The sequence below is a fragment of the Chiloscyllium plagiosum genome, unplaced genomic scaffold (assembly GCF_037043375.1).
Source record: "Chiloscyllium plagiosum isolate Xiang-an unplaced genomic scaffold, Cpla_swu_hap1 HiC_scaffold_40, whole genome shotgun sequence".
Classification (NCBI taxonomy): Eukaryota; Metazoa; Chordata; class Chondrichthyes; order Orectolobiformes; family Hemiscylliidae; genus Chiloscyllium; species Chiloscyllium plagiosum.
This window is the reverse complement of record NW_028270178.1, coordinates 13,121,766-13,186,149: the sequence shown is the minus strand read 5'-3', so window position 1 is coordinate 13,186,149 and position 64,384 is coordinate 13,121,766. Positions and strand designations below refer to the sequence as shown.

The 64,384-nt window shown below is 51.2% G+C and overlaps 2 protein-coding genes across 4 annotated transcripts; one reads left to right on the top strand and one right to left on the bottom strand.

Annotated features, from left to right (window-relative positions):
* The first annotated feature begins 3,689 nt into the window (after positions 1–3,689).
* On the top strand, positions 3,690–34,294 carry cenpq (centromere protein Q). Of its 2 annotated transcripts, none has more exons than XM_087981736.1 (9): positions 3,690–3,842; positions 24,656–24,754; positions 26,172–26,226; positions 27,366–27,474; positions 27,991–28,059; positions 28,265–28,394; positions 29,402–29,521; positions 31,782–31,850; positions 34,029–34,294. In XM_087981736.1, the coding sequence occupies exons 2-9, from the start codon at positions 24,728–24,730 to the stop codon at positions 34,170–34,172; spliced, it is 723 nt and encodes a 240-aa protein (XP_087837862.1). In that variant the 5' UTR covers positions 3,690–3,842; positions 24,656–24,727; the 3' UTR covers positions 34,173–34,294. The 2 variants fall into 2 exon arrangements, with proteins under 2 accessions (XP_087837862.1, XP_043539002.2); XM_043683067.2 differs by lacking the exon at positions 3,690–3,842 and adding an exon at positions 12,492–12,639.
* An 11,937-nt stretch (positions 34,295–46,231) lies between these two features.
* LOC122544066 (serine protease FAM111A-like) lies at positions 46,232–60,198 on the bottom strand. Of its 2 annotated transcripts, none has more exons than XM_043683065.2 (3): positions 60,125–60,198; positions 56,765–56,887; positions 46,232–49,277 (listed from the first exon to the last, which is right to left on the bottom strand). In XM_043683065.2, the coding sequence occupies exons 2-3, from the start codon at positions 56,837–56,839 to the stop codon at positions 47,526–47,528; spliced, it is 1,827 nt and encodes a 608-aa protein (XP_043539000.2). In that variant the 5' UTR covers positions 56,840–56,887; positions 60,125–60,198; the 3' UTR covers positions 46,232–47,525. The 2 variants fall into 2 exon arrangements, with proteins under 2 accessions (XP_043539000.2, XP_043539001.2); XM_043683066.2 differs by lacking the exon at positions 60,125–60,198 and adding an exon at positions 59,644–60,086.
* Positions 60,199–64,384: the final 4,186 nt, after the last annotated feature.

Sequence of the window (64,384 nt, the reverse complement as noted above, 5' to 3'; positions counted from 1 at the left end):
CTCCCCCTCCCACCCTCTCCCCCTCCCTCTCCCTCCCTCCCTCCCTCCCTCCCTCTCCCCCTCCCTCTCCCTCCCTCCCCCCCTCCCTCTCCCCCTCTCCTCTCCCTCTCCCTCTCCCTCTCCCTCTCCCCCTCCCCCTCCCCCTCTCCCTCCCCCTCTCCCTCTCCCTCCCCCCCTCCCCCTCCCTCTCCCTCTCCCCCTCCCTCCCCCTCTCCCTCTCCCCCTCCCCTCCCTCTCCCCCTCCCTCTCCCTCCTCCCTCCCTCTCCCCCTCCCCCTCAACCTCTCCCCCCCTCCCTCCCTCTCCCCCTCCCTCTCCCTCCCTCTCCCCCCCCTCCCTCTCCCCCCCTCCCTCTCCCTCCCTCTCCCCCCCCTCCCCCCTCCCTCCATCTCCCCCCCTCCCTCTCCCTCCCTCTCCCCCCTCCCTCTCCCCCCTCCCTCTCCCTCCCCTCCATCTCCCCCCTCCCTTCCTCCCTCTCCCTCCCTCCCTCCCCCCTCCCCCTCTCTCCCTCTCCCCCTCCCTCTCCCTCTCCCCCTCCCTCTCCCTCTCCCCCTCCCTCTCCCTCTCCCCCTCCCTCTCCCCCTCCCCTCCCTCTGTCTCTCCCTCTCCCCCCTCCCTCTCCCCTCCCCCTCCCTCTGTCTCTCCCCTCTCCCCTCCCTCTCCCCCTCCCCCTCCCTCTGTCTCTCCCTCCCCCCTCCCTCTCTCCCTCTCTCCCTCTCCCCTCTCCCCCTCCCTCTCCCCCTCCCCCTCCCCCTCCCTCTCCCCTCCTCCCCTCCCACTCCCTCCCCCCCCTCCCCCCCCTCCCCCTTCCCCTCTCCCCTCCCCCTCCCTCCCCCTTTCCCCCCTCCCTCTCCCCCCCTCCCTCTCCCTTCTCCCCCCTCCCCCTCTCCCTTCTCCCCCCCTCCCCCCTCCCCCCTCTCCCCTCTCCCTTCTCCCCCCCACCTCCCACTCCCCCCCTCTCCCTCTCCCCCCTCCCTCTCCCTTCCCCCCTCACTCCCTTCCCCCTCTCCCTCTTCCCCCCTCCCTCTCCCTTCCCCCCTCCCTCTCCCTCCACCCCTCTCCCTTCCCCCCTCTTCCCTCCCTTCCCCCTCCCTCTCCCTCCACCCCTCTCCCTTCCCCCCTCTTCCCTCCCTCTCCCTTCCCCCTCCCTCTCCCTTCCCCCCTCCCTCTCCCTCTTCCCCCCTCCCTCTCCCTCTTCCCACCTCCCCCCCTCCCTCTCCCCTTCCCTCTCCCCCCTCCCCCTTCCCTCTCCCCCCTCCCCTTCCCTCTCCCTCCCTCCCCCTTCCCCCTCCCCCCTCCCCCTTCCCTCTCCCTTTCCCCCCCTCCCTCTCCCCCCTCCCTCCCTCCCTCTCCCCTCTCCCTCCCTCTCCCTCCCTCCCCCTCCCCCTCTCCCTCTCCCCCACCCTCTCCCCCTCTCCCTCTCCCCCCTACCTCTCCCTCTCCCTCTCTCCTCCCTCTCCCTCTCTCCCCCCTCTCCCCCCCTCCCTCTCCCTCTCTCCTCCTTCTCCCTCTCTCCCCCCTCTCCCCCCCTCCCTCTCCCTCTCCCCCCCTCCCTCTCCCTCTCCCCTCTCCCCCCTCCCTCTCCCTCCCTCTCCCTCTCCTTCCCTCCCTCCCTCCCTCTCCCCCCTCCCTCCCTTCCCTCCCTCCCTCTCCCCCCTCCCTCCCCCTCCCTGCCTCTCCCCCTCTCCCCCTCCCTCCCCTCCCTCCCTCTCCGCCCCCTCCCTCCCCTCCCTGCCTCTCCCCCCTCCCTCCCCTCCCTCCCTCTCCGCCCCCTCCCTCCCTCTCCCTCTCCCTCTCTCCCTCTCCCTCCCTCTCCCCCCCCTCTCCCTCTCTCCCTCTCCCCCCCCTCTCCCTCCCTCCCTCCCTCTCCCTCTCCCTCCCTCCCCCTCTCCCTCTCCCTCCCTCCCCCTCTCCCCCTCCCCCTCCCTCCCTCTCCCCTCCTCCCTCTCCCCCCCTCCCTCTCCCTCCCTCCCTCCCTCTCCCCCCTCCCTCTCCCTCCCTCCCTCCCCCTCTGCCTCCCTCCCTCTCCCCCTCCCTCCCTCTCCCCCTCCCTCTCTCCCTCTCCCCCTCCTCTCCCTCTCCCCCTCCTCTCCCTCTCCCCCTTCCTTCCCCCCCCCTCCCTCTCCCTCCCTCCCCCCCTCTCCCTCCCTCCCTCCCCCCCCTCCCTCTCCCCCCTCCCTCCCCCCGCTCCCTCTCCCTCTCTCCCTCCCCCCCTCTCCCTCCCTCCCTCTCCCTCTCCCTCCCTCTCCCTCTCTCCCTCTCCCCCCCCTCCCTCTCCCCCCCTCCCTCCCCCCGCTCCCTCTCCCTCCTCTCCCTCCCTCCCTCTCCCTCTCCCTCCCTCTCCCTCTCTCCCTCTCCCCCCCTCCCTCTCCCCCCCTCCCTCCCCCCGCTCCCTCTCCCTCTCTCCCTCCCCCCCTCTCCCTCCCTCCCTCTCCCTCTCCCTCTCTCCCTCTCCCCCCCTCCCTCTCCCCCCCTCCCTCCCTCTCCCCCCCTCCCTCCCCCCTCCCTCTCCCCCTCCCTCCCCCCTCCCTCTCCCCCCTCCCTCCCCCCTCCCTCTCCCTCTCTCCCTCCCCCCCTCTCCCTCCCTCCCTCTCCCTCTCCCTCTCTCCCTCTCCCCCCCTCCCTCTCCCCCCCTCCCTCCCTCTCCCCCCTCCCTCCCCCCTCCCTCTCCCCCCTCCCTCCCCCCTCCCTCTCCCTCTCCCCCCTCCCTCCCCCCTCCCTCTCCCTCTCCCCCTCTCCACCCCCCCTCCCCCTCTCCACCCCCCTCTCCCCCTCCCTCCCTCCCTCTCCTCTCCCTCCCTCTCCCTCCCTCTCCCCCCTCCCTCTCCCTCCCTCTCCCCCCCCTCCCTCCCTCTCCCCCCCTCTCCCCCCCCTCCCTCCCTCTCCCCCCCTCTCCCCCCTCCCTCTCTCTCCCCCCCTCCCTCTCTCTCCCCCCCACTCCCCCCTCCCTCTCCCCCCCACTCCCCCCTCCCTCTCCCCCCTCCCTCTCCCACTCCCTCTCCCTCCCTCTCCCCCCCTCCCTCCCTCTCTCCCTCTCTCCCCCGCTCTCCCTCTCCCCCTCCCCCCCTCTCCCTCTCCCCCTCTCCCTCTCCCCTCTCCCCCCTCCCTCTCCCCCCTCCCCCTCCCTCTCCCCCTCCCCCTCCCCCCTCCCTCTCCCCCTCCCTCTCCCTCTCCCCCTCCCTCTCCCTCTCCCCCTCCCCCTCTCCCTCCCCCTCTCCCCCTCCCCCTCCCTCTCCCCCTCCCCCTCCCTCTCTCCCTCTCCCCCTCCCCCTCTCCCTCTCCCCCTCCCCCTCTCCATCTCCCCCTCCCTCTCCTCCCTCTCCCCCCTCCCTCCCCCTCTCCCCCTCCGCCTTCCCCCCCCCTCCCTCCCCCTCCCCCTTCCCCCCCTCCCTCCCCCTCCCCCTTCCCCCCCTCCCTCCCCCTTCCCTCTCCCCCCCTCCCCCCTCCCTCTCCCCTCCCTCTCTCCTTCCCTTCCCCCCCCCTTCCCTCTCTCCTTCCCTTCCCCCCCTCCCCCTTCCCTCCCCCTCCCCCCCTCTCCCCCTCCTTCTCCCCCTCCCCCTCTCCCTCCCCCTCTCCCTCTTCCCCTCCCCCTCCCCCTCCCTCTCCCTCTCCCTCTCCCTCTCTCCCTCCCTCTCCCTCTCCCTCTCCCTCTCCCTCTGCCTCCCCCTCTCCCTCTCCCTCTCCTCCCTCCCCAGTGGGTTGTGTTGCTGTGGGCAGTGAGCGCTATGTAGCTGCCTGTTGGCCCACAGTGTGCCTGCTGGGAAATGCGGATATTGTCTGAACTGCAATCAACACAACACAAAGCAGCTGGGCTGTGCTGTGCTGTGCTGGAGCTGGGGAAAGGTATGTTCACCCTCCTCTCCCTTTATATTTACAACCATTGCCCTTCAGCTGCTTTTCTCAAGGTCAGTGTGTTTCAGACACTTCCTTTGCGGTGTTTTAAAACTTTAACCTAGTCTGTCCCCACCCCCAGAGGTGGTTCCCTGAGCACTGTTATAATCTGAATCCCAAGTGGAGACTGACAGAGGTGGCCCCTGAAATGTCGACAGTCCAGGTCTCTCTCTCTGTGTCTGTCTGTCTGTGTACAGGTCTCTCTCTCTCTCTCTCTGTACAGGTCTCTCTCTCTCTTTCTGTGTACAGGTCTCTCTCTCTGTCTGTGTACAGGTCTCTCTCTCTGTCTGTGTACAGGTCTCTCTCTGTCTGTGTACAGGTCTCTCTCTCTCTCTCTCTGTGTACAGGTCTCTCTCTCTGTCTGTGTACAGGTCTCTCTCTCTGTCTGTGTACAGGTCTCTCTCTCTCTCTCTCTCTCTGTGTACAGGTCTCTCTCTCTCTCTCTCTCTGTGTACAGGTCTCTCTCTCTCTCTCTCTCTGTGTACAGGTCTCTCTCTCTCTCTCTCTGTGTACAGGTCTCTCTCTCTCTCTCTGTGTACAGGTCTCTCTCTCTCTCTCTCTCTGTCTGTGTACAGGTCTCTCTCTCTCTCTGTCTGTTTACAGGTCTCTCTCTCTCTCTCTGTCTGTGTACAGGTCTCTCTCTGTCTGTGTACAGGTCTCTCTCTCTCTCTCTCTGTGTACAGGTCTCTCTCTCTGTCTGTGTACAGGTCTCTCTCTCTCTCTCTCTCTGTGTACAGGTCTCTCTCTCTCTCTCTCTCTCTGTGTACAGGTCTCTCTCTCTCTCTCTCTCTGTGTACAGGTCTCTCTCTCTGTGTACAGGTCTCTCTCTCTCTCTCTCTCTCTGTGTACAGGTCTCTCTCTCTCTCTCTCTGTGTACAGGTCTCTCTCTCTCTCTCTGTGTACAGGTCTCTCTCTCTCTCTCTCTCTGTCTGTGTACAGGTCTCTCTCTCTCTCTGTCTGTTTACAGGTCTCTCTCTCTCTCTCTGTCTGTGTACAGGTCTCTCTCTCTCTCTCTGTCTGTGTACAGGTCTCTCTCTCTCTCTCTGTCTGTGTACAGGTCTCTCTCTCTCTCTCTGTCTGTTTACAGGTCTCTGTCTGTGTACAGGTCTCTCTCTCTCTCTCTCTGTCTGTGTACAGGTCTCTCTCTCTCTCTCTGTCTGTGTACAGGTCTCTGTCTGTGTACAGGTCTCTCTCTCTCTCTCTCTCTGTGTACAGGTCTCTCTCTCTCTCTCTCTCTCTGTGTACAGGTCTCTCTCTCTCTCTCTCTGTGTACAGGTCTCTCTCTCTCTCTCTGTGTACAGGTCTCTCTCTCTCTCTCTCTCTGTCTGTGTACAGGTCTCTCTCTCTCTCTGTCTGTTTACAGGTCTCTGTCTGTGTACAGGTCTCTCTCTCTCTCTCTCTGTCTGTGTACAGGTCTCTCTCTCTCTCTCTCTGTCTGTGTACAGGTCTCTGTCTGTGTACAGGTCTCTCTCTCTGTCTGTGTACAGGTCTCTCTCTCTCTTTCTCTGTACTGGTTTCTCTCTCTCTCTCTATCTTTCTGTGTACAGGTCTCTCTCTATCTTTCTGTGTACAGGTCTCTCTCTCTATCTTTCTGTGTACAGGTCTCTCTCTCTCTCTCTGTCTGTGTACAGGTCTCTCTCTCTCTCTCTCTGTCTGTGTACAGGTCTCTCTCTCTCTCTGTCTGTCTGTGTACAGGTCTCTCTCTCTCTCTCTTTCTGTGTACAGGTCTCTCTCTCTCTCTGTCTGTCTGTGTACAGGTCTCTCTCTCTCTCTGTCTGTCTGTGTACAGGTCTCTCTCTCTCTCTCTCTGTCTGTGTACAGGTCTCTCTCTCTCTCTCTCTCTGTCTGTGTACAGGTCTCTCTCTCTCTCTCTCTCTCTGTCTGTGTACAACTCTCTCTCTCTCTGTCTGTCTGTGTACAGTTCTCTCTCTCTCTCTCTCTGTCTGTGTATAGGTCTCTCTCTCTCTCTCTCTGTGCACAGGCCTCTCTCTCTCCATGTGACTTGGGGATTGATGCTGCCTTTCCAGTTAGTTCACATTGGGATTCAGCCTGAAAACTGGCTTCGCTTCTGAGATTACAAACTGTTGCTGCTCTGCACAATGCAACCTCAAAGCAGGCGGGACAACTTTCTCAACTTGTAACGTATTCAGCCCCCCCTCCTGCTGTTTCCCCGACGGGACAGGCTGGGGAACGGCCTTGAATGGCCACCTGCTGTTCCCCCTGTGGGATAGGCTGGGGAAGGGGGGGTGAATGGCCTCCTGTTGTTCCTCTATGGGACTGGTGGGAAAGGGGGCTGATATGCAGGGATTCTTTAATGGAGCTGTAATATTTGAAAATCCCAATATATTTGGTCATTACATGTTCTTGTCTAACTCTGTGTGTGTGTGGCCTGCATTCTTGGGTGAAATATAACAGATAACATGACATCTCACATGAGTTAGTTTTTAAAAAAAATGTCCCATGGACAGTATTTCTAAGAAGGACGGTGGAAATCTCCACAGCCTTGTTAGACCCAACATTGATCTGATTTTATTAAAACTGATGATAGTCAGTTGTGAAATTGTTTGGTATGCAAGATTGCTTAGCTGCATTGTTGTTTTCATTTACGTAACAATCACTGAGTCCAATTCATGACTACCACAATGGTGGTAATACTCTTAGGATGGTCTGAGACAGTGATGTATAAAATGGAAGTTTTTTTAAATTTACGGTGGAATAATTGAAAGCCAGGCCAGTGAGGAGATAAATCAGAGAGCACAAAGTGACTGGGTTACAATTTTCAAGAATGAGATCTGATAGATTTCCGTGGGGCTTTGCTGTTGAGGAACATGGAAGCTGGGCCGGGGAAATGAGGTGGATACGCTGATCAGTCACTAGCTGATTGAAGGGTAGTATAGATTTGAGGGGTTGAATGGTCTTATCCTGATTCTACCTGATCATAGAATCATACAGTACTCAAGGGGCCTTTCGCCCGATCAAGTCTGTATTGCACAAATTTCGCTGAAGGTAATTGAGATATTATTATTAAAGATATTATTAAGCGGAGAGGGTTCAGAAGAGATTTACCAGAATGTTGCCTGGAATAGATGGTTTGAGTTATAAGGCGAGGCCGAATAAGCTGGGACTTTTTTGTCTGGAGTGTAGGAGGTTGAGAGATGGCCTTATAGAAGTTTATAAAGCGAGGGGTATTGATAAGGTGAATGGCATGTGTCTTTTACCTAGGGTGGGAGATTTCAAGACTAGGGGGCATATTTTTAAAGTGAGAGGAGAAAGATTTAAAAAAGACACGAGGGGCATTTTTCACACGGATGGTGGTTCGTGTGTGGAATGAACTTCTGAGGAAGTAGTGTATATGGATACGGTTACAATATTTAAAAGACATTTCAATAAGTAGACAAATAACAGTTTGGATGGAAATGGGCCAGGAGCAGGCAGGTGGGACTAGTTTAGTTTGGAATTACAGTCAGCATGGAGAGATTGGACTGAAGGGTCTGTTTCCGTGCTGTATGACTCTGAGTCAATGCCCATGTTGGGTGACCACACAATATCTGATAAAATATTTGGTGGGGCAGAAGCGTTTCACCTAGCTTGTATTGAAGCTGATTATTTGTAGATTGTTTTTCAAGGGCATCACTGGCAAACCAGCATTAGCTGCCCACCTTGGACTGAGTTGGAAGTGATTTTAGAGACGGGCAATCACACTATTATGGATCTGGAGCCGCATGTAATTCTCAACAAGTGAGGATAGCAGATTTCCTTCAGTATGTGACATGAGTGAACAGGATAGGTTTGTTAATGAAATTTGCTGGTGGTTTTGTAGTCACCATGACTGAAACTACTTTATTGTTTCTTATTTTATTATTTGAATTATTAAAATTCCATGTGCTGGCTGAGTGGGAATTGAACCTGCCCCCAGAGTATTTGCCTGGGCCTATGGTTGTATTTTATTATTGTCACAGGTATTGATTTTAGAGGTGCCTCCAAAACCCAGAGAAGGTTCCAGAAGGTGTTTGGGCGGGAACAAGTGTGTGGGCGGGAATGATGGAGCTCCCCTCACCCTCCACAATCCACAGCGGGCGGTTTCAAAATCCCCGCCGCCGCCCGCGGGACATTGGGGTCACGTGATTTGCCTCGTTTCCCGTCGGTTTCCAGGCGCCCGCACGTTGCGTGGGGGGGCGGGGCTACTGCTCGCGCTGCTCTCTTTGCGCCTTTCCCCGCTCACCACCCCGTGGCGTTCCCAGCCCCCCCACCACGTGACCCGCTTCGCCCCGCCCTCTTGCCATGTAGCCCCGCCCCATCGCGCTCCTCGTCCCCACGAGACACCGCCCCCTTGCCACTTAGCTCCGCCCCTCTTGGTCACCACCCCCTTCGCTTTCCCACTCCCACGTGATCCGCCTTGTTCCCGCCCCCTTGCCACTTAGCTCCGCCCTTCTTGGTCACAACCCCCTTCGCTTTCCCAACTCCCACGTGATCCGCTTTGTTTTCCCCCCCACCACCTCCGGCTGCCTCTAGACACCGCCCCCTTGGCGCGTTGAGCACCGCCCCTCCTTGTCACCATCTCGCGATGTGACCCGACTCGTCCCGCCCCCCCCTTGCCATGTAGCCCAGCCCCCCCAACCACCCCCCTACCCTCCCGCCCGCTGCCTCTAGACACGCCCCCCTTGCTATGTAGCCCCGCCCCTTCGCGCTCCTCGTCCCCACCCCCTTGCCACTTAGCTCCGCCCCTCTTGGTCACCACCCCCTTCGCTTTCCCAACTCCCACGTGATCCGCTTTGTTCCCGCCCCCCCACCACCACCTCCGGCTGCCTCTAGACACCGCCCCCTTGGCGCGTTGAGCCCCGCCCCACCTTGTCACCACCTCGCGCTATGTCCCGCCCCCCCCTTGCCATGTAGCCCCGCCCCCCCCCAACCAACCCCTACCCTCCCTCCCTCCCGCCTGCTGCCTCTAGACACGCCCCCCCGGCCACCACTCAAACCCCTTCGCTTTCCCCCAACCCTCCGCTCTCACGTGACCGGTTTCGTCTCCTCCCGCCGCGCGGGCAGGTGGCCCCGCCTCCCCCCCCTGCCCTCGTGCCGGCGCGTGCTCTCCCCGCGCCCCATTCGGATTCCAACCGTCGTTCGGGTGACGGTTGGAAGCGACCGTTCGCCCTTTCGATTAAAAATGTGTTAATTGGAGTTTGTGATGGCTCTGAGTGTCTGTTTGTGAGGGAAAGCCGCGCTTGTTCTGCCTGCTCTCTCCCTCTTCGTGCTCCTCTCGGGCTGGGGGTAGAGCTTTTCATTTATTTATTTGTTTATTTCAAGGTGGGGGAAGGAGAAGGGGGGTGGGGGAACAAAAAAAGAAGCCAACCAGAGGAAAAGGGTCAGCCCTGGTGTTGGCTTTCTTTTTTCTTCTTTCGTCGCTTACCCACCCACCCACCCCCCCCCCCCCTTCAACCCACCTCTGCGGCCAACCGTTTCGAGGGAGTGACGGGGGGTGACTCCCTCCCGTCGAGGATGGCGAGGCTGGTGACTGGAAGACCGTCGTTCGAGGGCGACGGCGGAGATTGTGGCATGTGACTGGTCCCAGCGCCGCTTTTCTTTAACCACGCACCCACCCCCCCCCCCACCCACCCTCTTTTTCTTTTGTTTTTTGTTGCTTTTTCTCTCTTACCTCTCTTTCACGCCGGTATTGGTCAAAGGTTGTTGCCCGACGGCGAAAGGCGCCATCTCCGGTGCTCCGAACGCAAACGGCGGCAGAGATGCCGAGAGGCGGCAAAGCCATCTGATCCATCAAGCCGCTCCTCCCCCTGGTTTAATTTAGCAGGTACCCAGCTGGGGTGAGCACGCCTACCCGCCATCACCAAGAGGCCAGAGAAGCAACCCAACGGAGGAACTGCCGTCAAGACAGCAACTGAGCCGCAGAGGTGACCACCCAAGTGGATCAAGCCAAGGAAGTACTGAAGCACAGTCACCCAGGAGTCACCAAGTCACGGCGAGCAACGTAACCGACCTTTTCCCCAGCAGCCAAGTTCACCATAGTCCTTCATACTCCATCCTTTAGCTGGCAAGGGTCGTGACTGAAACCTTCAGCAGCAGAGTGGCGCGGGCGCGACAAACCAGCGCGCCATGTGGCGCTAACAGGAGACGCCAATCAACGACTTCCGCAAGGCAAAGGAGGGCCACCACCACCAGGACAGGGCGTCCAAAAAGGACTGCCCGTGTAAGAGCTGCCAATCAAAGACGAGCTGCAAGAGCCGGCCGTCTCGCAACTTGTGCAAGAGCGTCCCGTCGGCAACGTGCTCTTCGTGCAAGAGCAACTGCTCCGAAAAAGCGTACGAAGGCGTCCACCAGACAAAGGGCTCCATGTAAAAGAAAGCCTGTTAAGCAAAACGCAGCTGTTAAGAGAGCACCTTGTAAGCGTAAAGTTGTTTGTACGAAAAGGCCATATAGCAGAAGAAACTTCAGGAGAGCATCCCGTCGACAGTGTCCTACTTCCAAAAGGTTAGCTCATGTTCATTTGAGAACAAGCCGCCAACCGCGGACCACCATCTGCAAGAAAAGGAAAAATCAACTGAGAATTGGTGTAAGAGCACCTTGTCAGAAAAAAGTTATCCTGTCATGTGCATCTTGTCAGAGAGCATTGCCAGGTCACCAAGCGTTACGTCAGCGTAAAAATAAAGCTGCTATAAGAAAAACACAGCGATTTAGAAAGAGTATTGTTGCAAAAGCATTTTGTGGCCCATTGTGTGGCAGCACAAAAGTGCAACGTAACCAGAACGATTTTGGTGCAGGGACTTCCAGACCTTCAAATTGGAGCCAGCCTCTGTTGTGGCCACTAGAGGGATCTGGTTTGAACTTGCAAGGAATTGAGTTTGTACCGCGGAGATACCCTCGTCGAGAAACTCGTCCATTGCATAGATACCCTGAGCCTGATATCGATGTTTTGGGCAGAGGGCCATCAAATGAATCTACTCCCTTTCCAAGAGGAGCTCAGAGGCAGGTCAGGAATTTACAGAATTACCCCTGGCATCAAAATTTAGCTCTTATACCAAGTGCAAGTCAGCGTGGTAATATTGTACCGCAAAGTGAATCTAGATTTCAGAGTACGTGTCGAATTCCTATACGTAGTAACATAGTGCTGCAGAGAGAGCATCAGAGTGAATACATTCTTTGGCCACAAATCCCCCTTCCTCCGAATATAGGGCTGCACAGGAATTTTGAGCCTGATAATCCATTACTGGGAACAAACCCGATCAGACCAAGAGTGCTGGTAAGTGAGATTGCTGCTGGTTGGCCAGAAGAGAGAGCAGTACAAAATACTGAATTACAGAGGGACTGTACTCCTGCTGAAACTGCATTACCTAGCAGAGAGCCGTCTGAAAGTTGTATTCGGCCACAAAGCAAAACTCCTATCCCTTTATTGCTGTCAAAGGATCTTGATCCAGTTGATCCATTGTTTGACGAATGTAGGTTTGGGAACTTGGCTCAGCAGCCAAGTGGTTTGGATTTAGATAATATCAACAACAACAATAATTTGCTGCAATGCGTCTCAAATGAACCACCACAAAGAGGCCCCGGTGCACGAGCCTTTAATCACAATTCAAATAATAATTCAGTTCTTGATCTTGGAAGTGTGTTTCCTGGTGCACGTCAGTGTGAAGATTTTGATTTTCCACAAGACAGAGCACAGCAGAGAGATCCTGTTCCCGTTAATAGAGCTTTGACCAGAGATCTTCAACGAAGGAGTGTTGCAGTTCCCCCAAACGTATTGCTACAGAGGGACATTATTCCTCAAAACATTGCGGCACAGTGTGATCCCCGAAGCGGAGGTGCTGGACGGCCAGGAAATCAACCACCCCCAAATGCATTGTCACAGGGAGACCCAGCCACTGATAATAATAACGTAGCATTGCTAAGAGAACCTCGGCGTGAGAGTGTTGTGTGGCCAAGAGATCATCTGTTTCCTAATGCATTGGTACACAGGGACCGTGTTCTTCAAAACATAGCACCAACTGGTGACCCTCGACGTGGAAGTGTCGCCTGGCCAAGAGATCGTCCCCCTACTGCATTGTTACAGAGGGTCCTTGATTCTGATATTAATGCAATAGCATTGCCAAGAGACCCTCGTCGTGAAAGTGTTGTTTGGCCAAGAGACTCATTCCCCCCAAATATAGTGATACCGAGAGGCCATGCCCCTGCTAATGTAGTGTTGCCTTTGGATCCTCGCCGTAGAAGTATTACTTGGTCAAGAGACCAGTCTGCACCAAATGCAGCATTGCAGCGGAACCGTACACCAAATAACTTGGCTTTGAGTAGGGAGCCCCGACGGGAAAGCATACTGTGGCCCAGAGACGCTTTGCCTCCGAGTGCAGAGTCGCAGAGGGCTCCAATTCCTCAGGTAGTGCAGGAGGAAGACAACATAGCATTCCAAAGAGAACCTTTTCGTGAAAGTGTTCTGTGGCCACGCAGTGCTTGCCAGACCACGGAGCCCCAAAGGGGTCCAGCGCCTCGTACGGTACAAGGGGAAGGCCCTCTCCCTGATAACGCAGCTTTACGAGGTAGGCCTCAACGTGGCCCCCAGAGCGCACAGACACAGGCTGATCCAAACACTGCGGGTGAAGGTGCTACATCTGATAGCACAGCTTTGCAAAGAGAGCCTCGACGTGAAAGCGTTATATGGCCAAGGGAGCCTTTGCCTTAGAATATTAATATCTTGCGGATGACTGCTTTGAAACCTGTGAAATCCAATTGTTTTAAAGGTGAATGCAAGGTAATACTTAATTGTTTCTTTTTTGGTAGCAAAATAGAGTAAGATTTATAGGTATGTGTTTGGTCAGGATGTTAAGGGGCATGTAACCAAAGTAAGGAGATGGATTTAGATACAGATCAATCACATTGCAATTGAATGGTGAGCAAATGTGTTGAGCTAACGACCCTAACACTCTTGGCTTTATACGCTGTGCCACCTCTCTGGTGATTCAGGGAATCACAAAGGTTTAATGGGAGAGTAAAATCCTGATTCAGTGGTTAAGTAGCAATAAACATATTTAAAAATAAACTTGCTGATTATGCAAAGCCAGCTGGGTAGGTAAGCTCTGAGGAAGATGTAAAAAAGTTGGTAAATTGAATATGATGTGGGGAATGTGGTTTTATTAATTTTGTAGAAAGAATGAAGAAACCAAATTTATATAATGGTGATCAGGGAAATTTTGCTGAGATCACAGAAAGTTAACATGCAGGTACACAAGGCAATGAACAAACAAATGGCATATTACTCTTTATTGTAAGAGGCTTGAATTTCCGAGAAAGTAAGTTTTGCTGGAATTATATTGAACTTTGGTGAAATCACACTTGGAATATGAAATTCTTTCCTTTTCCATACCCTAGCTAACCAAGAGAGAGTCTGCAACCAGGATTGACCAGGTAGAACCTAGAAAATCAATAAGAAGTGATTTGTGTAGAATGGATTTCAGAAAAAAGATGGGATGATCTCAGCAAAGCATATAAGATTCGTAGAGGCTTCACAGTGTAGATGCTGCCAGCCACTAATAAAGTATAAAAAGAAAGGAACAGAAGGGATGAATGGTTGGCTGGAAAGATGGTGGACAATGATTATAGGTCTATTACATACTAATATTGTAACCCAGTCTTGACTGGGTGTACCCCAAAATGAAAACAAGGTGAACAAGAGATTTGTGACAGACAGTTGGGAGTAGAGTAAGAATTGGTAAAGGATTAGATGGGGATCAGAGTAAGAGGAATGGCAATGATATCTATTGATAGAGTCTAATGTTAGGTTTATATGCAAACACAAAAGGTTAGAACCAAGTATGGTAAGCTGTCAATGTAAGTAGCTAGATGACAAAGCGATGTCTTGGTGATAATGGAGACCTAGCTCAAAAATGTTCTAAAAATTCTATTTATTAATGTTTTCAGGAAAGGTAAGGCTGGAAAGAAAGAGGGAGAGATGATGCTGTGGATTATGGCGAATATTATAGTACAGGAGAGATAGATTTTGTTTCTGAGCATTCTGTTTGTTTAGAGATTAAAAAGAAGCCATTTATTTGCACTGCTAGAGTTATTCTTGGGCCATAGGAAAGGTGCAGAAGACCAAACCTGCAAGAAAATTTCAAAGGGGTTCAAAGAATATAGAATGGTGATAACCGGGGGTTTTAATTACACTAAAATGGTAGTTATGCAAAGGCTAACGAGTTTCAAGTGTTTTCAGGAGAGTTTTGTGGATCAGTATTTTTCTGATCTCGAGTCAGAGAGGCATTGCTGGATGTGGTTCTGTAGAATGAGATGAATCAGGTGTCAGGAGGGATATGTTTAGGGAACAGTGATCATATACGGCATTTTTTGTTGGAGCGTTTTGCTTTGCACTTATTAAGCCATCTTGCAAGGATACAAATTTGAGGAATAAACCAACATTTTTACTGCATGAGAGAATATCGATTAGTTGGCAAGTGGACTCTGTTAGAGGTGTTGCCATGGATAATACAGCCGTTAATACTGATTGGTTGAGAGCAAACTTTGTTTAAATTTTAAACAAGGCAGGTTGGCTCTGATCAAGACATTGCCCTGAGAAAGGAGACAGCGAATGGCTGTCTGTTTTTTGTAAGTTGAAACTGGTACAGGGTAAGTAAAAGTCTGCAAAAAACAGGGCCCTGCATACTAATGTATGTAGTTTCTTGTGCACCACACTGAGAGTCCAACTGAGTACTGTATAGATTGTCAGCATACTTCCTTACATGTTTAAGGTTGTCCAGCAAATATTGTCTGATTGCAGAAACATCTCCGTGTTAGATATGGTTTTGTGAGGTTTGCGACTGTGGGCTTGTTGGGTATAGTCAGTATCTTAAGAAGCACAGCAAGGTCAGGCAGCATCCGAGGAGCAGGAGAATCAACGTTTCGGGCATGAGCCCTTCATCAGGAATGCTTCCTCGGATGCTGCCTGACCTGCTGTGCTTTTCCAGCACTACACTCTCGACTCTGATCTCCAGCATCTGCAGTCCTCACTTTTTCATAGTCAGTATCTTGATTGTGGTGAACACCAGAGGGTCATGTAGTACAACCAGTCTTTGGGGCATGCTGCCAACATACCTGGCATCTCACTGGCACTAAAATTCATAGAGCACATTACTTATTTTTGAGATAGCAGGATATCACTTTGGCTTGACAGCATCATTCTGTTAGTGGTGGGCACCACTCATGTTGCTACTCCTGAGTTTGAACTCCACTAGTCCAAGCTATCCCAGCAGGAAACAGTGTCTTCCAGAAGACAGTGAATCCTTGAAGGCATCGAAACCGGATCCCTAGCGCTGTGAGGCAGCAATGCTAACCACTGAGCCACTGTGCCACCCTTGGTATCAATATAATACATGCCATTCTTAATGACAGGTCAAAATAAGTATCCATTGGACATGCTGCTCAGCATGTCCAAATTGATCCAAAAGCAAGCTAAAACATCTTTTCCTGGATTTATGTAAACACAATGACTTATCGGGTGATATATATGAGTTTGTCCTTAAGGCTTATCTAATTTGATCCCTACTAGCCCTTGAGATGGTGGTGGTTACCTGCTGCAGTGTAGTGTTTTCAGAAAGGGACTTCCAGGGTTTTATCCCAAGGACGGTAAAGGGATGGTGATATAGTTCCAAGTCAGGATGGTGTTTGGCTCCAAAAGGATGATGGTGCTCCAATGTTCCTGCTGCCCTTGTCCTTTTAGGTGAAGCAAGTTACTGGTTTAGAAAATGCTGTGGTAAGGGTCATGGTGGATCATTGCAGTGTATCTTGTTATTGGTACACGTGATGGCATTGCTGTTTGAGGGAGTGAATGCTGAGGGTGTGAGGTGGGTTACAGAGATGGGCAGGTGAACAAGGAACAGGAGTAGACCATTTGAATCTGATGTGACATTCGATAACATCATGGGCTGATCTGCTTTTAATCTTAACTCTGCATATCTCCAATAATTTCTCTCCCCCTTGGTCACGATAAATCTCTCCACCTCTGCCCTAAAAGTATTTAAAGATCCTGCATCTACTGCTTCTTGAGGAAGAGAATTCCAAAAACTCTCAACCACTTGAGAGGAAAAATATTTCCTCATCGCTATCATATGGGTGACCCATTAATATTAAATTCTTACCTCAGCTCTAGTTTCTCCCACATGAGGAAACATCCTTTCTTCACCAACCTGGTCAAGTCTATTTAGGATCTGTTATGTTTCAATGAAGTCACCACTGACTCTTGTAAACATCTGAAAGAATAGGCCTAGACCTCCCTCATAAGACAATCTGCTCATTCCAAGTATTAATCTATTTATATAAAACAAAGAACTGCAGATGCTGGAGAGCTGAAATGAAACAAAAAAGTGATGGAAAAACTCAGGTCTGGCGCATCTGGAGAGAGAAGAAGCAGAGTTTAATGTTTTGAGTCCAGTGACCCTGTGAACCTTCTCTGAACTGCTTCCAATGCGTTCACGTCCTTGTGAGTATAGTGCCCAGTATTGTGCCCAGTACTCCCAGATGTGGTCTCACCGAAGCCCTGTGTAATTGTAGCATAACCTTACTACGCTTTCATGTAATTCACAAGAAATCATAGCATTCTATTGACCTTCTTGATTACTTGCGAGACCTGCATACTAACCTTTTACAATTAGTGCACTAGGATACCCAGATCTCTCTGCATCTCAGACCTCTGCAACCTCTCATAATCTAGATAATATGTTTTTTTTATTCTTTCTGCTAAAATGGACAATTTCCGACTTGCCCACACTGTGTTCCACTTGCCAGATATTTGCCCACTATCTATGTTCCTTTATAGAGTCCTTATGTCCTTCTCACAACTCATTTACTACCTATCTTTGTGTTATCAGTAAATTTAGCTAACATAGCTTCAGTCCCTGCATCCAAATAATTTCTGTAAATTGTGAAGAGTTGAGGCCCCACTCGTGACATCCTGTCAGCCTGAAAATAACCCATTTATTCCTTCTCTTTGCTTCTTGTTAATCAGCCAATTATTCATGCCAATATGTTACCATTTGCAGGATTTTTTTATTTTTTTGCAATGACCTTTTATGTGGCACCTTATCAAATACCTTTTGGAAAGCCAAATATTATATATCCACTGGTTCCCCTTTATCTATAGCACACGTTGCTTAGAGTCCTGTATCATGGAAACAGACCCTTCGGTCCAACAGTCCATGCCGAACATAATCCCAAACTAAATGAGTCTCACCTGCCTGCTCCCCACCCATGTCCCTCCAAACCTTTCCTGCTCATGTATTTATCCAAATGCCTTTGAAACACAATTGCGCCCACATCCACCACTTCCTCAGGAAGTTCATTTCAACACACGAACCACCCTTTGTAAAGAAGATAGTTTGTCCCTCATGTCTCTTTTGAATCTCTCTCCTCTCACCTTTAAAAATATGCCTCCTAGTCTTGAAATCCCCTATCCTAGTGAAAAAACAGTTACCATTAAGCCTCTCCATACCTCTCGATTTTATAAACCTCTATAAGGTCACCTCTCAACTTAAATTACAGGTCGTTCTGCTATAACGTGTTTTGTTAACGCAAATTCACTGTAAAGCGATTGATGAATTTGAGGACCCTGTTTCTAAAGCGTGATTTTTAAAAAAGTGTACTGACTGTAATACGATTACGTTGCCAATACTAAGGGCTGTTTCTAATGCGCAGTTTTTCTATAAGCAGGGTTGCAGAACAACACAACCATTGTGTTATAGACAAACTACCTGTAGTTAAACATGATCTCCCTTTAACAAACCCACGCCAATTCTGCGTGATTACATTGAACGTACCCGAGTGCTCTGTTTTCATGTCTTTAATAATTACTTCTAATATTTTCTAACGTCAAAGTTTCAGTGGGTGAGCATTTTGGTAATAGTGACCATAATTCCATAAATTTTCAGAGACCAAAGGATAAGGACTAGAGTGAACCTTGGATGAAGGTGTTAAATTGGGGGGAAGGCCAACTCTAACTGAATTAGACAAGAATTGGAGAATGTGGATTGGCACCAGCTGTTTGAGGGTAAATCTACATCTGACACGTCGGGGTCTTTTGAAGACCAGTTGATTAGAATGCAGGGCAGGCATGTTCCTGTGAAAATGAACGATAGGATTCGGAAACCTCGGATGACAGGGGAAGTCATCAACTTAGTCAAAAGAAAAAGGAAGCATACCTAAGGTCTTGGCAACCAGAAACAGGCAAAGCCCTTTGAAGAATATAGAGAAAATAGGAAGGGGCTCGAACAGCAAGTTGAGAGGGCTAAAATGGGCTATGAAATATCCTTGGCCAGCAAGCTTGGGAGAATCCTGAAGCATTTTATACATATATTAGGAGCAAGAGGATAGCTCGGGAAAGGATAGGCCTACGTAAGGATCGAGGAGGGAGGTTGTGTGTGGAGCCAGAAGAAATGAGCAAGATCCTTAATGATTATTTTACATCGGTATTCACCAAGGAGAGGGACGTGAAGGATGTTGAGGTTAGGGAAGGGTGTGTGAATACTCCGATGTAATGAAAGAGGAAGTGTTGGATGTCTTGAAAAGCATTAAGGTCAGCAGGTCCCCAAGGCCAGACGGGATCAATCACAGGATACTGTGGGATTACGAAACGAAATAGTTGGGGCCTTAACAGATAGCTTTGCATCCTCTTTGGCCTCAGGTGAGGATCCAGAGGACTGGAGAATGACCAACGTTGTTCCTTTGTTTAAGAGGGAAGCAGAGATAATCCAGGGAATGACAAGCCAGTGAGCCTGATGTCAGTGGTGGGGAAACCGTTGGCAAAGATAATGGGAGACAGGATGTTTTTCCATTCAGAAGCAAATGGAATTGTTAGATGGTAAGCAGGACCGGTTTGTGTGGGGAAGGTCATGTCTCATCAACTTGATTGAGTTTTTTGAGGAGGGACAAAGAATGATTGATGATGGAAGGGCAGTGCATGTTGTCTACATGGAATTTTAGTCAGGTAATTGATAAGGTACCTCATGGAAGGCTGGTATAAAAGGTAGAGTCTCATGATATCTTAGATAGATACAAAACTGGCTTGGTCGTGGAAGACAGAGAGTAGCGGTGGATGAATGTGTTTCAGAATGGAGACTAGTAACTGGTGGTGTTCCACAGGGACCCCAGTGCTGGGACTTTTGTTGTTTGTAATGTATAAATGATCCAGAGGACAATGTAGATGGTCTGATTAATAAGTATCCACCAAAATTGGCGGAGATGGAGATCGTGAGGAGGATTGTAAAAGGACACAGCGGGAATATCGATTGCAGATTTGGGCAGATGAATCGTAGCTAGAGTTTAATCCGGAAAAGTGTGAGGTAATGCATTTTGGAATATCAAAATCAGGTACAAATTATACAAGAAATGTCAGAACCTTTAGGAGCATTGACATACACAGGGATCTGGACATACAGGTCCACAGATCCCTGAGAGTGGCAACACAGGTAGATAAGGTGTTCAAGAAGGCAGACAGCACACTTGCCTCATCGGTCAGGGCATTGAATATAAAAGCTGGCAGCCATGTGATGGCTGTATAAAACTTTAGTTCGGCCACATTTGGAATATTACATGTTGTTCTGCTCGCCACGCTCCCAGAAGGTTGTGGATGCTTTGGAGAAGGTTTACCAGGATATTGCCTGGTCTGGAGGGTTTTACTATTGAGGAGAGGTTGGATAAACTCTGGAACGATGGTGGTTTAGGGGGTGATCCCTGATAGAGGTCTACAAAATATGAGGGTGGATGGTCAGAGGCTTTTTCCCAGGGTGGAAAGGTCAATTGCAAGAATGCACAGGTTCAAGATGACAGGGAAAGTTTACAGGAGAGGTGGTGAGGAAAATCTTTCACACAGAGGGTAGTGGGTGCCTGGAACACTGTGCCATTGGAGAGGGTGATAGAGACATGAACAGGAGGCAAACAGAGGGATAAAAACAGAATATGGGAAAGAAGTAGCAAATGTAAATAAGGATTAGGAATTGGCGCATGGCTGAGTGGACCATAGGGCCTTGTTTTGTATTTTCCCAATAACACATTCAACTAAGCAGCCTAATTTCCTGCCCTCTGTCTCCCTCCCTTGTTGCAAAAAAGGAACAACATAAGCTAGTTTCCAATTTAAAGGAACCTTCCCAAATTTAATGAATTTGAAAAATTAGAACAAACACATCAACTACCTTACCTGCTGCTTCTTTTAAGACCCTCTGATGAAATCCATCCAAACCCAGGATTTGTCAACTTGCAATGCCAGCAATTTACTCAGTTCCTGCTTTCCTGGTAATTGTTCTTCCCTCTCTTTTAATTCTTACTATTTCCAGGATCAAGTGCTGTCAGGCAGCAGTGCTAACCACTGAGCCACCATGTCACACCAACAGGACACTCTGTCCTCAGAGGTGTGACTGCCTCCTGGTACATAGAATGCAGGTGACATTCTCCCTCCCTGAAACATCGCCGTGTCTGTAGTTTAGCCTCCAGCTCATAAACTCTGAGCTGCAGCTGCTCGAATTTCACCCACTTCCTGCAGGTATCACAACGGTATCCACGAGCTTCCAGATTTTGGAGCTGATCCTGATCTAGCGGGCTCCTTTCTCCTGGATGGTGTCGAAGTTCTTGAGTGTTGTTGGAGCTGCACCCATCCAGGCAAGTGGGGAGTCTTCCATCACACTTCTGACTTGTGCTGGTGGACGTACTTTGAGGAGTCAACAGGTCGCTTACTGACCACAGTATCTCCACACTCTGACCCTGCCTTTTGTCCTGAAGCTCATCCAAAGTCCTGTGTTCTATCAGCCCTCTCCTTCAGGATCCACATTCTATCTCTCAACCTTCTGACTCTCCAGCTCCAGTTCCTACTGTAAAATATTGCTCTCGATCCACATCGTTGACCAAGGGTTTTGTTTCTCTCACTAATGTCTCCTTTTGGCGAGGCATCCATTTTCTCCCTCGGAGATGTCCTTCTCCACTGAAGGAACTTGTGAATGCCAGTCTTTGCATTGCTCGAAACTGGGGTCAAGCACATGGGTTTACCTCATCTCAACGTTTAACGTGAGCACTTGTTCTGGAGAATCCTATCTTACCCCTCAGTATGACCACCTACAGTCTGACAGTCCTTAGACTTCAGCTTGTCCAGGTTTGACAATGAAGTATCTGCAACATTAAAGACATCACCAGTCACTGTAGCATCTTTAGCCTGACCCAAGGCCCTGGGATTTTCTCCTGAAACCACATGTCTCCCTCTCTCTCGTTCTCTCCCTCCACGGTGCTGTTGAAAGCCTACCCATTAACCAAACTATTGATCACACAATCAAAAGGGCAGCACAGTGGCTCAGTGGTTAGCACTGCTGCCTCCCAGCACCAGGGACCTGGGTTCAATTCCAGCCTCGGGCAACTGTCTGTGTTGAGTTTGCACATTCTCCCCTTGTCTGCATGGGTTTCCTCCGGGTGCACCAGTTTGCTCCCACAGTCCAAAGATGTGCAGGTTAGGGTGGATTGGCCATGCTAAATTGTCCCATAGTGCCCAGGGATGTGCAGGTTAGGGTGGATTGGACGTGCTAAATTGTCCCATAGTGCCCAGGGATGTGTAGGTTAGTGTGGATTGGCCGTGGGAAATTGTCCCATAGTGCCCAGGGATGTGCAGGTTAGGGTGGATTGGCCATGTTAAATTGTCCCATAGTGTCCAGGGATGTGCAGGTTAGGGTGGATTGGCCATGGGAAATTGTCCCATAGTGCCCAGGGATGTGCAGGTTAGGGTGGATTGGCCATGTTAAATTGTCCCATAGTGTCCAGGGATGTGCAGGTTAGGGTGGATTGTCCATGTTAAATTGTCCCATAGTGTCCAGGGATGTGCAGGTTAGGGTGGATTGGCCATGTTAAATTGTCCCATAGTGCCCAGGGATTGGTCAGAGTATTGAGTACAGGGGTTGGGAGGTCATGTTGCGGCTGTACAGGACATTGGTTAGGCCACTGTTGGAATATTGCATTCACTTCTACTCTCCTTGGTGTAGAAAGTTTCATGTGAAACTTGAAAGGACTCAGAAAAGATTTACAAGGATGTTACCAGGGTTGGAGGATTTGAGCTACAGGGAGAGGCTGAATAGGCTGGGGCTGTTTTCCCTGGATCGTCAGAGGTTGAGGGGTGACCTTATAGAGATTTACAAAATCATGAGGGGCATGGATAGGGTAAATAGACAAAGTCTTTTCCCTGGGGTATGGGTGTCCAGAACTAGAGGGGCATAGGTTTATGGTGAGAGGGGAAAGATATAAAAGGAACCAAAGGGGCAGCTTTTTCACCCAGAGGGTGGTGCGTGTATGGAATGAGCTGCCAGAGGAAGTGGTGCAGGCTGGTACAATTGCAACATTTAAGAGGCATTTGGATGGGTATATGAATAGGAAGGGTTTGGAGGGATATGGGCAGGGTGCTGGCAGGCGGGACTAGATTGGGTTGGGACATCTGGTTGGCACGGACGAGTTGGACCAAAGGGTCTATTTCCGTGCTGTACATCTGAGGTTATGGTGGATTGACCATGCTAAATTGTCTCATAGTGCCCAGGGATGTGCAAGTTAGGGTGGATTGGCCATGCTAAATTGTCTCATAGTGCCCAGGGATGTGCAAGTTAGGGTGGATTGGCCATGCTAAATTGTCTCATAGTGCCCAGGGATGTGCGGATTAGGGTGGATTGGCTGTGGGAAATTGTCCCATCGTTTCCAGGGATAGACAATAGGTGCAGGAGTAGGCCATTCTGCCCTTCGAGCCTGCACCACCATTCAATATGATCATGGCTGATCATCCTTAATCAGTATCCTGTTCCTGCCTTATCTCCATAACCCTTGATTCCACTATCCTTGAGAGCTCTATCCAACTATTTCTTAAATGAATCCAGAGACTGGGCCTCCACTGTCCTCTGGGGCAGAGCATTCCACACAGCCACCACTCTCTGGGTGAAGAAGTTTCTCCTCATCTCCGTCCTAAATGGTCTACCCCTTATTTTTAAGCTGTGTCCTCTGGTTCGGGACTCACCCATCAGCGGAAACACGTTTCCTGCCTCCAGAGTGTCCAATTCTTTAATAATCTTATATGTCTCAATCATATCCCCTCTCAGTCTTCTAATCTCAAGGGTATACAAGTCCAGTCGCTCTAGTCTTTCAGTGTAAGGTAGTCCCGCCATTCCAGGAATTGACCTCGTGAACCCACGCTGCACTCCCTCAATAGCCAGAATGTCTTTCCTCAAATTTGGAGACCAGAACTGCACACAGTACTCCAGGTGTGGTCTCACCAGGGCCCTGTACAGCTGCAGAAGAACCTCTTTGCTTCTATACTCAATCCCTCTTGTTATGAAGGCCAGCATACTATTAGCCTTCTTCACTACCTGCTGTACCTGCATGCTTACCTTCATTGACTGGTGTACAAGAACACCCAGATTTCTCTGTACTGCCCCTTTACCTAAATTGATTCCATTTAGGTAGTAGTCTGCCTTCCTGTTCTTGCCACCAAAGTGGATAACCATTCATTTATCCACATTAAACTGCATTTGCCATGCATCTGACCACTCACCTAACCTGTCCAGGTCAGCCTGTAATCTCCTAACATCCTCCTCACATTTCACCCTGCCACCCAGCTTAGTATCATCAGCAAATTTGCTAATGTTATTACTAATACCATCTTCTATATCATTAATATATATTATAAAAAGCTGCGGTCCCAGCATGATCCCTGCGGGACCCCACTGGTCACTGCCTGCCATTCCTAAATGGAGTTTCCCATCAGCCAACCAACTTTCAATCCAAGTTAGTACTTTGCCCCCAATACCATGCGCCCTAATTTTGCTGACTAGGTTAGGGTGGATTGGCCATGGTAAATTGTCCCATAGTGCCCAGGGAGGTGCAGATTAGGGTGGATTGGTCATGGGAAACTGTCCCATAGTGCCCAGGGATGTGCAGATTAGGGTGGATTGGCCATGGGAAATTGCCCTGTAGTGTCTGGGGATATGTGAGTGAGGTGGGTTTGCCATGGGAAATGAGGGGTTACGGGGTGGATCTGAGTGGGACTTGATGGGCTGAATGGCCCACTTCCACACTGTAAAGATTCTGTGATGATGAGGTATCCCTGAATGTGTCATATTTTGTTTGGTTCCGGTTCTGTGACGTGCTGTCGGACATTTCCTCCAGTGTTAAAGATGCAAGTTTTGTTTTTTAAACCAGTTTGTTGCTGTTCACAGGGTTAGAGATGTGCTGAGCTATTATCCAACATGCCGGCAACAGCTGAATCGTCAGAGCAGATTGCACACTGTCATTCGCCTTTTCGTTGGAGACCAGCTCCGAGTGGGAAACTGGATTTCAGAGAGAGATTTCAGGGCCACTATACTAACACATTGATCTTTGGGTGTACACTGGGAGCATGAGCCCAGCCTAACAAGAAGCTTGAGCAAAGGGGGAGAATATAAATTATTTTTCTAATTAAAATATTCGGACATACCTCTAGAGGAAGTGGGTCTTGAACCCAGTCCTTCTAGCTCAGAGTCACCACCACTGCACCACAAGAGCTCCCTTTTGAACAATACTGGAGTTGCTGGATTGCAAGTCCAGCAGGAACACTGTCACTTCCCAAGGGGTTAAGATAAAACCTGGGGATTCCTGGTTCCTTCTCGGACCCCAATCACACCTATCGTGCAAGTGCAAATGTTTGTCAAAGTCATGCTAGGGTTTAGCTGTGGCTGATTGGGAAAACAGACTGAGGTGGATGTGGCTCAAAATTGTCTCTTAATTTTCTGTTTCTTCAGGAACGAACCAAATTGAAACCCCAGAACCAACCACGGCTGGAAAACCAGCAGAGACACTGGAGAGCCAAGACCATGAAGCCGAGGAAGAAAGCATCTGAGGTCATGTCAATGAGGGATGCAGGGAAAAAGAATATTGAAATGGGGCACAAAGAGATACAGAAAGTGTCACCCAGATGTAAAAGAGAAAGCCAAGAGGGATGTGGCTTGGAAAGTAGAGAGAGAATGTTTATCAGACTGATTCCTGGGATGTATGAAGAGAGATTGGATCGATTAAGGCAATATTCACTGGAGATTAGAACAATGAGGGGGAGATCTCACAGAAACAGGTCAAGACAGGGGAAACTCAGGAAAGATGTAACTGGGGAGTCCAGAACCAGGGGCTCACCATCTAAGGATACAGGGTAGGCCATCTCGAACTGAGTTGAGAAATTTGTTCATGCAGAGAGTGGGGAGCCTGTGGAATTCTCTGAACAGAAAGGGATTGGAGGCCAAATCATTGAATGCTTTCAAGAAGGAGTTCGATATAGTTCTTGGGGCTAAAGGGACTGAAGGATATGGGGAACAAACGAGAACAGGGGACTGAGTTGGATGATCAGCCGTGGTAATACTGAATGGGAGAGCAGACTGGAAGGGCTACTCCTATTGTCTAAGCTTTCATGTGGCAAGACAAAGAGATGAGGGCATAAAATGAGAGAGGTCGGAAGGGAATGAGTGCTGGGAATATCCCGAAAATATTTCCCTCCTTACGCTTTGGGCTTTCCTCTTGACGGGAGCATGGGTGAAATGAGCAAGTAAAGTAGTTTAGTCCGTGAACAGTCAGTCAGTCAGTCACAGCCTGCTGTGGTTTTCTAACTGCTCGCAACTCCACTCGCTTGATCTCTCTCTCTCTCATTTACAGCGATGGACACCCAAGTTTCACAGAGGGACTCCATTCTTATCGCCTTCCTGTCCTGAGTTCCAGGTTTCAGTGTTAACCCTGGGTGGGAGGGTGCTCTGAAAAGTGTGGGCCAGGGCTAGACACTGTGCGGGGTGACCTTCTAGGGGTTTATAAAACCATGGGGCATGGATAGAGTAAATAGCAAAAGACTTTTTTTCTGGGGAGTCCGGAACTAGAGGGTGTAGGTTGAAGGTGAGAGGGGAAAGATTTAAAAAGGAACCTAAGGGGCAACTTTTTCTCTGAGTGGGTGGTACATGTATGGAATGAGCTGCCAGAGGAAGTGGTGGAGGCTGGTACAATTGCAACATTTAAGAGGCATTTGGATGGGTATATGAATAGGAAGGGTTTGGAGGGATATGGGCCAAGTGCTGGCTAATGGGACAAAATTAGGTTAGGATATCTGGGTCAGCATGGACGGGTTGGGCCGAAGGGTCTGTTTCCGTGCTGTACATCTCTCTGACTCTAAATGGGACTAGAATAGGTTAGGATATCTGGGACAGCATGGACGGGTTGGACCGAAGGGCCTGTTTCCATACTGTACATCTCTGTGACTCTATAACTTGTCTCTTCTGCTTACAGAATGAACAGCCTGCCACAAAGAAGAGAAAAACCGCAGGCAATTCCAGTCAGATGAGTGAGCACTCTTGTGTTGTGTTTCCGATCAATTATCATGTGGAGCAAGTGGAAATTGTCTTAAATGAGCAAGACAGTGGGGAATGAGAGCTGGGGGCAGAGGGAGGATGTGGATGAAGGAACTGGAGGTATCGTGGCCACGTTTGCTGCTGGCGCAAAGCTCGGGAGGAAATTAGATTGTGAAGGTGACATGAGAGGGGGGAGAAAGAAGAAATAAGTCTGGTAAATGGAGCACAATGTGGGAATATGGAGAATATTGACAGGAAGAATTTTTAAAAAAGCATAAATGGTGAGAGATTGCATGGGAATCTGGGTATCCTCATGTGTGAATTATTCTGAAAGCTTAGTATTCAGGTACAACTGGGAATCAGGAAAGCTAAAACCATGTTGTTGTTTATTGCAAGGGGGATTGAATGCAAAAATAGGGAGGTCATGTTTCAGTTGTCCAGAACATTGGTGAAACCACATCTGGAGTGCTTCGTCCAGTATCGGTCCCCTTTTCGAAGGAAGGATCTCAATGTATTGGAGGCAGTTCAGAGAAAGTTAACTTTACTCAGACCTGGAATGGGCTTGGTGGTCTCACAAGAAATGTTTGCACAGGTCAGGCTCGTACCTGCTGGAGTTTAGAACAGTAAGAGGTGACTTGATGGGAGCATGAGATCCCGAGGGGCCCTGACAGGATGGACGTGGAGATGATGTTTCCCGTCCTGACAGAATCCAGAACAAAGGTGTCACCATTTCAAAAATGGTGTGTTGTCCATTTCAAACGGAGGAAGATTTGTTTTTCTCGGAGGCTCCTGAGTTTGTTTGTACTCTCTGCCTCAGAAGCCGAATCCTTGAAGATCCTCTGTGGATCGATTCTGGAGAAGGGAAGGAGTGAAAGGTTCTCAGGGCTGGACAGTAAGCGGTTGCGCTGTGATCTTATTGAGTGGCAGTTGATCGAAACGCTGTGTTAGCTTCCATGCGGTGTTGAAATCGCTGTGTTTATTGACACACTGGCTTCTGCTCCAAAACAGAGCTTTCTCGGTCAGGCGCAGAATCACCATTCTTTCTCCCACATCAGACACTGTTACCGATCTTGGTGAGCTTGTTCCATGACAGCGGAGACCACTGCAGTAACCTGCGCTCTTTTCTGTGCAGATCCCAAACAGAAGGTGGGGAAGGTGCCCACTGTGAACACTGCTCGATGGAAACCACTACCCCAGAGTACGAGAGACTACATCGCTGCAGCAATCGACATTGCTATATAGTATGTACCCATCATAATGTTTCATCAATGGCTTCGATTGGCCTTGAGCACAGAGTGGTTGGGAACTGCCTGATGTCAGTCTTTCCAGGATCTCAAAGGAGAAGGTGCATTTATCAGTGTGACACCAGACTGGAGGATTGAAGAGCCTGAGGCTTTTCTCAGGCCGAGACCTGTCAAATTATTGCTGTGTTTCGTAAAGGGCTCTCCTCTCGACCCATGTGCACTTCTACCCCCCCCCTGTTCACCCCTCCCTCCCCAGATGTAACTGGCTTCCAGTTACTGCCCACCAACCCTGACCCCTGCAGAAGTAACATGTCGCCACATGTGGAATAGTGCGCGCGTAGCCTCCTGCCCTGTGGTCAGTGGTGCTCGGGGAACGTTTGGGTTGTCTGTGTTGCCACCCTGCTCCCCTCCCTATTCCAAATCCCGTCTCGCTCACGTCTCTGTGTTTTATTTTCATCTCTCGTTGTGCCAAATTGCAGCCGATTTTAAAACTTGCGCTCTGATTTCCCGCAGCAATGCGCTACCACTGAAGGGTTCCAAGATGGAGGCCAGTCAGGAACATCTGAGCCAGTTAAAGCACAGGTAGGTGTGGCTGCTGGGAATCTTCGCCGTGCCGTGTGGAGGGAAGGGGAATCTTGCTGTAGTCCCTCTCTCTCTCTGAAGCTGCAGAGCCCACATTCAGCGGTAGTTGGAACGTTTCAGCCCAGAGCAGCACTCTTCAAACATTCAGCTTTCCTGGCATTTTTCAGGCCTGCCCAGTAACATTCGTGCTTTTCCTTCTTTCCAGATTTCTGGATCGATGTTCCTCCCTCAAAGTACCTGTGAGCAAATTGAAAGATTTGAGAAATGTCCAGAGGTCCTGTGTGTCCAAGGAAGAATACCTGAAGGAGGATGAAGTCTCCCTGCGAGTCTTGCAGGTATTTAACTCGAACACGACTCACCCAGTTAGTAACATTCCAATCGAGGCAGGAGCTTCCCGATCTCCATCGCACTCTATGGAGAATCTTACCCATCAGGCTCCTCCTAGGGCTGTTAGCTATTTACAGACCTCATCTATTTTAGTCTCATTCCCCCCTCAGTCGACCCCAAACCCCATGCGAACCATCCTGCTTGCCTGGATTTACCCAGTTCCCCTCTTAAAGCATCAAAACTCGGGCTGGAGTAGGCCATTCGGCCCCTCTCAGCCTGTTCTGCCATTCAATGTGACCCTGACTGACCCTCTATCTCCGAGCCGTATTCCCGCATTCCCTCCACGCTCTCGACATGTTTAATATCCAAAAGTGTATCCCTCTCCCTCTCCCTCCATCTCTCTCTCGAATGCGCGATGTGGAGGTGCTGGGTGTTGGACTGGGGTGAACACAAAGTCTGAAGTTACACTGCCCCAGATGATAGTCTCACTGGTGTATTTGAAACCATGAGCTTTGTCGCCTGATGAGGTTCCGAAAGCTCCTGATTCCAATTAAACCCGTCAGACTATAACCTGGCCGTCGTCTGACTTCTTGCTTTCCGGAATGTTCTCAGTGGCCCTGGCCGCCAGACCTTTCTGTGGGAGAGAATTCTACAGGATGGGCACCGGCTGTGTGAGGAAATCGTTCCCCATCTCCACGATGTTGTGTATCCCGGGATTCTGCGCTCTCCGGTCTGATCCCCGCCCGGGGACACACACCAAGACGAAACAACCAACTGCACCTGGAGGGGAGGGGGGTCAGCAACTCGGTGAAAGACCCTCTTTGCTCTGCCCGAAATGTGTGGGTTTTCCAGAGCGAGGGGCTTGACCCTGACCTAGTGCTGCCGACCGCTACATTCCAGGCTCCAGGACGATGGGCTGAAGGGACACACTGCAGCTCGCTGCTTTCCCTGCACCCCCACCCCCTCCCCCAAATTCAGTGTCTCCTGGATGACTCGGCCTCTCCTTGTGCCTCAGGATGAGTTGGATAAGATCCTCAAGACCATGGAGCAGAACAGCGAGGACGTGGACAAGCTGCAGAATGAGATCAGTACTCTGAGAGCATTTCTGGACGAGACAGAAAACGAGCAGTTCCAGGTGGGTGTCTGTCCCCCTCCCTGCTGTGACCGCACACGCTCAGTGCATTGTCCAAAATTGGCCACAGCCGAATCGGCTCTTCCTATTGGTTAACCCGCCCTCATGACTGGGAGGGAGCGATGCCTTCATTTCACCCCTCACTCACTATCACAGGCAAAACTGGGGCACAGGATTAACCCTGAGCCTGTTCATGCTGCATATCCATAGACACAAGCTTTCAGGCTGGGAGTCTTGGAATTATATTCAGGGCCAGCGGTATTCCCTGTAGGACTCCAGCCAGGCCAGCAGGAACCTATCCTTCCTCTTCCCGATGGTGGCTGTGACTCACAGTATGCTGATCTCCACCACGGGCACACTGTGGAAACAAATCTCAAATACACTCTCCGTGAGCCCAGGCTGGATTCACTCTGTCCCTGTCCTGCCACCTTTAGTGACCAGTTACCCAGATGCAGCCAGCTCTCTCCACACCTGCATGCCCTTCAGAATAATACCTTTTCTGTTGTGCTGTCTCTGCACGTTCTTCCGAAATCCATCGCGTCGCGCTGCCCCACACTGAACTTCAGCTGCCACTTGCCTGCCCACTCTGCCAACTTGCTGTGCCCATTTTTAAATTTAATTCCTTGATTGGGATGTGGCCAGCATTCATTGCCTGTCCCTGATTGCCCAGAGGTTCTGTAACCAACCTGCCTCCCTTGCCGTTTCCACTGCACCCAAGTGCTGTATCATTCACAGGCTGTGAAATGGTCCCCTACACACCAAGGTGCGGGTGGTTATATATTAGAAAATGCTCAGGTCCCAATGCCAACCCCTGGAGAACTCCACCACAAACCTTTGTCCTGTTACCCCTTCACCGTTCCTCCCCTGTTTCTTCTCCTTCAGTCTGTTTCGGAACCCTTTTACTCCCTGACCTGAACCTTTCCACACAAGCTTGTTGTGTGACACTATATTGAACAGAAGTCCATGTACACCACATCAACAGCGTTACCCTTATCAACCTTCTGAGTTAGCTCATCGAGTCATGCATCACAGAAACTAGTCCTCACCAACCATGTTCCGAAACTAAACCAGTCCTATCTGCCTGCGTTTGGCCCATATCCCTCTTAACCTTTTCCTATTCATGGACTTATCCGAATATCTGTTCAATGTTGTGACTGTGTCTGCGTCTGCCACTTTCTCTGGCAGTTTATTCCACACACTAACCACACTCTGTGTCAAAAAAACATTGAACCCCCCCATGTCCTTTTCAAACCTTTCTCTTCTCACCTTAAAAATCTGCCCCCTTGTTTTGAACTGCCCCCCCCCCGCCACTGCCTTAAGAAAAAGACCTTTGCTAATCACCTTATCGATGCCCCTCATGGTTTCATCAATCTCGTGAAGGTCACCCCTCAACCTCATACGCTGCTGTGAGAAAGGTCCCAGCGTATCCAGCCTCACCTTCTAGCTCCAACTCTCCATTCCCAGCAACATCCTGGGAAACCTTTTCTGACCCCTTTCCAGCTTCATTATCCCCTTCCTCTTCAAGAAACTCAAGCAAGTTAGTTCGAGATGATTCTCCTTGAACGAATCCATGATGAACCTTCCAAATGAACCAGTATTTTTCCATGGGAATACTAGCCCTATCTAGAACTGTTGTTTCTGGAAGATTCCCACTACCAAAGTTAACCCGACTGGGCTAGAATTGCTGAGCCAATTGTTACAACCTTTTTTCAAGTAGCATGTACCATTTGCCATTCTCCAGTTCTCTGGGACGAGAATGGGAGAATCCCTGCAGTGTGGGACCAGGCCACTCGGCACAATGAATCCACACTGACTTTCCGAAATGTCCCACCTCACATTGATCTGAATTAAACTCTATTTGCCACTCCTCAGGCCATCTGATGAAGGTCCTGTAGTAATCTGAGGTAATCTGCTTTGCTGTCCACTCCACCTCCAATGTTAGTGTCACCTGCAAACTTCCTGCCCGTCTCTCCTATGTTCTAGTTGGAAGGACAGAGATGATCGCACTCGTTACTATTCTGAAGGAGGAAGATTGGAGAGATGCTGCTGGCCAATATTCAGTGTCATTTTCAACAAGGGATTGTGTCAATGTTGGTCCTTTTTATTGCCATTCCTGAGCCCGGCTGGAAAGGAGCCTTCTCTCCTTGAGGCAGGATACTGACTCCTTCTCTCTCTCTCTCTCTCTCTCTCTCTCTCTCTCTCTCTCTCTCTCTCTCTCTTCCCCCCCCCCCCCCCCCCTCCCCCTTCCTCCCTCTCTCCTCAGAATGTGGGCGTTGGAGTTCTAAACCTCCCGGAGCTCCCTGAAGCCAGTTTCCAGCAAACCACTCTTCAGGTAGGTGTCCACAGTGTGGAAATGATGGAAGGGGTTGGGATTGGGAGAACAGTGTGTGGAAGGAGAAGCGGATTGGAGCAGTTATGGTCAGAGCTGCACGCATTAATGTGTTTAAAGGAATGAATGTCAGCGCAGGGAGATGTGAAGCCATCTGCTTTTCACCTCCGAGGGAATGGAACTCTCAGCTCCAGCCGACGTTCACACAGGGACAATCGAGAGACCGGTTACCTCGACTCACCCGTTGGATAGTGGCACTGGAGTGAATTGGGGGGACTGGGTTCTCTTTCTGTGTTGCGAGGAGCAGAAGTAGGCCATTCAACCCCTTGAGTCTGTGCTGTTATTCAATAAGACCATGGCTGATCACTGAGCCCCATCCCCTAATCCCTCCCTCTCCCCACATCCTTCCATCCCTTTCACCACAAGAGCTATATCCATCTCCTTCTTGAAAGCACACAATGGTTTGGCCTAAACCACTGTCTGTGATGGAGGGTTACACTGGCTCACCTCTCTCTCTGGGTGAGGATGTTTCACCTCATCTCAGTCCTGAAAGGTTTATCCCTTATCCTTAAATTACCCCCCCCCCCCCCCCCACCGACTCAATGAGTTGCTCCATTGTCCACGTGTTTTGATTCCCTCTCCAAAATGAGCAATTGGTTTCCTTTTATGATGCTATCCAGAATTAAGAAAGGGACTTTCACTTAATTCATTTGACGACCTCAAACAGCATCCATTTACTATCAAAAAAAAAATTCATTGTCAAAATAAAAATGGGAAAGCCGATTAATATTTAAGGTGTAGTCCAGAATTAGAACTTGAGTTAGTTCAGGCACATCCACAGAACACAAAAGCCCAAGGCTCTGCAGGGATGATATTGAAAACGGGCGAAAGAAAGCCAGCGTTCTTATTGACCGATAGTCTGGAAAGCAAAAGATGGGAGTTTGATAAATCACTTAATCCCCTGGGGTTTCTTCTCTTTTTTTTTTCCCTTCCTTTTGGTCACTCAGACAGCACCTTCCAAACCCATAACCACTTCCACCTGGAAAGACAAGGGGCAGCAGATAACATGGGAACACCACCCCTCCCCTGCAAGTTCCCCTCCCAGCCCCACACCATCATAGCGTGGGAATATATCGCCGTTCCTTCAGTGTGGCCGGGTCAGAATCCTGGAATTCCCTCCCTCAGGGCACTGAGGGTCAATCCATGGCACACTGACTGCAACACTCCCAGATGGCAGCTCAGTCCCACTTTCTCGAGGGGCAGTTACGGACAGGAAACAAATGTTGGCCTGTGATTGATTGAATATTTATTCTTCATGCCATGAAACAATCCCCACCCCCGCCCCAGAATGGTGAGTGGGTTGGAGGGGAGCTTGGGGGATGTTCCCATATATCTGCTGCCCTTGTTCTTTGAGGTGGTAGGAATTTGGAAGCTTCTGTCCCAGGAGGTTTGCCTGATGGTACACGCCTCTCCCACTGTGCGTCGGCAGTGAATGGTTAATCCAGCAGGGGGCACTGGGTGCCATTCCGGAATGGGTTTCCACCTCTGGTAGGAGCTCATTCCCAACTGCAGGCTGGTCCTGCTGCAGTTCCACACTTCCACATACACGGACACGTAAGTACACGCACGCACGCACGCACGCACACACACACACACTGACATGCACGTACACGCAGGTACATACATGGCACACTTACATACACATGTATGCGCGCACACTGACATACACACACACTTACATGTGCACACTTGCATACACATACACGCACACTTGCATACGCTTACACGCACATACATGCACACACAAGCATGTACATATACATACACGCACTATCACACATGCACACACGTACACACACTCAAACGCAAGGACATGTACACACATGCATAAACACACACGTACACATATATATACACACACACTTGAACACCAACCCAAACGCACTTACATGCAAACAAGCACACTTACATGCACACACAAACATACAGGCACACTTGCGCACGTTCGTACACTAGTGCACACATACACACAAGCACACTGATGCACCCATCCCCCAGCATCTTTAGTCGCACGGACACAAACCCATGCCCCCCGTGATGAGACACTGCAGCAGTGTCTTTCCCTGTGTTGGGGAGTAACTGTGCTGTCTCTGCAACCTCCTGTCTATTGTGTGTTCCCAGGAGAAGCTGATGGCCATCGGAAATCAAGTCTCACTCCGCCAGGACCTTCAGATTATTCAGCATTGCCCTGCCATGCAAAACCTGTTGACCTTCCTCGAACACGCCCATGCAGAAGCTGAAAACGTCTCTCCTATTGGCCACTGAATTAATTTTACCTTTAATGTTTGTTCTGTGTTGTGTCTCAGCCGTTAACTAATTGATTCCTTGCATTGGAGTTATATGTTTCCAGAAGCAGATCTATAATAAACTTGTTAGTTTTAACCAAATCTTTACCCGGGTCTGTTTGCGTTCTGCTGTCTATGTGAGGGGACAAAGTTTCTCTTGAACAGGAGAGAGGGGGGTCTAACAGGAGGAAGCTTCCTCCTCCCACCTTTCCCACCAATAATCATTTCACTCCTTGTGTGACCATCTGATTCCTCTTGGAAGGAGATTTCTCATCAAGCTGTTCAGAAACGTTATTACACACCTCTGAAGCAGGTGGGACTCAAATCCAGTCATCACAGTCCTCAGGGCCCTCTCGAAACCACCAAGTATAGTTTGTAATCACGTAGGGGCTGAGCAGAGGCAACTGCAGATGTTTTCTGATCAATCTTTTCAGAGATGATACAACACACCTCAGGAGCAATTATTTGTCAAGGTGAAGCATCACGTCCATGTTTTTATACACTATGCCTCTATTTATAAACACAAGGATTCTATAAACCTTAAAAACTGAGTCAACTTGCCTGGCTACCATCAGAGAAGTATGCACATGAACCCTGAGGACCCTCTGCTCCTGTACTGAGTACAGCAGCACAGAGAGAAGCCCTTCGGCCCAAACAGGTCCATGCTGGCCAAAATGTCTGTCCACACTAACCCCATTTCCCTGCACTTGGTCCATATCCATCTAACCCTTTCCTATCCATGTATTTGTCCAAATGCCTCTTAAATGTCATCAGTGTACCTGCTTCAACCAATTGCACTGGCAGCTCATTCAATGTGCGTACCACCCTCTGTAAAAACATTGCCCCTCGGGTTCCCTTTTATTCTTTCCCCTCGAGCCTTAAACTGATGCCCTCGAGTCCTCGCTTCCCCAACCCTGGGAAAAAGACTGAGTGCATTCACTCTATCCATGCCTCTCATGATCTTGTACACTTCTTTAAGATCTCCCCTTGGTCGTCCAACACTAAGAAAAATGTCCTATTTGTCCAAACTCTCCCTATAACTCAGACTCTCGAGTCCTGGCAACATCCTTATAAATTTCTATTGCACTTGTTTCTAGTTTAATAACATCCTTCCTATGGTCAGGTGACTTAAACTGAATACAGTACTCCAAATTTGGCCTCACCAATGTCCCGTACAACTGCAAAATAACTTCCCAACTTCAAAGGTTTTGAACACTTCCACAAAAGACAGCGAAAGCTGAACCAGTTGTTAAGTTTTTCAGACTGGAGGCCTGTGACCAGTGGAGTTCCGCATAGATCAGTGTTGGGTCCACTTCTTTTCATCATTTATATAAATGATTTGGATGCGAGCATAAAGAGGTACAGTTAGTAAGTTTGCAGATGACACCAAAATTGGAGGGTGTAGTGGACAGTGAAGAGGGTTACCTCAGATTACAACAGGATCTGGACCAGATGGGCCAATGGGCTGAGAAGTGGTAGATGGAGTTTAATTTAGACAAATGTGAGGTGCTGCATTTTGTAAATTTCAAACTACCTAAGGCACAGCAGTGGTGCAGAGATTATAATAGGAACTCAGATAGTTGCCGGCATTTTGGAGGGTAAAGGTCATGGAAGGTAGTAGGGGCTGCAGAAAGATATTGAGGTGGTGTGCTGTTGTGGGGGCTGGAGGATTTTACAGAGATGGAATGAGTTGTAGGGGTTGGAGGAGATAACAGACACTGAAAGGGGTGTAGGGGCTGGAGGAGCTGACAGAGATAGGGAGGGATGTAGGGGCTGGAGAATGTTACAGTGAGAGGGAGGGGGGTGTAGGGGCTGGAGGGGGGGTTTACAGAGATAGGGAGGGGGTGTAGGGGCGGGAGGGGGTGTAGGGGCTGGAGGGGGTTACAGAGATAGGGAGGGGGTGTAGAGGCTGGAGGGAGGGTTACAGAGATAGGGAGGGAATGTAGGGGCTGGAGAAAATTACAGTGAGAGGGAGGGGGTGTAGGGGCTGGAGGGAGGGTTACAGAGATAGGGAGGGGGTGTAGGGGCTGGAGTGGGGTTACAGAGATAGGGAGGGGGTGTAGGGGTTGGAGGGGGTTACAGAGATAGGGAGGGGTGTAGGGGCTGGAGTGGGGTTACAGAGATAGGGAGGGGGTGTAGGGGTTGGAGGGGGTTACAGAGATAGGGAGGGGGTGTAGGGGTTGGAGGGGGTTACAGAGATAGGGACGGGGTATAGGGGCTGGAGGGGTTTCGAGAGATAGGGAGGGGGGTGTAGGAGCTGGAGGGAGGGTTACAGAGATAGGGAGGGGGTGTAGGGGCTGGAGGGAGGGTTACAGAGATAGGGAGGGGGTGTAGGGGCTGGAGGGAGGGTTACAGAGATAGGGAGGGGGTGTAGGGGCTGGAGAGTGTGTAGGGGCTGGAGGGAGGGTTACAGAGATAGGGCGGGGGTGTAGGGGCGGGAGGGGGTGTAGGGGCTGGAGGGGGTTACAGAGATAGGGAGGGGGTGTAGAGGTTGGAGGGAGGGTTACAGAGATAGGGAGGGAATGTAGGGGCTGGAGAAAATTACAGTGAGAGGGAGGGGGTGTAGGGGCTGGAGGGAGGGTTACAGAGATAGGGAGGGGGTGTAGGGGCTGGAGTGGGGTTACAGAGATAGGGAGGGGGTGTAGGGGCTGGAGTGGGGTTACAGAGATAGGGAGGGGGGTGTAGGGGCTGGAGGGAGGGTTACAGAGATAGGGAGGGGTGTAGGGGCTGGAGTGGGGTTACAGAGATAGGGAGGGGGTGTAGTGGCTGGAGGGGGTTACAGAGATAGGGAGGGGGTGTAGGGGCTGGAGGGAGGGTTACAGAGATAGGGCGGGGGTGTAGGGGCGGGAGGGGGTGTAGGGGCTGGAGGGGGTTACAGAGATAGGGAGGGGGTGTAGAGGCTGGAGGGAGGGTTACAGAGATAGGGAGGGAATGTAGGGGCTGGAGAAAATTACAGTGAGAGGGAGGGGGTGTAGGGGCTGGAGGGAGGGTTACAGAGATAGGGAGGGGGTGTAGGGGCTGGAGTGGGGTTACAGAGATAGGGAGGGGGTGTAGGGGTTGGAGGGGGTTACAGAGATAGGGAGGGAGTGTAGGGGCTGGAGGGGGTTACAGAGATAGGGAGAGGGTGTAGGGGCTGGAGGGGGTTACAGAGATAGGGAGAGGGTGTAGGAGCTGGAGGGGGTTACAGAGATAGGAAGGGACATAGGGGCTGGAGGAGGTTACAGAGATAGGGAGAATTTTGTGGTTGCAGGACATTACAGTATCAGGCAAAGCTATATGGGGTGGAGGAGGTTGAAGACGCAAGGAGAGTTATAGAGGCTGGAGGAGTGAGGGATTGGAACAGTTGTATTGTTGAAAGCTGAACTGAAAACCTGCTGCATTTTCAGACAATCAGGCCTGAGCAGAGCCACTTTGTTGCATGATCAGTGCAGAATAAAATGTCACAAATGTCCAAGAGAGAAGTGTTACTCTCTGAAAATGGCCGCCATAGGGAGCAGCAGATGGTCACAGTCAGGGCTGAGGGAGTGCCACACTGACGGAGGGACAGTGCTGAGGGAGTGGGCACTGTCGGAGGGTCAGTGCTGAGGGAGTGGGCACTGTCGGAGGGTCAGTGCTGAGGGAGTGGGCACTGTCGGAGGGTCAGTGCTGAGGGAGGGGGCACTGTCGGAGGGACAGTGCTGAGGGAGTGGGCACTGTCGGAGGGACAGTGCTGAGGGAGTGGGCACTGTCGGAGGGTCAGTGCTGAGGGAGTGGGCACTGTCGGAGGGTCAGTGCTGAGGGAGTGGGCACTGTCGGAGGGTCAGTGCTGAGGGAGTGTTGCACTGTCGGAGGGTCGATGCTGAGGGAGTGTTGCACTGTCGGGGGATCAGTGCTGAGGGAGTTGGCACTGACGGGGGGTCAGTGCTGAGGGAGTGCCGCCCTGTCGGAGGGTCAGTGCTGAGAGGGTGCCGCACTGTCGGAGGGTCAGTGCTGAGGGAGTGGGCACTGTCGGAGGGTCAGTGCTGAGGGAGTGCCCCACTGTCGGAGGGTCAGTGCTGAGGGAGAGGGCACTGTCGGAGGGTCAGTGCTGAGGGAGTGGGCACTGTCGGAGGGTCAGTGCTGAGGGAGTGCCCCACTGTCGGAGGGTCAGTGCTGAGGGAGAGGGCACTGTCGGAGGGTCAGTGCTGAGGGAGTGGGCACTGTCGGAGGGTCAGAGCTGAGGGAGTGTTGCACTGTCGGGGGATCAGTGCTGAGGGAGTTGGCACTGACGGGGGGTCAGTGCTGAGGGAGTGCCGCCCTGTCGGAGGGTCAGTGCTGAGAGGGTGCCGCACTGTCGGAGGGTCAGTGCTGAGGGAGTGTTGCACTGTCGGGGGATCAGTGCTGAGGGAGTGGGCACTGTCGGAGGGTCAGTGCTGAGGGAGTGCCGCCCTGTCGGAGGGTCAGTGCTGAGAGGGTGCCGCACTGTCGGAGGGTCAGTGCTGAGGGAGTGGGCACTGTCGGAGGGTCAGTGCTGAGGGAGTGCCCCACTGTCGGAGGGTCAGTGCTGAGGGAGAGGGCACTGTCGGAGGGTCAGTGCTGAGGGAGTGGGCACTGTCGGAGGGTCAGTGCTGAGGGAGTGCCCCACTGTCGGAGGGTCAGTGCTGAGGGAGAGGGCACTGTCGGAGGGTCAGTGCTGAGGGAGAGGGCACTGTCGGAGGGTCAGTGCTGAGGGAGTGGGCACTGTCGGAGGGTCAGTGCTGAGGGAGTGCCCCACTGTCGGAGGGTCAGTGCTGAGGGAGAGGGCACTGTCGGAGGGTCAGTGCTGAGGGAGTGCCGCTCTGTCGGAGGGTCAGTGCTGAGGGAGTGCCGCTCTGTCGGAGGGTCAGTGCTGAGGGAGTGCCGCTCTGTCGGAGGGTCAGTGCTGAGGGAGTGGGCACTGTCAGAGGGTCAGTGCTGAGGGAGTGCCGCACTGTCGGAGGGTCAGTGCTGAGGGAGTGGGCACTGTCAGAGGGTCAGTGCTGAGGGAGTGCCGCACTGTCGGAGGGTCAGTACTGAGGGAGTGCCGCCCTGTCGGAGGGTCAGTGCTGAGGGAGTGCCGCACTGTCGGAGGGTCAGTGCTGAGGGAGTGGGCACTGTCGGAGGGTCAGTGCTGAGGGAGTGCCGCACTGTCGGAGGGTCAGTGCTGAGGGAGTGCCGCACTGTCGGAGTGTCCGCTGTGACGGTGACCGTTGGGAATTTGAAAACGGAGACTGCGCGCGGGTCCGTCCACGCCCCTCTCCTGTCGCGTGCGCCTTGTCCTGTTCGGGGGGGGCGGGTGCAGCTTTCCGCTCCTGCTGCTGATTGGAGCAACCGCCCTGACCGGGCGTGGTCCATTCCTTAATGGGCGTGGCTCCGCGCCTCCCTCACTTGGCACCGGCCTCGAAGGCGGGGCTCTGTTCTTCATAGGTGGGGCCTGTCCGCAGCACCTCTGCTCTGATTGGTTGACGCGGATCCGCCCGCCCCCTGAGCCCACGTGCAGCCTGGTGTCCTCCCCGTGATCACGTGGTTTGTCTTGGCCATGTTGTTGCCAAGCTCTTGATCTTGCTCTCATCCCCATCTCTCTGTACCCCCAATCAGGAGGACTGCTTTTGTACAAACCACCTTTATTGCACCGTGCTCCCAGTCCCCCGTGAGAGTTCCTCAGAAGTGTTGGCTGTATACTTTAGGAGCCTGTTGGGGGGGGGGGGGCATGCTTGGTGTTGATTGGGGCATGTTGAGTTGATGAGTGGGTCAGCGCCAAGGCATTATGGGTAAAGATGAAGTTGTTCACTTCAAGGGCCACGACAGGAAGGCCACTTATTCCCTCCGTGCAGGCAGCCTGGGAAAGGGAAGGGTGCCATGACACTTTGGTGTCCTTGTGCCCAGTCGCTGAAAGTAATCATGAAGTTGGAGCAGGTGGTGAAAAAGGTGCATGGTACGTTGGCGAGACTGTTTTAGTACTGGCTATGGTGCAACTGCTTTATTCCCTGACTGATGCTTGGGACAGCGGGACTGAAAAGAGACTGAATCAGTTCAGACTGTATTCAAGGAGGCAGAGATAAATGACGGGCACTTCTTGGAAAGCCATAGATTTTAAGAGGACATGACAGGTTAGATGTTCTCAATGACTGGGGCGTTCAGAACTAAGGCTCAGAGTCTAAGGAGGCAAAGGAGACAGTTTTGGAAATGAGAAGACGTGCTCACACGGAGCGAGGTCATCCTGTGGGAACTGTTGAGGTCAAAACATCAAATGTTTTCTCAGAGGAATCGGATATGGTTTTTTTTAGGATCACAGAGCCCCTACAGTGTGGAAGCAGACCATTCGGCCCATCGAGTCCACACTCTGAAGTGCATCCCACCCAGACCCACCCACCCCTGCATTTCCCATGGCTTACCCACCAAGCTTACACACCCCTAGAGCCTATAGGAACTATGGGAGCACCTGGAGGCAAGCCACGCAGACATGGGAAGAATGTGTACACTCCATACAGACAGTTCCCGAGGGGGGAATTACAACCCAGGAGCCTGGCGCTGTGAGGCAGCAGTGCTAACAGCTGGCGATCAAAGACTATGGGTAAGAATTGTGAACAAGTCAGTTTGGATCAGCTCTGACTGTCTTGAAAGAGGGATCAGGCTTGACGTTCCTACTCCTATTTTCTATATTTCTATGAACCAGAGGAGAGAAGGTTGACTCGAATGACCCCAGGGGTGAGGGCCTCAGCACTTTTTCAATTCGTTTGTGGGATGTGAAGATTGCTGGGTGGTTGAGCTTAATTGGCCGTCCTTAGTTGCCCCTTGAGAAGGTGACCTTGAACGACTCCAGTCGTTGTGCTGTAGGTTGACCAACAACGAGGGGATTCCAGGATTGTGACCCAGCAACACTGAAGGATAGTAATATACTGTAAAAGTCAGAATGGTGAGTGGTTTGGAGGGGAACCTGAAGGGAGCAGTGTTCCCATGAATTTGCTTGGCTTTGGGAGAGACTTGAGGGGCAACTTTTTCACCCAGAGGGTGGTACGTGTATGGAATGAGCTGCCAGAGGAAGTGGTGGAGGCTGGTACAATTGCAACATTTAAGAGGCATCTGGATGGATATATGAATAGGAAGGGTTTGGAGGGATAAGGGCCGGGTGCTGGCAGGTGGGGCTAGATTGGGTTGGGATATCTGGGTTGGCATGGGCGGGTTGGACCGAAGGGCCTGTTTCCGTGCTGTACATCTCTATGACTCTATAAGTGGTCATGGGTTTGGAAGGTGCTGTCTCTCTTTGAAGGTCTGCAGTAGATAGTACACAGTGCTTCCACTGAGCATGAAGGTAGTGGGAGTGGATGCTTGTGGGTGTGGAGCCAATCAAACAGGCTGCTTTGTATTGGATAAAGTCGAGCTGTTAACGTGTTGTTGGAGACGTGGGGAATATTCCGTCACACTCCTGGCCTGTACCTTAACGTGGAGAGATTCAAGAAGTTGAGGTTATGCTTACCCTTCCAAAAGATGAAAATTCCTGCAAAGTGACTTCCTCTCCTAGGTTTTGTCCATCCGTTCAGTTGTTGACGCATTTGTGCCAAGCCCTTGGAGGTGAACCAGTCGCCGGCCTGTGATTATAATGTTTGAGTGCTGTGTGGCTGCCCTGTCACTGGGCCGCTCTGACAGGTGCGGCACAGTGGCCCAGTGGTTAGCACTGCTGCCTCACAGCGCCAGAGACCTGGGTTCAATTCCCGCCTCAGGCGACTGACTGTGTGGAGTTTGCACATTCTCCCCGTGTCTGCGTGGGTTTCCTCCGGGTGCTCCAGTTTCCTCCCACAGTCCAAAAGATGGGCAGGGTCAGGCGAATTGGCCATACTAAATTGCCCGTAGTGTTAGGTAAGGGGTAAATGTAGGGGTATGGGTGGGTTGCGCTTCGGCGGGTTGGTGTGGACTTGTTGGGCCGAAGGGCCTGTTTCCACACTGTAAGTAATCTCATCTAATCTAATCTAATCAAATCAATATCCCCACCTTACGAGCAGACAGTCTTCCATCGTCCCCGACCCACCCAGCCGCATTCGGACAGACTTGACCGCGTACTCGCTTCTCCCATTGTGGATGGCTCCCCAACACCCATTTATCCCTGAAACCTCCTCAAATCCTTCCCCATTCCCCCACCCCCGTGGGGAGTTGGTCGCTCAACTAACCGATGCATTCCTTTTCGTTTTAGGATTCAGCCCGTGGACAAGTCTGAAGATCATGATGAATTATGGCCATCTTCTCGTGCTGGTGCTGAGGGAGCCTGGTGGTGCTGGAGGAGCCATTTTTCAGAAAGGACCACTTCAACAGGACTGTGCCGGCCATCTCGAGAACAGATAAACGTCTTGGCTATCTCTTTACAGAAGAGTGAATTCTTCTTCTACGTTTCTGTTCACCAATGTCGCCAGAGCACAAGTTCTCTGATCGTTGTCACTGGGGTATTTGTGGGCGCCTGCTGTATGGAAATTCATGTCTCGGACCCACTTAATGGGCTGTGTAGCATTCTGAGAGTGCCTGAGGTTTTGTAAGACGTTGCAATAAGACAGTCGCTCATTAGTAAGCATTTATTGCTAATTGCATCAGAGAAATTGTCATAATTATTGTACTGAAAATGACAATATAAACATATAATGCAAAACAACCCCAACACTGTCCCTATCAAGACTCCCAGTACAGGTTAAACATGGGGTTAGGTGTCGAGTAAAGCTGCCTCAACACTCCCAAACCTCACTCTCAGGATAAATCTAACACTGGTTCAATCCAGCAAACCTTTCCCCTGTACAAAAGTTACTCCTTCACGCTGAAGTGAGACGTCATTTAATCAACAGTTGCCCCGCTTTGACAAAACCACATTTCAAAAACTTTACATTCCTTCATCGTGATTTCACAGTTCTCAAATTCGGAGTGTGCAGTCTCAGTGAACGTGGAGGGACTGGCAGATTGTTCTTCAAACAGGCAAGGTAAAGTGGGACCTGGACACGATTCCAGCCTTGGACAGGCTCCACATTGACGTTCTCCCCCGTGTCTGCGTGGGTTTCCTCCGGGGGCTCCGGATTCCTCCCACAGTCCAAAGGTGTGCAGCTGAGGTGATGTGGCCGTGCCAAATTGCCCGCGGTGTCCAGGGATGTGCAGGCCAGGTGGATTAGCAGTGCGGAATGTGGGGTTACAGGGATAGGCGTGTGGGTCTGGGTGAGATGCTCTTTTGAGGGTCAGTGTGGACTCGATGGGCTGAAAGACCTGTTTCTGCGCTGCAATGAGGCTATGGCTAAAGGATTAAGAACCGTTTTTGGTACAGTTTTAAGGTGATTTCTTTCTTTTGCCAAACTGAAGAAAGATCCACCAGGTTACCGGAAATGTTCAGCAGAGTGCGGTTAAGTAGCAACAGCTTGCCTTTATATAGTTCTTTGTCATCACAGGTGTCCCAAAGTGATTCAAAGGAGCATTTATTAGATAAAATAATTGACGGTAAACCATTTGAAAAGTTACAGATATTAGTGACAAAAAGAACGATACATGATGAGAGGTTCAGTGGTTAATGGGTCCTTTACACAGGTGTGGATCATGGGAGAGGATTCAGACATAATATTGGTCATTGGAGATGGAGGAGTTAGTGGGTACGGTGAAAATTGAGAGGAGGCATATACTGGAAAGGCTGCCTATGGTTAGTGGATAAGTCATCTGGCCTGGACGGCTTGTATCCCAAGTTGTTAAGGGAAGTGAGTCAGGAGACACAGGGTTATTGCAGAGGTTTGGAGATTGCGAAGTGTACTGCACTTATTCAAGAAACAGCCATTTGCAGTCCACTATAGGCCTGCCAGTTTAACGTCAACACCAGGTAATGTTTTTAGAAATGGGGACTTGGAATGATAGGCATGGATTTATAAAAAGCAGAACCTGTTAAACAGATCCGATTTTATGTTTTGATGAAGTAACAGAGGTCAGTGAAGGCAAAGTGATGGACGCTGCCTGCATGGATTTTATGAAAGATTTTCACAAGACACCACTAAAGAGGCTCATTAAGATCAGGGCTCCCGGATGTGGGGTTTGAATGTCAGCTCGGATGAAGTCGCTTTTAAAACACAGGAAATCACAGTCAACATTTGTTTTACAGACCTGGAGGATGGCAGAAAGTCTTGTTTGTCACTGCTTTATATATGATTTGAATAGTTTATTTAAAATATTCATTCATGGGATGAGAGCCTCACTGGCTAGGCCAGCATTTAGTGCCCACCCCTAATTGCTCAGAAGGCAGTTCAGAGTCAACCACATTGTTGTGGGTCTGGAGTCATATGTAGGCCAGACCAGGTAAGGATGGCAGATTCCTTATCGAAGGCACATTAGTGACCCAGATGGGGTGTTCCCAACAATTGACGGTGTATTCATGGTCATCATTAGACTCTTACTTTCAGGTTTTACTGAGCTCAAGTTCCACAATCTGTTGTCACGGGATTTGAACCCAGGTTCCCAGAGCGTGACCTGGGGCTCTGCATTAACGGTCTAGCGATAATACCACTAGGCCATTGCCTCCCATTAAATAGCACAACACAAGGTGTCATTTCTTGACCTTTCTTCGAAAATGCTGAAAATGTGTTGCTGGAAAAGCGCAGCAGGTCAGGCAGCATCCAAGGAGCAGGAGAATCGACGTTTCGGGCATGAGCCCTTCTTCAGGGAATGAAGCCCTTCTTCCTGAAGCAGGGCTCATGCCCGAAACGTCGATTCTCCTGCTCCTTGGATGCTGCCTGACCTGCTGCGCTTTTCCAGCAACACATTTTCAGCTCTGATCTCCAGCATCTGCAGTCCTCTCTTTCTCCTTGCTTTGAAAATAGCAAGTAAAGCAGATCTTTTCAAAACATTTGTTCCAAGGGATGTAGGTATCACTGACAAGGCCAGGATTTGTTATCCATCTGTGATTGTCCTTGGGAAGGTGATGGTGAGTTGTCATCTTGAACCAATGCTGTTGAACTGGTGCAGGTAGTCCCTCAGTTCAGTTAGGGAGTGAAGTTTCAGGAGTTTAACCCAGTGATAGTGAAGGAAAGGCAGTATACTTCCAAGTTTGGCATGGTGCATGATCTGGAGAGGAACTTGCAGGAGGTTGTGTTCTGCGTATCTGCTGCACTTTCCTTCCAGGTGGTTGTGGTCCTGAGTTTGGAAGGTGCTGAGGGACCTTGATAAATTTCAGCAGTGCATCTTGGAAATGGTACACCCTACTAACTGAGCGTTGGTGGCGGAGGGAGTGAACGGTTTGTGGATGTGGCGCCAATCAAATGGGCTGCGTTGTCCTGACTGGTTTGTTCTTGTTGTTGAGTTACAGTAATCCAGGCAAGTGGGGGAGTATCCCATCACACTCCTGATTTGTGCTTTGTGATGGGGAAACGGGCATTGGGGATTGAGGAGGTAAATAACTCGCTTCAGTATTCCTAGCCTGTAAGGTGAATATGAGGAAGTTTCTGATAGAGGTGTACAGACTCTGATAGGCCTGGATAAGGTTGACAAAGATAAGGTGTTCATGAAGAGGCACAATAAGTTTATGCGATCGAGATGTAGGAAGTAGATGAGGAAAACTTTTTTTTTACGAGTAATGAACAAGTGCAGTACTGACCTGGGTTTTCTCTCTCTCTCTCTCTGTCTCTCTCTCTCTCTCTGTCTCTCTCTCTCTCTCACTCTCTCTGTCTCTCTCTCTCTCTCTGTCTCTCTCTCTGTCTCTGTCTCTCTCTCTCTGTCACTCTCTCTGTCTCTCTCTGTCTCTCTCTCTCTCTGTCTCTCTCTCTGTCTCTCTCTGTCTCTCTCTCTCTCTCTCTCTTTCTCTCTCTCACTCTCTCTGTCTCTCTCTCTCTCTGTCTCTCTCTCTGTCTCTCTCTCTCTCTCTGTCACTCTCTCTGTCTCTCTCTCTCTCTGTCTCTCTCTCTCTCTGTCTCTCTCTCTCTGTCTCTCTCTCTCTCTCTCTGTCTCTCTGTCTCTCTCTCTCTCTGTCTCTCTCACTCTCTCTGTCACTCTCTCTGTCTCTCTCTCTCTCTGTCTCTCTCTCTCTCTGTCTCTCTCTCTCTGTCTCTCTCTCTCTCTCTGTCTCTCTCTGTCTGTCTGTCTCTCTCTCTCTCTCTCTCTGTCTCTCTCACTCTCTCTGTCTCTCTCTCTGTCTCTCTCTCTGTCACTCTCTCTGTCTCTCTCTCTCTCTCTCTCTCTGTCTCTCTCTCTCTCTCAGGGGCTGTGGTGACTTTGCCTGTTCACTGACTTGGTGTGTATACTTTGGGAGGACAGTGGAGGTGGAATTGATCAGTGACTTTAAAAGGAAGGTGGAAAGGCACTTGAGGAAAATACAGTTTCAGATCTACTTGAATGGAAGAGGCAGAATAGGATGTCTGAATCACTCTGCAAAGAGCTGACACAGTGTGAATGGGATACATCGCTTCCTGTTTGACTGTGGGTGACCAAAGGCTTGGTCAGAGAGGTATGCATCAAGCAGCAGGTTAAAGTTGGAAGGGCAGACTTAAAAGAGGAAACTAAGAACGTCATTGCTTGGAAAGTAGAGAGAGAGTGTTAATCAGAGTGATTCCTGGGATGACAGGACATGATCGGTTCAGCCTATACTCACTGGGGTTTAGAACAATGAGGTGGGAATCTCATAAAATCCAACAGGGTACATTCAGGAAGGATGCTCCTGAGAACTGGGGAACCCAGACCCAGGGGTCACAGTCTACGGATACAGGGTAGGCTGTTACAGGCTGAATGAGGAGAAATCTGCTCACCCGGTGATTGGTGAGCCTGTGGAATTCTCTGCCACAGGACGTGGTCAAGGCCCGAAACATTCACTGTGTTCAAGAAGGAGTTAGATGTCCATTTTGGGGCGAAAGCGGTCAAAGGCTACAGGGACAGTGCATGAGAACAGGTTGGATGGGTCAGCCATGGTGACATGGAATGTCCGCTCAGGCTTGAAGGGCTGAAGGGCCTCCTCATGCCCCTATTTTTCACATGGGTTTGTGGAGGGATGGAAAGGAATAAAGAGATTCCAGAAGTTGAGATATGTCATGGAATAGTGGAGCATTGGGAACTGTGCGAGTGGCTGGAAATTGAGGAATGTGAATTCCCAGAGGGATGTAGGGTTGGATATGGTTCTGGAAATGGGGAGAGGAGAAGTCCACAAACGAATTTAAATGTGCAGATGCTAGAGGACCAGATGTCAGGCTTGGATTTGAGTACAGAAAGTAATTGGGATAGTACCAGGAGTTTACAGAGGGGTAGAAAGTGGAGGAGAACAGCTTACCGAAGTTTGGGGATAATATTGAAGCTGAGGCAGGAAAGGCACAGCTGCAATAAGAAGGAGAATTGTGATAGTTTGCTTTGAAACTGATTTAATTGCGTTCTTTTACTGGATGTCCATTGGAACCTCTCCTTGGTCTTTGCACGGAATGTTCCCGTCATCCTGGATTTGGGAAATGAAGTCAGACCCTGGATGACGAGCCCTCATGTCATTGAGAATGGCTTCAATGGTTGGACCATATTCGATCACGCTGTTCCTCCTGATGCCGATTGGATACTGATATCCAGCAGCATGCATTCCCACTAGCTTCCCAGAGGAATCGAACACAGGAGATCCAGAGGCCCCGTGAAAGAAGCAGGTGTTGTAGGTGATCGTGTCTGAATTTTGGATTTCTTTGAAACTGTACTTTGTGAAAACCTGCATGTAATATTGGATATTTCGCTGTGGAATAGGGATAACCGTACAAGTGTCAGTGGATTTGGGAACACCTTTAGGATGGCCTATAATGTAGACCACTCCATTCCAGGGAGGGGGGTTTGCAGTGCGCAACACACCCGGAGGTAGTTCTGATTGGTCATCATTGGGGACCTTCAATCTCAGCACCACGTAGTCAAGGTCTCGGTTATGCACCTCAAACCACGGTTCAATGTTATACCAGCCCCAGGTAGGCTGGTGCTTCTCCTTGTAGTCAAAGCTGATGGTCATGGCCTTCTCTATTACGGTCTTCCACTCATTGTCAGGCACGCCATCTCCTACAGCCATCTGCACTACGTGGAAACATGTCAGGATATATTTGTTTCCAAGGTAGAAGCAAGAGGCAGTGCCTTTATTCCCATTGTTATCCCATTTGACAAATCCAACAGATGCACTCAATCGCACCAGCATTTCATGGACTGTGACGGAAACCCCATCAACTGCGATCTTCCCAAATTCTCTCTTGAGTAGATTCCAGTTTTTACTGGAATGCTTCTCTCCTTTCTCCTTTTCCAGATATTCATCAACCTGCTTCCTCAGCTCCCACTTCAGCACCTCCTGTTCTCCTGGGGCGTTGCCCTGCCCCTGTCTCTCCTCGGGGCCGGCGTGGTCAGTATTCTCACCATTCTCCTTTCCCGCCGCATACGTTTCGTTGCTGACCTGAACGCCGAAGCATTTATCGCGGAGGTCATCGACGGCGAGGGTGAACTGCAGACATCTGTGCTCGTACACCAGGCTCCACACGTTCTGAGCAATAACTGGCGAGAACCTCCCATCCTTGCACAGAGCCTCGCGAATGGTCTCACCTTCAAAGGCGTAAACGCACAGGTCATGTCCGTCCTCTCGCAGACCCCTGTCCTTGATGATAGGCTTTGAACCTGTCCGCAGTTTGCCACCTGTCTTTCCAGTGCTTCGGACACGGAACACAACACATTGCTTGCCTGTAGAGACCTCATCCCGATAGCCGACCTTGCCTTTAACCCGGTAAAATACCACTTCAAAATGGGTCTTCTCCGGCAGACATTTACACGGCATTCCTAGATTGATGGCACCCATTAATTCCCTTTTCCCGATTAAATGGAATGTCTTGCCCTCGCTTTTCTCTTGTTCCTTCTGGAAAGGCGTAGAAGACATGAGAGCAGATTGAACGCTTTCATCCAGTTTCCCCCTCACCACATGCTCGGTGCTGTTCCTGTTACTCTGGAAGTTGAATGTGAATTCTTTGAGTCGGTCTTCTTCACAGTTCTCGGTCCCCTTACCCGGGGTTGCCTGCGGCATTTTTCCTGCACTGTTGGAATGGTTCCATTCAGTGAAAGGGCTCCTCCTCTCAGCACCAAACCCTTTCTTCCCAACTGGAGCGGTTGGTGGGTTTTCATCATTTCTCTGGAGTGGAGAGCAGTCATAAAATCCGGTGAAAGTAGGAATGCTACACACAAATACAATGAGGCCGTTCAGCCCCCTTCAGGCTCTCACAAAGAGGAACCAGCAGGAGGCCATTCAGCCCCCTTCCCCAGCCTGTTACAAAGGGAACAGCAGGAGGCCATTCAGCCCCCTTCCCCAGCCTGTTACAGAGGGAACAACAGGACGCCATTCAGCCTCTTCTCCAGCCTGTTACAAAGGGGAACCAGCAGGAGGCCATTCAGCCCCCTTCTCCAGCCTGTCACACAGGGGGAACCAGCAGGAGGCCATTCAGCCCCCTTCCCCAGCCTGTTACACAGGGGGAAACAGCAGGAAGCCATTCAGCCCCCTTCCCCAGCCTGTTACACAGGGGGAACAGCAGGAGGCCATTCAGCCCCCTTCCCCAGCCTGTTACAGAGGGAACAACAGGACGCCATTCAGCCTCTTCTCCAGCCTGTTACAAAGGGAACCAGCAGGAGGCCATTCAGCCCCTCCCCCAGCCTGTTACAAAGGGAACAGCAGGAGGCCATTCAGCCCCCTTCCCCAGCCTATTACAAAGGGAACAGCAGGAGGCCATTCAGCCCCCTTCCCCAGCCTGTTACAAAGGGGAACCAGCAGGAGGCCATTCAGCCCCCTTCCCCAGCCTGTTACAAAGGGAATAGCAGGAGGCCATTCAGCCCCTTCCCCAGTCTGTTACAAAGGGAACAGCAGGAGGCCATTCAGCCCTCTTCCCCAGCCTGTTACAAAGGGAACAACAGGAGGCCATTCAGCCCCCTTCCCCAGCCTGTTACAAAGGGAACAGCAGGAGGCGATTCAGCCCCATCCCCAGTCTGTTACAAAGGGAACAGCAGGAGACCATTCAGCCCCTTCCCCAGCCTGTTACACAGGGAACCAGCAGGAGGCCATTCAGCCCCCTTCCCCAGCCTGTTACAAAGGGAACCAGCAGGAGGCCATTCAGCCCCTTCCCCAGCCTGTTACACAGGGGAACCACCAGGAAGCCATTCAGCCCCTTCCCCAGCCAGTTACACAGGGGAACAGCAGGAGGCCATTCAGCCCCTTCCCCAGCCTGTTACACAGGGGAACAGCAGGAGGCCATTCAGCCTCTTCTCCAGCCTGTTACACAGGGGGTCAGCAGGAGGCCATTCAGCCCCTTCTCCAGCCTGTTACACAGAGGGACAGAAGGAGGCCATTCAGCCCCTTCCCCAGCCTGTTACAAAGGGAACCAGCAGGAGGCCATTCAGCCCCTTCCCCAGCCTGTTACACAGGGGAACCAGCAGGAGGCCATTCAGCCCCCTTCCCCAGCCTGTTACACAGGGGAACCAGCAGGAGGCCATTCAGCCCCTTCCCCAGCCTGTTACACAGGGGAACCAGCAGGAGGCCATTCAGCCAGCTTCTCCAGCCTGTTACAAAGGGAACCAGCAGGAGGCCATTCAGCCAGCTTCTCCAGCCTGTTACAAAGGGAACCAGCAGGAGGCCATTCAGCCCCTCCCCCAGCCTGTTACAAAGGGAACAGCAGGAGGCCATTCAGCCCCTTCTCCAGCCTGTTACAAAGGGAACCAGCAGGAGGCCATTCAGCCCCTTCTCCAGCCTGTTACAAAGGGAACCAGCAGGAGGCCATTCAGCCCCTTCCCCAGCTTGTTACAAAGGGAACAGCAGGAGGCCATTCAGCCCCCTTCTCCAGCCTGTTACAAAGGGAACCAGCAGGAGGCCATTCAGCCCCTCCCCCAGCCTGTTACAAAGGGAACAGCAGGAGGCCATTCAGCCCCCTTCCCCAGCCTATTACAAAGGGAACAGCAGGAGGCCATTCAGCCCCCTTCCCCAGTCTGTTACACAGGGAACCAGCAGGAGGCCATTCAGCCCCCTTCCCCAGCCTGTTACAAAGGGGAACCAGCAGGAGGCCATTCAGCCCCCTTCCCCAGCCTGTTACACAGGGGAACCAGCAGGAGGCCATTCAGCCCCCTTCCCCAGCCTGTTACAAAGGGGAACCAGCAGGAGGCCATTCAGCCCCCTTCCCCAGCCTGTTACACAGGGGAACCAGCAGGAGGCCATTCAGCCAGCTTCTCCAGCCTGTTACACAGCAACAAGAGGAAGCCACTTAACCTGGTTTTCCACTTAATGAATGAAAGCTCCTCTTCATTTTGCCTCTGTGTACCTGACTTCCTTCGGTTTATGTTTAAGTTTGGACCTCGTCCTGGGATACCTATCAAGAGGAAATCAGATAGCCCTTTGGCAGGGAGGTACTCTATTGGAGCGGCAGAGTGCACCTTTACAATAGGTGTGCCTTTTGGGATTGAAGAATATAGACCATGCTTGTAAGTAAACTCCATTGGGATGATCAGAGGGATCTGAGTGGAGCGTGTGGGGCTGGAAAAGCGCAGCAGGCCAGGCAGCATCCGAGGAAGCAGGAGGATCAATGTTTCAGGCAAGAGCCCTTCATCAGGAATGAGGCTGCGAGCTGAGGGGGTGGCGAGAGAAATGGGAGGGGGTGGGGCTGGGGAGTGAGAGTGGAATAGATGGATGGATATGGGGGGAAAATGTGTTAGGGTGGAGCGGACCGGTGGGAGGGAAGATGGGCAAGTGGGACAGGTGAAGAGGGCGGTGCCGGGTTGGATCTGGGATAAGGTGGGGGGGTGGGGGAGGGGAAATGAAGAGACTGGTGAAATCCACATTGATGCTGTGGGGCTGAAGGGTCCCAAAGCAGAAGATGAGGGCGTTCTTCCTCCAGGCGCTGGGTGGTAAGGGCTGGGTGATGGAGGAGGCCCAGGACCTGCGTGTCCTTGACGGAGTGGGGGGGGGGTTGTTGAAGTGTTCGGCCACAGGGCGGTGGGGATGGTTAGTGCTGGCGTCCTGGAGATGTTCTCTGAAGCGCTCTGCGAGAAGGTGTCCAGCCTCCTCAATGTAACGGAGACCACAGCCAGAGTGATGGATACAGTAAATGACGTGTGTGGCAGTTCAGGTGAAACTTTGATGGATGGGGAAGGCTCCTTTGGGGCCTTGGACGAAGGTGAGGGGGGAGGTGTGGGCAACGGGTTTTGCAATTCCTGCAGTAGAAGGGGAGGGTACCGGGAGGACACATGACCATTTCACCGGGTTCCTCATTTCTCCCTCCTTATTTCTTTTTTGTGTTGGTCTTTGTAAGCTTTCTAATCCTCTGGTTTCCCATTGCCCTTTGCCACATTGTATGCTTCCCCTTTTGCTTTTATGTTATCTCTGACCTCCTTCGTCAGCCATGGTTGCCTCATCCTCCCTGTACCGTGCTGCGTTTTCCTCCGGATTAATCTCTGCTGGGTCTCCTGAGTTATTCCCAGAAACTCCTGCCATTGCTGTTCCACTGTCTTTCCTGCTCGGTCTCCTCTCCCAGTCAATTCTACCCAGCTCCTCCCTCATGCCTCTGCAGTTGCCTTTACTCAGCTGTCGTATCGTTACCTCTGATGCTATCTTCTCCCTCTCAAGCTGCAGAGTCAATTCAATATTGTGATCACTGCCTCCTGAGGGTGCCTCCCTTATCAAGTCTGCCTCATTGCACAACATTAAATCCAGTATTGCCTGTCCTCCAGTGGGCTCCCACACAATCTGCTCCCAAAAGCCACTCCACAAATTCCTTTCCTTGCAATCCCCTACCAGCCTGATTTTCCCAGTCCACATTGAAATCCCCCAGGATCACTGTAACTTTGCCTTTCTTACACGTCCTTTCTATCCCCAGACCTGTCTTGTGTCCCAGGGATCCCGACTGGTAATGAATTTTAATGCACATGCTTAAAGAAGTTGTCTTGTAATCCTCATAAATCCTAAAAACAAATTCAGAAGCAAATGATTCATTAATATTAAGGCCCAAACTGCCAGCATACAGCTCATTTCTAAGAGTCATGAAAAACTCACCACTCCAGCTATGGTGTGTTTTTATTTTTAACCTTTGCAGTTCCTCAGTTCTACCCACCATCTGACCCTACTTCATTTCTTACTAATATGGCAATCCCTATCCCCCACCCACCTGCCTATCTTTTCCATAGGATGTATATCCTTGAATATGCAGCTCCCAATCCTGATCCCCTTGCGGCCACATGCCCACCATGATGCCCACCATGTCATACTTGCCAATTTTGATCTGTGCCACAAGCTCATTTGCCTTATTCCTTGTCCTGTGTGCACTCCGACATAACACCTTCCATCCTGTACTAACCGTCCCTCTTCTCATTGTCATGCGTTTGTCCAGTGTGCTTGAAGTTTGCTCGCTAGCCTTTTCCACACACTCTGTCCTGTGTGTGTGTCTGTACTGGAGACTTTAATAACTTCTCCTGAGTTCTGCACTCTTACGCCGTCCATTAGTTTGGGTTTTATACTATCCTCTAGAACTGATGCCCCCCCACCACCTCAATTCTAGTGGGCGGCACGGTGGCACAGTGGTTAGCACTGCTGCCTCACAGCGCCAGAGACCAGGGTTCAATTCCTGCCTCAGGCGACTGACTGTGTGGAGTTTGCACATTCTCCCCGTGTCTGCGTGGGTTTCCTCCGGGTGCTCCGGTTTCCTCCCACAGTCCAAAGATGTGCAGGGTCAGGTGAATTGGCCATGCTAAATTGCCCGTAGTGTTAGGTAAGGGGTAAATGTAGGGGTATGGGTGGGTTGCGCTTCGGCGGGGCAGTGCGGACTTGTTGGGCCGAAGGGCCTGTTTCCACACTGTAAGTAATCTAATCTAATCTAATCTAATTCAATTTAAAGCCCTATCTACAGCCCTAGTTATGGTCCCAGCACAGTTCAGATGAAGACCCTCCCATCGGGACAGGTCCCCTCTATCCCCAGTGCTGGTGCCAATGTCCCATGAATTCAAACCCACTTCTCCCACACCAATCTTTGAGCCACGCAGTGAGCTGCTCATTCTTATTGACCCTGTGCCAATTAGCTTGTGTCTCAGGTCGTAACCCAGAGATTCTGCGTTTTAACTTCATTCCTAGCTGGTCGCGCTTCCTCAGCAGAGCCTCTGCCCTAGTTCTATCGATGTCATTGGTACCTACGTGGACCAGGACCACTGGAATCCCAACCCGCCCACTCCAGGTTCCTCTGAGATATCCCGAACCCGAGCACCAGGCCGGCAACGGGCCTGGTCAGAGAGAACAATGGGTATAATGCCCTAAGACCTGGGGATGGTAACAGGATGTAAGTTGGAACGGTGGTTTGAGTACAGGACATTAGGTTTTATAACAGTTGGTAGTGGTTATGTTGATACCTTTTAGACTTGTTTAAATTCCACATTTTTATCGAATTCAAGTTTCAACAGCTCTCACGGTGGCACTTAAAGCTACCTCCAAAGAACACCCCAGTGCTATATCTGGGTTTCCAAATTCCTTGCTGAAAAATGTGTTGCTGGAAAAGCGCAGCAGGTCTTCACAGCACCCCCTCTGTGGGGAGACGTTCTATCCTCTGGCAACACATCTTCCAGCTCTGATCTCCAGCATCTGCAGCCCTCACTTTCTCCTTTCTGGATTCCTTGTCCAGTGACATTCCCGCCCGGCTTCACCGCCTTACCTCAGCACAATCATCGATCTCCTCTAAACAACCTCGAACATGTCCTTATTGTCGATGCTGCGCCTCAGTCCACAGCAGGTTCTCTTTGTTAAGAGAGGAAGATTATCTGAGGCATACTCTGATAGAGGCCTGGATAGAGCGGCTGCGGAGAAGTTGTTTCTTCCCCCCCCCCCCCCCCCCGAATAGGAGAGACTCGCACCCGAGGGCACAGCCTCAAAGCGAAGGGACGACCCTTTTGAACTGAGATGGGGTGAATTTCTTCAGTCAGAGGGTAGAACTCCTTCCTACAGAAGGGGGGGGGCTGTGGAGACCGTCCTTAAGTATCTCGTAGACAGGGTCAGGTCCTTAATTGTTCAGGGGACCAAGGGCTTACAGGGGAGAAAGCAGGATCACATGATCAAATGGCAGCACAGACAGGATGGGCTGAACGGCCCAATTCTGTTTCTTTATCTTGCCCCTGTCTGACCCTGGTGCTATTAATGAGGATGGTTGAAGACTGCTGTTTTAACTCCTCCACTGAGTTTATAACTTTCCTCAATGTTTTCTCTGTCTCCCTCTTGTTGGTGGCCTCCTGAGTGCAGTCATTTGAAATCTTTTTGTCATTTGGATGTGAGCATGAGAGGAATTGTTCGGAAGTTTGCAGATGACACCAAAATTGGAGGGTGTAGTGGACAGCGAAGAGGGTTCCCTCAGATTACAACAGGATCTGGATCAGATGGGCCAATGGGCTGAGAAGTGGCAGATGGAGTTTAATTCAGATAAATGCGAGGTGCTGCATTTTGGGAAAGCAAATCTTAGCAGGACTTATACACTTAATGGTAAGGTCCTGGGGAGTGTTGCTGAACAAAGAGACCTTGGGGTGCAGGTTCATAGCTCCTCAAAAGTAGAGTCACAGGTAGATAGGATAGTGAAGGCTGCGTTTGGTATGCTTTCCTTTATTGGTCAGAGTACCGAGTACACGAGTTGGGAGGTCATGTTGTGGCTGTACAGGACACTGGTTAGGCCACTGTTGGAATATTGCGTGCAATTCTGGTCTCCTTCCTATCGGAAAGTTGTTGTGAAACTTGAAAGGGTTCAGAAAAGATTTACAAGGATGTTGCCAGGGTTAGAGGATCTGAGCTACAGGGAGAGGCTGAACAGGCTGGGGCTGTTTTCCCTGGAACGTCGGGGGCTGAGGGGTGACCTTATAGAGGTTTACAAAATCATGAGGGGCATGGATAGGGTAAATAGGCAAAGTCTTTTCCCTGGGGTGTGGGTGTCCAGAACTAGAGGGGCGTAGGTTTAGGGTGAGGGGGGAAAGATATGAAAGAGACCTAAGGGGCAACCTTTTCACCCAGAGGGTGGTGCGTGTATGGAATGAGCTGCCAGAGGAATTGGTGGAGGCTGGTACAATGACAGCATTTAAAAGGCATCTGGATGAGTGTATGAGTGGGAAGAGTTTGGGAGGGATATGGGCCGGGTGCTGGCAGGTGGGACTAGATTGGGTTGGGATATCTGGTCAGCGTGGACGAGTTGGACTGAAGGGTCTGTTTCCGTGCTGTACATCTCTATGGCTCTAACTGGGAGCAGAAATTGTCCACTCAATCCCTGGAGCTTGGTTCACAAGTCAATCAGCTCATGGTTGATCTGATTCCTCCACTTTCCCAATAACCTCTCAACCCATTGCTTATCAATGATCTATCTACTTCTGCCTTCAGAATATTCAAAAAACTTTGCTTCCATTTCCTTTTTGGGAAGGATACCTCTCAGTTTTTTCAGACAGACTCTATCCTTGATCCCTTCTGGGCATCCATTTTCTCCATCCTCGTATTATTGTCCTTAATCCATGTGACCAATCCTCCATCTTTGGCTCCTTCTCTACCTACCCAGAAATATATCCAACGTGATCACGGATCCCTTGAGACAATTATTGCCATAGCGTTGTTTCCTCAGCTGGCAGAGGCTCACTAACCTTCAGAAAGGTACGGATGGTCTCCTTTCCCAGTGCCGAAAGTGTTTTGGGTTTCCTGCGTTGTGTCCGAGGCATGGTTCAGGTTCAGCGGTTATCGCTGGAGAATGAGAGGCTGAAGTGTCCCTGAAAAATAGTGATTTATTGATCAGATCGCATGGCCCACTGACGCCCCACTGTTGCTCGGCTGCGGGGGGGAGAACTTGTAAATGGTGCAGGCATATTAGGATAGAACAGTGACATAGAAGGAGGAGGCCATTCAGCCCCTCACGTTTGTTACACGGGAACAGGAGGAGGTGTTTCAGCTCTTTCTTGAACCTGTGACACAGGAACAAGTAGAGGCCATTCAACCCTTTAGCCTGTTCCCAAGGAACAGGAAGAGACCCATTCAGCTCCTCCTCGAGTGTATTACCCAGAAGAGCGTGGGGTTATTTGGCTCTTTATCTAATGTTTTTGGTATTGTAATCCTTAGGTTCTTGTCACGAATGGGGGTCTATCAGTCTCATTTTTGAAATTTTAATTGGATTTCCTGCTTTTGGTTCGAGTATTTTCCAGATTTCCATTCCCCGATCTGAGATAATGTACTTCCAGATTTCATCCGTGATCTGTCCTCTCAAATTTTAAGTTCTGCCCCATGTTTCTGTTGTCTCCTCCACTACTCCCTAGTAGAGGAAATAGTTTCCCTTAACCCATAGACTCCCTGAAATCATTGTAACTGCTGATTCGATCGCCCCTTGATCCTCTTTGTTGGCGTCCTGGTGACTGAACAAGGAATGCAGAGGCCAGGAGTCATGGTCTAGAGACACAGGCTCAGATTTTCAACTCACAACTGGTAGCGATCTGGAATTTGTTTTGGAGAGCTGTGTCAGGCTTTGTACCCAGCCTGCATTCCCACCTGGAGTGCTTCATCAATGGTGGGTCTGCCTCGGGAGGTGACCAACCTGAACCCTTTCTCCTCATGGCTGTCAGAGGCAAAGTTTGTGTGCAATACAAGGAGATGAGTGACTCGATATCCAGGCTCCTCACTATCACAGTCAGTCAGGTGAAGTAGAGAGCTTGACAGTCAAGATTAGAGTGCGGCGCAGGAAAAGCACAGCAGGTCAGGCAGCATCCCGAGGAGCAGGAGAATCGACGCTTCGGGCAAAAGCCCCTCATCGGGAATGATCCTGAACCTGGTCAGGAATGAAGGGCTTTTGCCCGAAACGTCGATTCTCCTGCTCCTCGGGATGCTGCCTGACCTGCTGTGCTTTTCCAGCGCCACTCTCTAATCTTGACTGTAATCTCCAGCGTCTGCAGTACCCACTTTCGCCCAGAGAGCTTGACAGTCCGGACAAGGGGGACACTGAGTCAAGCAAAGAGTTGCTAAGTGAAGCAAGCATTGAAGAGGGTGAGTACAAGGCGGGAGATTTAGGGGGGGGATTTGAGGAAAAACCCTTCTCATCCAGAGTGTGGTGAGAGACTGGAATGCGTTGTCTGAGAAGCTAGCTGAGGCTGGAAACCTCCCAACCTTTGATAGGTGCTTGTGCGAGCACTTGCGGTATCACTGGAAGTAGTGTTGACGGCAGTTTTTATGGGCTTTAGACTGAAGGGCCTCTTTTTTGTACTGCGCAATATTAGTCTTAGAAGCTGTCAGGACCCCCAAGGCGAAAGTGAAACGTTAATCTTTGAGCTTGTGCTGTAGGGGTCAACATCAAGTTCAATAACTTTCGAGCCTGATTTTCCTCCTCTTGTATTTTCTATCTGCCCCACCTTCACCTTTGGTCATCTTTGGATAATCCGAAATTGGGAGAATTGATGTTTGGATAGTCGAGGTTCTTCTGTATATGGATTGCCTTCAGCACAACGAGCCCATTTCCTCCCTCTCAGCTCTGGCTAACACTGATTTGAGCGTTTCTTCTATCCTGGCCAGCTGATCACAATCTCCTTGCTTATTGCCCCTTTGAAATCTCTTGCTCAGTTGTGCGCACTCTATCTTTCGAATCTCTCTGTCTCTCCTCTCGCTTGTGCACGTGCACCCAGACATGCGCTCTGGGGCTCTGCCCCAACTCCCTCCCAGTTTGAGGCAGCACAGTGGCTCAGTGGTCAGCACTGCTGCCTCACCGGACCAGGGACCCGGGTCCGATTCCCGCCTCAGGCAACTGTCAGTGTGGAGTTTGCACATTCTCCCCCGTGTCTGCGTGGGTTTCCTCTGGGTGCTCCGGTTTCCTCCCACAATCCAGAGATGTGCAGGTTAGGTGAATTGGCCGTCCTAAATTGCCCAGAGAGTTCAGGGATGTGTAGGTTAGGTGCATTACTCTGGGATAAATATAGAGTAGTAGGGGAATGGTGCGGTTGGGTTAATCTTCAGAGGGTCAGTGTGGATTTGTGGATAATCTCGCATTTATCCACAGTATACTTCATTTGTCATGCACTTGCCCACTTACTCAACTTATCCAAATCACAGTGACACTCTCTCTGCATCATCCTCACCGTCTAAGATTCCACACAGCTTTGGGTCAACTGTAAGCTTGGGATATCAGAATAGAACAGATGTGGTGCAAACATTGGAAGTGATAACCAGAAATATTTTTATGAAGGTGAAGGGTTTGTTCGCAACACGGAAACTCCAGCTGGTATCTTGGGAAAAATTCATAAGATGCTATCGACTTTGCTATGTGCATCAGAAAGTCAGATGGTAAGGAAAGATCTGTCAAAATGCTAAACTGTGTGCCTAGAAATTCCAAGTACAAACCACAAGCACACGGAGGTCAGTGAAATGTATCCCAGTTGAATGTGTGTCCTTTGTTATCTGTTTGGTGCGAAATGAGTTTGGGTCACCCTTGCTGAGTCTGGCCCTAAGTGTATCTCTAGGACACAGCAAGACAGCAGGGTCTTGGGGTTACCTGCGGAAACGGCCTTGGGAGACCATCAGTTCCATCTCGGGGGCATGAGGTAGGGCAGCGAATGCTGACCTTGCTGGGATTTCGAGACCACGCAAAATTCCCTTATTCCTTTTGACCTCAGTCTCATCGATTGTAACATTCAGATCAGAAAGTTCATTTCAAAGCCGGCCAGAGTGATTCTCCACAAGTTCGCACTTCCGCCCTTGTGTTTACTGTGATTCAGCTAGGCGTGGCAAGCTGTACAGGAACTGAGCCAACTGCTGAACGCATTTGTTTTTATTTTTAACTCTTCCCGCGCTTTCTTGGTGATCTTGCTCTTGTTCAGGTTTTACTCCAAGTGGTGTACCCCGGTTGTAGATCCTATCCCTGCATTTAATCAATAACTAAGAGCTAAGGCAACGTTAATTCCTTCTCCCTCCCTGACTGCCTTCCCCAAACATGCTCAAACAAGCACAAAACCCAATGTGCTTTAGTGACTTACAGAAAGAAACGGACTGGAGGAAGCTTCTGCTGTCAGTCTGCAAAGCGTTTCGCTGAAAGGCGGGAAGATTTGAATCCTTCCCTGGATTTCACTTTGGGTCACAGTGATTGGATGCTGACGGAATGACCTCATGCACAGTGCACTTTGACCCGGATTGGCCTTCTGGCTGTCGGCTGCCAAAGGAACAGAAACTGAACCACCTCACATCCTGCCCCATGCCCTCACTTCCCCATGCCTCAGTCAGTTAGTAAATGCAGGCGGATATATCAGTGTAAGGTCCCGCGTCTTACTTCATGGAAAACCAAATCTTTCCTTTCACATTGAAATGGGATACTTAGCTTTAGAAGCCCAGAAACGTACAGCATAAAAGGAAGACCTTTTTAGCTCATTGTGCCCCTGCCAATTCTTTGGATGTGGCGTCCAATTAGTCTCACTCCACTACTTCAACCCCATAGCCCTGTAAATTAACCCTTCAGATGCACATCGAATTGATCATACCCCAACATTGGAGAAAAGAAGGTTTAGGGGTGACTTGATAGAGGTGTACAAGATGATTAGGGGCTTAGATAGAGTTGACCGTGAGAATCTTTTTCCACGTATGGAGTCAGCTATTACAAGGGGGCATAGCTTTAAATTAAGGGGGGGTAGGTATAGGACAGATGTTAGGGGTAGGTTCTTTACTCAGCGAGTCGTGAGTTCATAGAATGCCCTGCCAGTAGCAGTGGTGGACTCTCCCTCATTATGGGCATTTAAGCGGGCATTGGATAGGCATATGGAGGATAGTGGGCTAGTGTAGGTTAGGTGGGCTTGGATCGGCGCAACATCGAGGGCCGAAGGGCCTGTACTGCGCTGTATTCTTTTATGTTCTATAACCCCCTCCCCTCACAGCACTTTATCTATTTGTCTGTAACATCTATCATTCTTTACAGGCTAATACAAAAACAATTATATATTTCCTTCACATAGTTTTCAGTCTTGTTGACTCAGCTCTTGGCTGAAACAATGACACACTGGTGTGAGTGCATTTACCTCGCATAAGTAATTATGATTGCAGAAGTAACACTACTTTACCTATATCCCACACCGCATACGTATTTCCCCTACAGTTGTGCATCTGATGCCCCCTCAATTTAATTTTCCTGTCTCCTCCCAACATCTCCTGATCGCTTTAGTGTTCAAAGTCTATCACCCGCAATCTTCCATTTACTCACTGAGTGAACATCCGCAGGCTCTCTGAGGTAGAGAGGGCCAAAGATTCTTAACCCTCTACGTCTCTCGAACCTCCTGTGCACTTGCAGCAAGACCTCCCTGCTCCTGTACTTGAATCCTGTTGTTATGAAGGCCAACGTGTCATTTACCTTCTTCACCAGCTGCTGCCCTGTGTGCTTACCCTCAGCAACTAGAGGACATGGGCACCCAGTTTCATTGCAGCTCCCCTTTTCCCAATCTACCTTCATTGAGACAATAATCTGCTTTCCTGCTGTTGCTGCCGAGGTGGTGAACTGAATGATTATCCACGTGATATTTCATCTGCCATGTGTTCACCCAGTGACTCAACTTGTCCAAGTCACAATGAAGCATCCCTGAAGCATCCATGCATCGCCCTCCCACCCTGCTTTGTGTCATTTGCAAATATTTACAGAGGGGTGGTTCGATTGTCAGACTTTCGATTATCCCAAATTTTGGATTACCTAAAGGAGATCTCAAGGTCCCGATTAAAAACGTTACATCGAAGCTGTGTTTCCAAACACTGATCGTGTCTTTTGTTTTCAATCATCAGAAGTGAACTCGGCTTACTGAAATGTTGGGGAGACCAATCCTGGACATCGATGGGAGCTCAGGCACCGTCTCCAAATGTCCAAGATTAGAGTGTGGCGCTGGGAAAGCACAGCAGGACAGGCAGCGTCCGAGGAGCAGGGAAATCGACGTTTTGGGCAAAAGCCCTTCATTAGGAATTAATGAAGAGCTCCTGCCTGTAACATCGATTTCCCTGCTCCTCGGATGCTGCCTGACCTGCTGTGCTTTTCCAGCGCCACTCTGTAATCTGGACTCTGATCTCCAGCATCTGCAGCACTCACTTTCACCACCGTCTCCAAATGACTGACCGCCTGTCCTCTCTCTCTCTCTCTCTCTCTCTCTTTCTCTTCCCCCCCCCCCCCTTCTCTCCCCTCCACACTTTCCCTGGATTCAGCACAGGAGTGTACCCTAAACCCCCCACCCCACCCCAGATAATCTCTCCAACATTGTCCTGTACAGGGCAAAGGTAGAACCTGTCAGAACGTTGCAGTAAAATGTGTGTGTGTGTGTTTGCGGTGGGGGGGGTGATGTGGAATGTGCGGGGACGGGGTTGGGAAGGTGGGCGGACAGGGGGCAGGGTTTGGTGAGGCGGGCGGATGGGATTTGGTGAGGCGGGCGGATGGGGTTTTGGTGAGGCGGGTGGGTGGGGTTTGGTGAGGCGGGCAGATGGGATTTGGTGAGGCGGGGGGTGGGGTTTGGTGAGGCGGGCAGATGGGATTTGGTGAGGCGGGCAGATGGGATTTGGTGAGGCGGGGGGTGGGGTTTGGTGAGGCGGGTGGATGGGATTTGGTGAGGCGGGGGTGGGGTTTGTGGAGGCGGGCGGATGGGGTTTGGTGAGGCGGGGGTGGGGTTTGGGGAGGCGGGCGGATGGGGTTTGGGGAGGCGGGCGGATGGGATTTGGGGAGGCGGGCGGATGGGGTTTGGGGAGGCGGGGGGTGGGGTTTGGGGAGGCGGGCGGATGGGGTTTGGGGAGGCGGGGGGTGGGGTTTGGGGAGGCGGGGGGGTGGGGTTTGGGGAGGCGGGCGGATGGGGTTTGGGGAGTCGGGGCGTGGGGTTTGGGGAGGTGGGGGGTGGGGTTTGGGGAGGCGGGGGGTGGGGTTTGGGAAGGCAGGGGGTGGGTTTGGGGAGGCGGGCGGATGGGGTTTGGGGAGGCGGGCGGATGGGGTTTGGGGAGGTGGGCGGATTGGATTTGGTGAGGCAGGGGTTGGGGTTTGGGGAGGCGGGGGGTGGGGTTTGGGGAGGCGGGCGGATGGGATTTGGTGAGGCGGGGGTTGGGGTTTGGGGAGGCGGGGGTGGGATTTGGGGAGGCGGGCGGATGGGATTTGGTGAGGCGGGGGTTGGGGTTTGGGGAGGCGGGGGTGGGATTTGGGGAGGCGGGCGGATGGGATTTGGTGAGGCGGGCGGATGGGGTTTGGGGAGGCAGGCGGGTGGGATTTGGTGAGGCGGGGGGTGGGATTCGGTGAGGCGATGGTGGGTTTTGGTGAGGTGGGTGGATGGGGTTTGGGGAGGTAGGCGGATGGGTTTTGGTGAGGCGGGGGTGGGGTTTGGTGAGGCGGGGGGTGGGGTTTGGTGAGGCGGGCGGATGGGTTTTGGTGAGGCGGGGGGTGGGATTCGGTGAGGCAGGCGGATGGGATTTGGTGAGGCGGGGGTGGGTTTTGGTGAGGCGGGCGGATGGGATTTTGTGAGGCGGGGGTGGGATTCGGTGAGGCAGGCGGATGGGATTTGGTGAGGCGGGGGTGGGTTTTGGTGAGGCGGGCGGATGGGATTTTGTGAGGCGGGTGGTGGGGTTTGGTGAGGCGGGGGGATGGGATTTGGTGAGGCGGGGGGTGGGGTTTGGTGAGGCGGGGGATGGGGTTTGGTGAGGCGGGCGGATGGGATTTGGTGAGGCGGGTGGTGGGGTTTGGTGAGGCGGGGGATGGGGTTTGGTGAGGCGGGTGGATGGGATTTGGTGAGGCGGGGGTGGGTTTTGGTGAGGCGGGCGGATGGGATTTTGTGAGGCGGGTGGTGGGGTTTGGTGAGGCGGGGGGATGGGGTTTGGTGAGGCGGGGGGTGGGGTTTGGGGAGGCGGGCGGATGGAATTTGGTGAGGCGGGGGGTGGGTTTTGGTGAGGCGGGGGGTGGGGTTTGGTGAGGCGGGGGTGGGTCTTGGTGAGGCGGGCGGATGGAATTTGGTGAGGCGGGGGTGGGGTTTGGTGAGGCGGGGGGATGGGGTACGGTGGCTGGGTGCAGACCGAGGTGGCAGGATGGGGGAGTCGGGGGGGGGTGGGGGGGAGGGTTGTGCGCCGTGTGCTACTGCCTCGTCTCCTGAACAGGGATCAGACTTAACAGAAATCCCTGAGCCCCAGAGGAACGGCATTGAATCAATTAACCGAATAATCAATTATCCGAACGAAATAGTGCCTGCCCATCTCGTTCGGATAATCGAGGTTCCTCTGTAATTCCCTTGTCTAAATCACGAATATAT

Bases quoted from the DNA above. Each gene is read 5' to 3' on its own strand.
- LOC122544066 (XM_043683065.2), bottom strand. From the start codon at position 56,839: ATGCCTCGGACACAACGCAGGAAACCCAAAACACTTTCGGCACTGGGA. The intron at 49,278-56,764 runs GTTAGTGAGCCT...TCTCCACTCCAG, and splicing joins CCATCCGTACCTTTCTGAAG to AGAAATGATGAAAACCCACC.
- cenpq (XM_043683067.2), top strand. From the start codon at position 12,589: ATGACTGCTTTGAAACCTGTGAAATCCAATTGTTTTAAAGGTGAATGC. The intron at 24,755-26,171 runs GTCATGTCAATG...TTCTGCTTACAG, and splicing joins CGAGGAAGAAAGCATCTGAG to AATGAACAGCCTGCCACAAA. The intron at 28,395-29,401 runs GTATTTAACTCG...CTTGTGCCTCAG, and splicing joins TCTCCCTGCGAGTCTTGCAG to GATGAGTTGGATAAGATCCT.